The 72,089-nt window shown below is 42.2% G+C and overlaps 1 protein-coding gene across 1 annotated transcript; it reads right to left on the bottom strand.

Annotated features, from left to right (window-relative positions):
- Positions 1-32,244: 32,244 nt before the first annotated feature.
- Positions 32,245-61,470, bottom strand: LOC147894653 (carotenoid 9,10(9',10')-cleavage dioxygenase-like). The gene is made up of 14 exons (XM_087384395.1): positions 61,225-61,470; positions 60,941-61,011; positions 60,779-60,793; positions 60,525-60,636; positions 60,307-60,406; positions 60,118-60,180; positions 59,837-59,947; positions 50,644-50,828; positions 50,422-50,557; positions 50,135-50,252; positions 49,956-50,057; positions 49,615-49,869; positions 49,214-49,325; positions 32,245-32,767 (listed from the first exon to the last, which is right to left on the bottom strand). Exons 1-14 carry the CDS (start codon positions 61,465-61,467, stop codon positions 32,744-32,746), a joined length of 1,647 nt encoding a protein of 548 aa, XP_087240521.1. The 5' UTR covers positions 61,468-61,470; the 3' UTR covers positions 32,245-32,743.
- Positions 61,471-72,089: the final 10,619 nt, after the last annotated feature.

The following is a 72,089-nucleotide window of genomic DNA, read 5'->3' as shown; positions in this document are numbered from 1 at the left end:
AGTTATGGAGCGTGCCCTCAAATGGGTGTGCATCACTTTAGCACAACATTGGAGGCCCATTAATCCATGCCTAATGTTCTCATTTAGGTGTGTCCTTGGGTTGAGGATAAGCTCACGTAGTGTACTTTTGAATGATTACTTGGTTGCATGTATGTATAGAATAAAATTTTGATGATTTTGAATAAATTGTTAGATCCTATAGTCTTTAGGATTCATGCTTCACATGCAACATTTGATAGCACTTGTAATGCTTTAACGGTCTCATTCTAAATCCTTATTCCATAAATTTTTGGTCTCATGATCAAGTTTGGAATGTGTATCACAACTTGAAGACAAAGTTTACCAAATTCCATTGAGCAATGCATAAGTTATGTGCCATACAAGATACCTATATAGAGAAAATTCCCTGAACCTTATAAAAAATGGCTACACCCAAGCAAACAATGACCCTCTACACTTTCCCTCATGTATTGGTTTTGGAGCCTAGGCATCACTCCCTCACTTTCTTTCTTTCACTTTCCTTCGAAAACAATGGCCAGTTACTACGTGACTTCATTTATTGAACTCAAATCCTGTCTTAGATCCCTTTTGTATGGACCCATGAGGGGGAAATCATTCTAGGACAATATGTTACGCACATGGCTTCTTGATTTGAACTCAGCAGAAGAGGTGAATATCTTAAGCACATGGTTGCTTCTTTTAATCATGTACTAATTATGCTAACGAGCTAAATTTTTGTACAAGATATGGTAGCGAGTGGCTAAAAGCTGTATTGAACAAAACGCTAAAGATCAGGAAAGCCAAGAGCAAAAAGAGGAGTTGTTGAATGCTTACAAGTCGGTGGAAGATTCGAAACAGGTCATGAGGAGAGTCTGTGAAGAGATTTGCGATGCCAATCCTGGTTATCCATGGCCTCTGGATTTAAAGTCCTCTTGTTTTCATGAAGCCAATGCCATAGTAGGCACTTTCGAGGACATTTGCTCTCTCTAATGGTGTAATAGTCAAGTGATGGAAATTTACTTCCACAGAGACTTAAGTGTTTTCTAAAGTTGTAATAAACAAGAAATGGAACTACAGTTCCACAAAGACTTTTCAGTTCTCTAATGTAATGGAGAAGGGATCAAAATATATTTCTCTCTTACATAGACTCTGTGTGTGTGTGTGTGTGTGTGTGTGTGTGTGTGTGTGTGTGTGTGTGTGTGTGTGTGTGTGTGTGTGTGTGTGTGTGTGTGTGTGTGTGTGTGTGTGTGTGTGTGTGTGTTTGTGGTGTGTACACAAAGCCCTTTTCTCCACTCTGTGCCCCCCTGCCTTCCCTCTCTCTCTCTCTCTCTCTCTCTCTCTCTCTCTCTCTCTCTCTCTCTCTGTGCAGTTGTAGCAGCTAGATCCTCCCCTCTCTCTCTCTCTCTCTAGCTCCACCTCCCCCCCCTTCTCTCTTTGTCTTGGTCTGTCTCTGTCTCCCCCCTCCTCTCTCTATCTTCCTAAGCAGCTAGATCCTCCCCCCTCTCTCTCTGTGAACCTCTGCAGCTACACCCCCCTGCGCCCCCTTTCTATCTATCTTGCTCTCTCTCTATCTTTCCCGCCCCTCTCTCTATCTTCCTCAGCAGCTAGATCCTCCCCCCTCTCTCTCTGTCAAAGAAAGACAAAGGGAGAGTTGACAGCCAGAGAAGTGAGGGACAGACAGCCAAAGGGGCTGACAGAGAAGTGGCAGACAGAGATTGAGAGAGAGTCATAGAACTGATAGCGAACTGACAGACGCGCACACACACATAGAGACAGAGAGAGACGGAGGGGATTTGAGAGACAGACAGAGAGAGCCAGAGGGGAAGAGAGATAGACTAACAGAGAGCAAATAGACAAAACATAGTTTATTCCATGAAACCCCAAAACATTTATCTCTCTCTCTCTCTCTCTCTCTCTCTCTCTCTCTCTCTCTCTTAGAGAGAGAGAGAGAGAGAGAGAGAGGAAGGGAGGGAGGGAGGGAGGGAGAGTTTTTCCTTATGCTTGCTTCTTGTACAGTTGGGTGTGTGTTTAGTTCTCCTCACGCATTGTTATCTTTCGTGATCATTGGCCTCCTTCCTTGATGTTTCCCCTTCTTTGGCCTCCTCCCTTCACGCTTCCTTTAAACTTCTATGTGCATGCGTGAGCATAGTGACTACATAGTAGAAGCCTGTACAATGAGTACAACTTACGATCCTGTACATAATGTGTACTTCCCCCTCTTAACTTGTGAGTCATCCTTCAACTTTTAGAATAAAACCCAAAAAGATAGGCCAAATGGAAGAGAAAGGAAATATGCAGAAGGTCAAGTCCACCTGGATCAAAGACTAGTCGATCAAAAGATGACTGCATGAAGAGCGGTGTCATAAGCTACTATACAACTGCTCTATAGAAGAGGCATGTGGATGTAAATGTAATCTGGTAGGTTATGACATATAAGAGTGTCACCAACCCAAAAGAATTGACAGCAATGGCGGAGGTATGCTGCAATAGAGTAGTAATCTTTGTCATATGTCACAGGGTCATAGAAGATTGCATAATTGGTGTAGACAGAGTGATCCACAGGCTGAAAATTTGGGGCCAAAGGTGCAGGTATGTTACACTACTATGCTGATGAAAAGGCCAGTAAAATTGACAAGGTACAACCACCTATCAAACTTGTATGCTCAATTGAAGGTACAACAACCTGTCAAACCTATATGCTCAACTATCATGAGCTAAAGGTTGTCTAATGTGTGCATGGCTAAACATCCATTGGCATGGGATGTAGCATTTGTCATAGGCTCAAGGTGGGGAGCTGATAGTATAAAGGCCAAGAAGCCAAAAATAAAACTGAGAATGCATAAGATATTCATGAGGCATATGAGGTGCCGAGTGTTGATGTAGGGACTAATCTGAGGTCTTGGATCCAACCACTATTCTGCATCAAGTAAGGATTGTATCTAAAGCCATAAGTGCATGTTGACACACTAAGTGTCCCCAGGGTGTGCTATGGTTGAACCTGATGATGTCAACTGCAATGGGGCAGTACCGCACTGATGCATAAATATCCTCATGCTGAGGAATGATCTACTGATTGAAAGTGGTGGTGATCACTGGATCAAGGGTGGTGCAATGCAGTATAAATGAGCCGATGCTAGAATGTCCTAAAGACTAATCTGTTGATCTATACTACTGAGGGAAACTATGTCCAAGATATACTTTATGTTAGGGGTGAAAGCATCAGTGATGGATGCTAGAATGAGGTCACCTGAAGAGCTGAATGCACCATGGCATATATCTCCCCATGTGGCTAGAGATGTGAATGCCTTGTATTGAGGACTTACCCACTAAATAACGGCATGATCATAACTAAACTCCTGCTGTGTATTTGCATCTATGGCAAAGGATGGATTCAGATAACTAGATAAATATTTGGAGTAGAATCTGGTGTTAATCCATCCTTAATAGTCATTAGTAGTAAACTGACTTGTTTTAGATATGAAAGGATACCAACTATTGGGTGTACCTATTCATGTCTCAATCTGCTTAATATGGATCACGCATTGTATACTTTTCTGATAATGAAGGAAAGAGATATCGTATGTTCTATAATTTTCTTGACTTGCAATTCATATTGTTCTAATGTGCAATTTATATATACTATTATCTGTATTTCTAGTATGAGAGAGCAAGCATTATAAAACTACACTACCTTTTTGGGGTTACCGGATGAACAGACGAATTTCCTGTCAACTCGGAGGCCATGGTCCCTTTCACTGACACACATCAAGCCCAGAAATGAAGGGGAATCACAAATTGATGTTTGTGAATTCCCGATGTTGTAGTTGCGCACACATTAACATTCATCTTGTTGTGTAATAAACTGTCATGAAGTTACTACTACCTAGAATGTGAGTACTACTACTACCTTGTTGCGTAATAAATTGTCATGAAGTTACTACTACCTAGAATGTGAGTACCCAAAAACCTGTGACTCCTCCAGGCAATTACGTGCATCTGTCAACGCAGATAATCTTGCACTGTTCCGGAGGAGAGATGTCTTCACGCATGCTTAGGACCAGCTGATGCAATGGCCCACGCTGAATTGACCATAGTAGAGGGAATGGATGCCGATCGATTCCTGAAATGTATGTCAAGCTTTGATGCTGACACATGCCCATTGCGTCCTATAAATGCTCGTGGCATGATCTACACCAGTAGCACATGGATGTCCAACCATCAACAGTAAATGTTAGGCTATATGCCCACTCACCCCACGGGGTGGACGAAAGAAGTCCAATGGTGCACCTCAACGATGATGATACGGTTCCCCCGAGTGAGTTGCTATTATGGAGATATACAAACTTTGTGGCCCTAATTGGAATGTGGCCTTGATGCAGTACTGGCAAACCAACTGAAGACTACGGTATGACCCACTTCAGGTCGGGGACAAATGAATCCAATCTCACAAAACCTGTGGGAGAGGACGATCAACGTACGCAAGTAGTGGATGGGTTGGAGACCATTGCGGAGGATCCAACAGATGATTCTGAGGAAAGTAGCACCCACGGCAGTCCCTGGTTTGAAACCACAGCAAGCAACCAAAGGTCAACCGGACCAGTCGCCATTGAAGAATTTTTGTGCCACAACGCACAACGGCAAATTGAGTCTTTCCAATAGCGTTGATGATCCTGCCACGAGAAGGGTCCAGCATAGGAAGTAAGAGGTAGAAGTCCGCCAACCTGAAAAATCAGTTTAGCGAGCCTTTCGATCCGAAAAATCCCTTTGCATCATTTGGTGATCGTGGATCTCAACATCCCCTTAATTTTCAATCGCTTGACGGTGTCTCGAATTTGAAGGCTCCAATCATGGCACCCTTAATCCCACCCGTAATTCAAGTGCGCAGAATTTCACAAAATCCGATGACAGCATAGACTGCCGGCACACAAAGAAATCCGGTGAGAGCACAGACTGCTAGTATTCCACAAAATCCGGTGACAACACAGACTCTCGATATTCCAAAAATTTTGGTGACTGCATAGACTAGCAAAATTCCACAAAATCCAGTGACAACACAGACTATCGGTATGCAGAAAAATCCAGTGACAGCACCAACTACCTGCATACAACAAAATCCAGCCACAGCACCACTTGCCGGCCCTCAATCCAATTAGGGAATGGCACCACCAGCGAACATAGGGGTGAATTCAAGGAGAATTCAGCCTCCTAGTAGCCCACCGAATCTATTAGCACCAAATCCACCAGTCGTTCTGATGAATGCGCACCAAGCTAGCCTCAAATGGACATTTGTCGAGTTTAAGGCTGGCAAGAAAGAAGATCCAGACAGTCACGTAGCCTAGTTCGAAACAAGGTGGTGAGCCAGTGCTTTGATAGAATGTTTGGTGACATGGAAAAGCTACAGCAATTTGCTGGTACGTTAAGTGTACGGGCCATGAGCTGGTTCAATCCGTATGGGGTAGGCCACTACCTATGACCAGCTGCGCACGTAGTTTCTTCAAATATTTCGCAAACAGAAGACTCCCAATGACATCCAAAAAAAATTACGGGAGCTTCGTCGGAAGAAGGTCATGTTTGAAGATTATGCTCAGAAGTTCCGCAATTTCAATGCTCATCTGGATGTGGCAGAAAGACCAGCGATAAAAACATTGGCCAAGTACTTTCGCAAAGGATTAAGGGCGGACATTTGTAGTGCCGTTAATGGATTGGAGATCCCTGTTCAATGCCCTAATTGATGCCACCAAGTGGGCGGTGGATCGCGTAAAAGCAAGTCCAAGAGGGATGATTCAGATAGCGAGATTGACCCGGATGCGGAGGATTCCGATAGTGATTTGGACGATGACACGGATGAGGATAGTAAGAAGTACAGTGGTGGCTCGGATGACGATGACAATAAATCAAAGAAAAAGAAACGACACAAGAAGCGGTCACCCATGCTGAAGGAATTAAAGAAATCCAAAAAGGAGAAGAAGCGTGCCAAGAAGAAGGCCAGTGAACTGGAAAAGATATTGGAGAAAAACTCAAAAATATTGGGAATCAACCAACCCATAGCACGAATGGTATGTGGTATTCATGGAAAGAATCACCCATGAGAATTTTGTTGGTGCAACCCACAAGCCTCTAACAATTCGGCACAACAGGTACCTTGTACACCGGTGCCAATCAAATGGCCATTGATCCGAGAGATGAACAACATGTGGCTCAAATTTAGTAGCGTAATAATTGGAACTAGCGAGGCAATTGGAACCAACGGGACCAAAACTCCAGATCCAGTAAAGACTACAACTATTGTCAGGAAAAAGAGCATCGGGTAGGTTCGAATTATGTGTTATGGTGCCGGCATCGAGTTGAACGGGTGGAGATTGTGCAATGGCTAGGTGAGGACAAATGCAATCGAACCCGCTGCCAACACAGACTCATGCCATCTTAAGCAAAGAGATTGGCACTTGGTCCATCAACTCAAATGAGTTTGATCCTCAACCCATTTGCCTTTTCGTTGGGGGAACTATCGGGACAGACGCTTTAGATGCCTCCGCCACCACCACCAGTTTCGGTTGATGTGTTCGCGAGATTACGCAGTCCAAGGGCCTAGTTTTGTCCATCAAAAAAGCAACCTCTTAGCAGAAGGAACTAGCCATACCCTCACATCAGCAGAACAAAACTATTCCATGATATAGCACGAGTGCGTGGGGATGAATTACACTTTGGGAAAGTTCAGGCACTATCTCCTTGTTGGCAATAATATCGGTGTGTTCCATGTGGATCACTAGGCTCTACTGTATTTGGTCAATAAGTAGCAGCCCACTTAGAGCAAATTGGCCAGATGGATTCTGTTACTATAGGAGTTTGACTACACCATTGTCCATACACCAGGCTACCAGCACCTTGTGGCAGACTATTTGAATCGCCTAGATTCCAGTGAAGAACTAGTCAAATGGATTCCTGATGACATGCCGGATGCTAACTTTGTTTGAGATCGAACCCATTCAGGGGACGTATTGATATGACCAAATGTTACAATTTCTTCTTGACGGCGTCTTCCCCAAAGAGATGTCTCTGGATCAGAGGAAGCAGATGGCGTTGAAAAGTTGGCCTTTCATAGTGATTGTTGCATAGATTCTCTATAGGAGAGGGGCTAATCAGGTGCTTATCTGCAAGGGAATGGAGATTATGAGAGTAGCAATAAGACCATGAAAAGGATCCTCAAGATGACTGTTTCAAAACACCAATGGGACTAGGATACCAAACTTGACTCAGCACTTTGGGCATACCAGACGACTTTTAAGGTCACTACCGACATGACACGTTTTTGGCTAGTTTACGGCATAGAAGCAATGGTGCCCATGGAATTTATCTCTTCAAATTTGAGGATTGTAGATGAAAAGATGAGCCCCAAAAGAGTTCGTTTAGTTTTGACATGAGCAATTGCTAAGGCTGGAGGAAGATCGGATTCTGAGTCAATACACAGCACAGGTTATTCATGAGTGATGCAGAGCCTACGTTAACCACAACATTAAATTCCAAATTTTTTGCAAAGGGGATTTGGTGTTGGTGTATAATTTGTGCTTGGGGATATTTTTGAGCAAACTGAAATTATGATACGAGGTCCCATACCGTATTGTGGAGGATGTGAAATAGGGCACATTCTAAATTGCTGACTTGCATGGAAATGTTTTACCTACACTAGTCAACGGATTTTGGATGAAGCCTTCCATTGGTTTTCGTGAGCCCAAAAGCCAATCGGATGATCCAGCAATGTCGGAAGTCCTGGTCGGGTCCATATTTGCTATAATAAGGCAAAAGGTGCCCTGTGTTGAGATGAGCCAATTGCACCCATCCAAGTAGAAGACCTGAGGTGGGATGATTTTCTAGACAATTCATTTCTCATCAAATTTTTAACATCCCACAGAGTTTCAGTGTGACTGGTCCTATCTTTCTATCATGACATGCATGGTGCTCTTCACCCTTTCTCATAAGATATGGCAAGTGAAGCTTCAGTAGCCCCATGAGGTGCAGCTATGCAAACTCTTTCAGATTCTAGCACCCAATCTGAGTCGATGGGAAAGAGAAAGGAGCTATTGGCAAAATCTCATAATCTGAGGTCAAAAGTCCAGCGAGTTCTACAGCAGGCTCATGACTCCCTTCGTTGATTTTAAATTTCATCTAGACAAAAATCTTCTAGAGAACACATTGTGGTTGTGGAACCTATGTTGGCAGCCTTGTTTAAGTATGCCGACCATGCTAAAGGAGATAGTCCTATTTTGATTCCACCACCCAGAGCTGAGGAAGAGGAGGTTAAGATGCCACTATATGAAGAGGATTAGATGGATTTATAGGAAGCCAGTTATGTTGAGGAGGACCTGAAAGCCTCCTACAAGATTATGGCTGTGTTGCCAGATGTTCTTCCATCTCCGCCTAGGCTGCATGTGCCAAATACTGGCTTGAAGAAAAGTTTTCAACTTCGATTTAAGCACACTAATCAGGGTCAAATGATTCAAGGTGGTGATTAGGTCATCCAAGACGAGTCAGTAACAGGGCAGCAAGACACAGTGTTAATTTCGAATGATGTACAAGATACAACTGTGAATCAAATATTCATTTCACCCAACAGAGATAATGTGATTCTGCTTCCTATAGTTGGGGAGTCATTTAGAGAGCCCTAGATACATCAAATTGTTGCTTCTCCAAAGGGGGTATCACCTAAGGCCCGATCTCCTCAACAGGAGATTGATGTCCCTTCTTCTCTAGTTAAACTGATGATCAGACCATATCCAGGTCAATTTTCTACACCTGATTATTTTAATAACCAAGGTCAGCCACCCTCAGATGTAGAGTTGAGTTTGTATGATGCCAGTAGCACTTTTATAGTGTTAGTTAAATATAACTTGAAAAAAGCTGAGAGGTGCAAGAAGCACTGTGAGGATTTGGCATAGGTGTCTGAGCAGTTGAGGCAGGGAAAAGACTACACAAAGTGTATAGGATGGGCCATGAGAAGTTTAAAACCCATTACATAGCAAACTTACAAGATTACAGATAGAGTTGGATAACTTGACTCATCAAAAACATTAGTGGGAAACTGAGAGGGAATCTTTAATAAAGCAAAAGGATGAGATACAACAACAAGTCCAGTTAACAAGGGATCAAACCCAATCAATTAATTTGGGATATGAAGGGGAAACATAATCAGCTGGAGAGCAAAATTGGATAGCTACAAAATTTGTTAACTGCACGAAGTGGGATGGTGGAAGAAGACAGATCATGGTTAAATACCATAAGCAACATTGTAGTGGAACGATTGAATATTGTTACAGAGGAGAATTCTATTTTAAAATCTAAATGCTTGTTATTGACTAAGAGAGTTCAAGCATTGACTAGAGTAGAGGAGCAGATTAAAAGTATGGTGGATGAGGATATCCTACATATTGAGGGTCATTTTGTGGGTGCATTGTGGAGTTTGAAGAGATGGGTAACCATTAAAATCTTACATGAGAACAACATCAAAGAAAAAGTATCACAGGTCATTGCATTTCCCTTCCAAGACTATTTACAAAGAGAAGAATCTCTCAGAGTTACAATGTTGCAAGGGTAGATTGTAGCACTATAGAAAGAGCTATATCATGCACAAATGTGCAAATCTCTTCCCATTTATGAAGTGTTGATATCTACTATCATAGAGGTTGAGGAGACAGAGGTTACATTTTTAGTTTTACCTCATATTGCTACAAGCACATTAGAAGGGGGGTATACAGATGCTAAGAAATTTGCAGTAGAAGCTTTGATTCGGCATGCTAACCAAAGTATTGATGTTCCTGATGAACCATCAAGGAGTGAAGTTTTGAATATTTGCCAAACAATGTTGGATAAGATTGTAGATCAGATTTGTGAGTCATTTTCTATGATACCTGAAGCTATGACTGCATCGGGTCCATCTTCTAAATCTAATACTGATCCCTCATCCTTGTTGCTGAGCACTGAAATTGTTCCATCTTTTCAAAAGTTTCTTGATTCTTCTTCCATTCTTGAGCATGAGAAATTGTCTTCCCATATTTTACCTGCTTCATCAACACCTCTCGATGATATTTCCAAGCCAGTAACACAAGCTGGAACAGCTACTAAAGATACACACCCTTAAGCATAATATCTACAACTCTTGTGTTTTAACATCACAGTATTTCTCCAATATTACTTTCCATCCTTCAGTTCTATTTTTGTTTTTGCTTTTGTACTTTAACAGCAACTACATAGGAATAATTGTTGGCTTCTGAACTTTTGTTTTGGGAACAAGTAGACAACTATGTATGGGAGTAGTTTGAATCTTGGTACTACACCAAGCTCTTCACTCTTCTAACTACAATGTCTTGGATTCATCTGATGTTTGCATCATGAAGAGAGTCTACTAATTACCACTAGATTCATCTTAAAATTGCATTGGTGGGTTCAGGTCAAGGAATTGTTTCAAAATTCCTATCCACCAAGAGTGCCAGTGATAACCAGATAAATATTTAGAGTAGAATCTGGTGTTAATCCGTTCTTAATAGTCATTATTAGTAAACTTACTTGTTTCAGATATGAAAGGACACCAACTGTTGGGTGCACCTATTCAAGTCTCAATCTGCTTATGGATCATGCATTGTGTACTTTTTTGATAATGAAGGAAAGAGATATCTATCTGTTGCTGCTGCAGTTCCATATGTTCTGTAATTTTCATGTCCTGCAATTCATCTTATTCTAATGTGCAATTCATATATAATTTTATCTTTATTTTTTATATGAGAGAGCAAGCATTATAAAACTATAGTACCTTTTTGGGGTTACTGGATGAACCTTGGAATAGATCCATGTATGAAGATGATGGATGTGCATCATGAGAATTAGACTGTGCTAGGACTACCTCATGCTAAGGGCTTACTGTCAAATTTACCTCATGTCAAGGGCTTATCAAGAAGTGTGCCTCATGCTGAGGGCTTACCAAAATTGTGGGCTGATCCATGCTAGCATGTGGAACATCTATGTCCAATCTCGCAAGACCAATGAGGCTTGAGTTGGCATCATACACTGGTACATACCTTGTGGCAATGAATAGTCAAAGAAGGCTCTCTTTCCACTCACGAATCTCGTCCAAAGTCGTGAATGGTGTATCATCAACTGTGTGATGTGAAGAGCTCCATGCTAGAGGTGGTCTAGTGCTCTGTACAAGAGGCTTACTCATGTATCGATGAGAGTGTCTACCCATGATAACATTGTATGAGAGTTGCCACTATGGGGCTTACGCTAAATGGTCAAAACCAATTCATGTGAGAATGGTTGTGTGCCAAAGATCAAGCCTATAGTAAAATGATAACAACCACATGTTGGGAGTAACCAAGAGGCTATACAAAACTCATGTATGTGTGCAGGAACCAATGCCATAAAATAGTCAATGAATATGACTATGCATGGTTGGCATGTGTGTGTGCAAATGTGCAACAATCATGTATCCAGGAGAGATCACTACCAAGTTTCACACTAATGGACAAAACTGCCAAATGCCAAGTATACTAAACTAGTGTTAGATGTGTGAAAGTGTATACTAATGATGATAGAACCAAAGGGACTAACTCTAGTGGGAACTAATCGGGTAACGTGGCAATGGCTATTGCCAAATGCCAGGTATATTGAACTAGTGTCAAATGTGTGAAAGTGTATACCAATTATAGAACTGAAGAGACTGACTCTGGTGAAAACTAATCGGGTAATGTAGGTAATGGCTTGCTTGGATTGGTGGAGTTATATCTCCTCTATGACTCAGCTAGTCTATAGCTAGACTACACGTCGAAGTGTTAAATGCAACAAATTGAGTTTTAGTTCATTCATTTTATGTGTTGGATGCACTGTGATGGATCAAGAGGTGGTTCCAATGACGAGTAGTCAATAATTCTGGCTTGTGGAAAAGTTATATGGAAAATATAAGGTGCTCAGTGCATAGAGCATGATCTAGCAATCATTTTTGCTTTTTGGGTCACCTCCAAATTCCACCTGGATCAAAAGTTATGGCTCCCGGAAGGATGGCCAAATTTTGATCCCAAGAGGGTGATCAAAGTGATGAGGTGGATAGAGGGTGACGTGGCATGAGAGGTCACATGCAGTATGCAAAGTTGTGCCTATGTGGCTATAGCCAAATGCTACTTGGGTACTTGTGGACTATATCTATTTTGCTAAGTAATAGAAAGACTATGCAAAATCTTAGTAGGGTTAGTTAGAAAGCAACCGCTTCCAGAGCATGTATGCTAGAAACTAACATATAGACGGGATAGTAGTTCTCTATTCTAAGTTATTGGTTCAGAAGTTCCGAATGAGGAAACATTGTCTATTTGCAGATCCCTATTTTGTCTAGCTTTGACTATGTTTCCTATCTTATATATTGAGTTTTCAATAGTAATGGAATGGATATCAATCATTATTACTTATTCTAATCTTTACTTGTTCTGAATTTGGAATTGAAATGTCAGTTGTGTCAAAAGTTATTAGTGTGTTTTCAATGGTACTTTGTTTATTCTAATAGGTAGTTTTCCCAAATATGTCTCTACCTATTACATTGGCGATCCTACAAATCAATTGGGACACTTGGATTGTGAGAGATGCGTGAAGAGCATGCATGGCTTCTCTGTGCAAGCATTGCAAGGACAATGCACATGCTGTGAAGCATAGGGAGGCGTCATCGAAATCAAAAAAGGAGAGAGTCCAATGTTTATAGCAGCAAATCCACCTCTCGCGAGGCAATGTTCAAGAACTAAAGTCCGTCCAACGAACATTAGATGTCAAGAATGCACGCAGCACAATTCACTTAACCATTGCAAAATTTCAACATATGATTTGTAATTTTTAGCACAAACGATACTTGAAATTGTTGAAGGTGACAATCGGGATTGAGTTGCATCCAATTCATGGTGGTGGAAGACGGCAAAGTACAAGAGCAGTGAATTCTTATAGCATGTTCATGGAGGCATTGGTAGTAGATGTCTGACGTAGAAGAACTTGAGACATCTCCTTGATGAATTGGTCGTCCATACTTCACCAGGGCTCATGCTAGGAGTCAAACAAGTGCCTTTGAAGAGGTTATGGGGGAGCAGGCACAAGGTCATGAAGAGGCCGGAGAAGCATCCGAATGCCAACAAGGTGGAAACGACATCACTGGTAGTTCGGAGGATGAATATTAGGTTCCTGGCTACATAGCGTCAAGGGAAAAACCTTCCACCAGTTCGGGTGGCAGTTATGAATACTATGATGCAGATAATCCCGGAGTCCTTTGAAATTCATGGTCTCCTTTAGAAGCTTTCATTTGTGTAGCTTATGGTTATCATTCAGCATTTTGACTGTATGTAGTAGCCCGAAGGCAACCGGTTGTATGATCCACCACTTCCACCCCGAACCCATCCATGGATAATACCACTGGTTGTTCTGAACTTCCCTACTATCAACATACAAAACCCCAGATTCTACTCTGCTTAATTCAATGGCAAAACAAAACAAGACCCTTATAGTCACATTAGGCAATTTGATACCCGATGGGTAGCAAGTGGTTTCGAAGGACAGCTTGATGACGTTGTGAAGAAGGAACAGTTAGCAACCATTTTGGTGGGTAAGGCAATGAGTTGGATCGAGGTTGGATCATTGAGTATGGCATGGGACACTTTGCATGATTATGAGGCCTTAAAGCAAGCTTTTCTTGCATGGTTTTGGCAAGATAAAACACTAGAAGCAATTCTCAAAAAGCTCCGGCAGTTGAAACAAAAGGATATGTTGGTAGAAGACTACGCACATAAGTTCCACAATTTGAACCAGAGGCTAGCCGCTCCTCAAAGACCGACTCAAGAGAAATTGGGAGATTACTTTTACAAGGGACTGAATACCAAATTGAGAAGTGATTTGCTGGGACACCCTGGTAGGAGCTAATGATTTTGAGAATATGGTAGAATCCACACAATGAGCTGAGAACGAAGATTTGGTATGACCAAAAGAAAATCCAAAAAGAATAGAAGAAAGGATACAGAGAATTATGATTCGGACACAGATTTGGATGGGGACTCTAACATAGAGAGTGAAAATGAAGATACGGATGAGTTCGATGATAATAATTCGGATGATTCCGATAATGAAGACAAGAAGATCAAACACAAAAGAAAGAAGCAATCAAAGAAAGGGAAATCTAAGGAGAGCCCGAAGTCAAAGAAAAAAGTCAAATCCTCTTTAGGAGATGAGAAGTTAGAGAAAAAGATCAAACAATAGTTGAGGAGCATGGTATTATCAAAAGCTACTTCATCTGAGAAGCCTAAATGTGAGTTTTGTGGTAAAAGAAACATGAGAGTACCAATTGTTGGCATAATCCTAATTATAGATGATATTAGAGGGGAAATCATCCTCGACAATCAAATCAAAACAATGATTCTCAGAATTGCACATATTGTGGTCAAGCCAGACATTGGCAAGGCCTAGGTTGTGAGTTATGGTGCAAACACTGGAATGAGAGGGGTATCCCCATTGTGCAGTACCAAAATCAATCACAAACACATAATCAACCCATCGACTACTAGCTCAAGCCAATGTTCAAACGATGCACCCATGGAGGTGAAGCAACCAGTTGGGCATGGAGAGAAAGACTTGGAGTCAATGTTGGCAGTGTCTTATGATTGTATGGGTTGCAAACAAGAAGGGGAGATTCCATAGAAACAAAGTTATCTAGAAGCATGCACCATCACAAGATCTAAGGGTCCAATACTGGTTGAAAAGAAATTGCATGTGGCAACAAAAGTTAAACATCCAATTGATTGGAATGAGCAAAATAGAGTTCGTCAAGATGTTCTTAAAGCTATTGATAAGGTGAATGCAGGAAAGGAAGTTACGTGGGGAGTAAAAGATACGTCACAACCTCAGCCTTTAGAAAGAAAGATTAATGCAAAAATACAAATGATGGAGGAGAAAATACTACCCCCACATGTTAAGCTAGTAGTGAATAAGGAGGCATCAGTAAAGAAAGGTGACCAGAGTGAAGGATGTACAAAGGATGTTGCTCAAGGGGGTCACTATGTATAAACCCTCTATCTCACGTGCGTTCAAGGCCTATATTTAAAGTCCCTTATCTGTAAAAAATTTCATTAATAAAATGTACCCCTTTTCTATACAAATCTGTAAATTTTTTCCAAAACTATTTTAAATAGTCCCTTATGTATATTTATTTCTGTAAATTTTAGAAATAAAAAAAATCCTTCTATTGAACTCACGTGATAGGGTTACATATGATGAGTGACCCCCCCGAGGGATGTTGTAGCGCTCAAAGAGTAGCATGGAGGAAAAAAGATTGATGATATGAAGGAAAAGACTCCTTTCAGAGGGTGTTATTTGGTGGGTAAAATACGCAATAAACCCAAACTCGGAGATGCACTGAACCATGGGGAATTGTTTCACATTTTGAGGAGGACCCAAATAAATATTATATTGGACCAGCTTCTTAATCTAGTACCAGAATTCAAAGCATAGTTGCTTATGAATTCGTCTGATGATGGTGTGAGCCTAATGGATAAGGCAAAAGGAGATCATCAAGAGATTTGGGAAGTTGACCCTGAGGTTAATGCAGCACAAATTGAAGATGTAGATTATACTATTCCACTAATTTTGCTGGAAGCAATTCCAATTTATGTAAGGACTTAAAAGTGTTGCTTTCAAGAGCTTAGAGGTAAAATAAAGAAAAGCATTTTGAGTTTTGGTTACATGTAGTAGTGACTCCAGATTTTCCTTCACTGGTGAGTGGCAGTCTTTGTTAACCCCGAAAAACCCCAAGCCCTTATCATACAACTAAATTTGTACCTCTACCTTTCCGGTGGCCACCACGTCAGGCTACGGCGGCAATGCTTGTATTGCAGCCATCTATTTTTTCAATGTTTCTAGCTCTTACAAGAACAATTTAGCTGTACTAGAAACACCTTCCAACCAAAGCAAAGCATCCCTTTTTCCTTTGTACTCAACTTTTACTGTCCTTAAGGTTTCTTCCTTTATAGCAAACCAGAGTTTCGCACTGGCAAGCATTGCCTCCACAAGCTCTACATGTTTTACTGAAGGTGGTCTGAGCTTCTTCTCTTTCATTTGCATTCTGGAGTCTCCTGCATGGGCATTGACCTCCCTCCACTTGACCAAGATTTTAGTGACCTGTTGGCCTTCCTCCAATTTTCTAGCTTCCCTATTGAGGCCACCCACTTGGGTGATAACCATCTTAAAGATATTTTCACCAAAAACTACCCAGGAAATTTGGTGCCCTTCTGGGTCATATTTGGCTACTTTGCATTTTTCAAATGCAAAGCACTTTGCAAACTTGGTGGTGAGCTTGTTATTGGGTGGAATCCCCTGGTAAACTCTTTGATAAAGTAGCCATAGACTCATTCGAAAACTCAGGGTGAAGCATGCTAACGAAAATTGTGTTGCCCTTTATGTGCTGCTCCAGAACACCATCAACCATTGAGTCTCTGGGAGATCAATGTCACTTATCTATACCAGGATCTTTCTTGACAAACTGAGTCCATACTCTGCATTCAATTTGTCATAGCTGCATAGCAAAACCGAGTGAGATGAGGATATTAAAATTGCTTAGCACTTCTTGCAGGAAACCATACAACAAAATGAAGAGTCAAGACTGAATGAGGACTATGTGCCTTTATTAGCATCACGTATGGAACAATGAAGGATAGAAACACTTTACCTTGCAAAAGGGATTTTGACAAAGATGCTTCTATTCCAATGTCATCAAGGTGCAAATACTTGCTAGCACACTTTCTCAGCAGAGTTTTCATTCTGTACAACTATGTGTTTAGGATGTTGCAATAAAGAGAGTCTTGGAACAACTACAAATGCTTGCCGAGAGAGAGAGAGAGAGAGAGAGAGAGAAGCTCAAAGTGAGAGTAGAGTGAAATGGAGAGTACAATGAAGTGGAGAGTAGAGTGAAGTGGCACATCTGGGACGCCTTGCACTTCTCATCATATCATTTTTTTTAATTCTAAAACACTTCCCCCCATGTTGGAAGATACATTCTTTTACAACCCAAAAACCACCAAGTGAAGTCTTCTAAAACTCTTCCCCCCATGTTGGAAAATACACTCTTACACCCAAAAAACCACCATGTGAAAGCCTTCAAAAAAGGAGAAAAGTGGTCCCACCTAGTGGTGCTCACCCACTTGTGTCTAAAAAATTATGAACTTAATTCAAGGAATCCAATAACAAATTCTAGACTTAAGGATGCAGGCTGAAACAACTTTGCAATATAAACAATACAAAGGAAGAAACATACAAACTATGCTAGTTAACATATAAATTGTACTATGCTAGTTGGCATATAATTGTTTTTCCTCTCAAAAAAACCATGTTAAGTCATATTAGAATGTTTTCCCCAAAGAGGAGAGTGAATATAAAACATCAGGGCAATAAGACATCAGTTACAACACTTTTCGTATCAAGGGGTCCCCTTTCAATGTCAATATGGCCCTTGAGGGGTCCCCTTTAGGGGAAAGGGCCATATGGACATGCCACATATGTCGAGTGGCATGTCAATATGATCGTTGCCCCTAAAGGTGACCCCTTGAGGTCTATATCGATTACTTATGTTAGCATACTTGGTTGGCATACTTGTTAGCATAGTTGTTAGCATACTTATGCTAGCATGCTTATGTCAAGATACTGGCATTAGCTTACTTGCTAGCATACTTATGTTAGCATACATGTTGACATAGATTAGCTTTTGAATGTTTCCAAACACTATGATATTGCAAAAATGTCAAAAACTTCATATCGCCAACTATTCCTCAAAGAATAGATTGTTACATGTCAACATCAAAGGGCATGCTACTATATATGACCGCATAGGTCTCTCGAGTGATTGAGAAAAGTTTCCTTCATTTTGGGAGACTCTCCATAGGTACCTTGATGCAACGCATAAGGTGTGGGAGTATGTGGATTGTCGGATGAGTTGTGAGGAGTTTAAAATAATAGTGATCTATTTGTTTATAGAAGAGACCCTTAATGACATAAGAACCCCTCGCTATGACATTTCCCCAATCATCAAGATAGTCCTGATCAGATTGCTATTTTTTTGCAGTGCATTTAAGCAGGTAAAAATCTACAGCCTCAACATTATTGGTATCAACATTGATTGCAAAAGTGTCACCAACACACAACGCATTGCTTAACACATCATGATGGCCTTCAAAAGTTGCTAATGTGTATGCATCCTCCTCATTTCTACTAGGCTCTATATTTGGAAAAGGCACCAAGGTGTGAAAACCCCAAGGTTCCACATGTGCTTTGTTGGTATATCTATTCCAAATCCCATGCATGCATGCATCACAAAATCATAACAAATGTTTGGTAGCAAGGCCTAATGGATCTTGTGGGTTGTGACTAGGAAAAACATGTAAAGAATGTGAATTGGGAATAGCTTCATAGTTCCAATTACTTTCCTTGTTCACATCTCCTACCTCTATCTCCCAAATACATGAGCACACTACCTTTGTTTGGATGCATAAGAGGCTACAGCTCCCTTAGACAAGTTGGCCTATAGGTAGGCAACAACATCGCTTGCACACTTTTGAAATAGTACCATCTTTTTTTATTTGTTCATGTGTTAAGGATATTTAATAATAGTTCTTGCTCCATCGTGCTCTCCTTTGCCATGCTTAGTTGCAAAGAAGTTCCAAGTCATTTCCATGCCTATCATTCCACCATATCTAGCAACAAATAAAAGGGCCTGCAAGCCTTGAACTAGGAGGCAGGCCCATCAGACCAAACCTAATGCCTTTTCACTACGACTCCTTGTTCTTTCAACCATGTCTCATGTAACATGAAACATGAAACATGCCTTCTCACTAAAACTTCTTGTTCTTTCAACCATGTCTCGTGTAACATGAAACAATGTTGCACCAATAGTGTGTCATGATGCCTATCATCTAAAATGAAGAAGTGAACTATTTTAATAACATTTCCTATCTTACAGTAGTAAGTTCACAAAAATTGAGACCTGTACTGATTGCCAGTGCATTGACTAAATCTCATTATGTTCTTTGAAAGGATAGTTTTTTGTGATGTCTACAACTGAGACAACCACATCATCTGAGAATTTGAGAATACAATCCTTGAATCGAAGCCCCTGCCATCGGGCTATGTAGTTGTGTTTGATAAAGTGCTCCATTTTACTTTTTAAGCATTGCAAAAACTTCCAACACTGCATGTCTTTGTTCATGATATCTTTCCTCTTCTTCTGATTTCCTTGCTTGTCTATAGTATCCACATATTCAAATACTTTCATGTTGATGGTTTTCCCTTCCTTCATTGTCTCCGAGGGGCAGCAGGCCAACTTCTTTATGCTTGCAATCCTTGCATTTACCCATTAAACACTTCCTACAATGGAAGGTTGCATCATTATGTGTTGGGTAGATCAATAGTCCCACAATTTAGGGAGACCTTTGTAAGTGTGCAGAGTAGATGAACATTTGTTGCTTGTGTCATCACTAGTACAAACAGTGCATTTGCATTGACAATTCAAATGGATGCCAAACTTCCAATTACGCCTAGAGATTGAATGGTTGAGTGTAGGCATGCTTACGTGTTAAGATCCTATTAAATTTTGAGATAGTCAACATGTGGTAGAATACTAGCCCACCAATGCCTTTTTTCATCAAGCTAAATTTTTTCTCTCTTTTTTTTTTTGAAAAAATGCATTTAGATTTGAAAAAACTTCAACAAATCAATAGGCACAAGTGCTTCCACTAGCAAAAATTTATGGATGTTTCTAGACCATTACAAAGTGATTAGCGTAAAGGGGCCAATAAAGGGGAAGGTGCCTTGGAAATGTAAACGTCCCCCATTTTTTGTCCATGGGAAGACCCAGTAAAGAGGCATGAAAAAGAGGGGGAATGCTTACATGTCAAGCTCCTACTAAATTTTGAGATGGTCAACATATGACATATATTGGCCCAGCAATGCCTTTGGTATTGCACATTTATGTTTTCCATGAAGCTATTTCTTTTTCTCATTTTTTTTGAAAAAGTATATGCTCCCTCTATGGTTATCCATGAAATGCATCTATATTTGAAAAAACTTCAAAAAATTAATAGGTGCGAGCCCTTCCACTATCAAAAATTTAGGGGTGCATAATACTAGCCCCTTTCCCCTAGGAGGCTCCATTTCAAGAGAGTACCCTTCTTTGCATTGTGGTAATTTTTCATCATCTCTTCGCAAAACCTCCAAAAGTGTTCTCCAAAACATTTCCAATGCTCTTATCCTTTTTCTTCTTAAGGAAAATTTTTCTTGCTGACCACACATTAATTTTGCCATCAAACGGCATCAAATTTTGGAGGAGCATAACATTTTGCTCAAATTCCAAATTCTGATCTTTTGAAACCAAATAAAAGAGTGTATCTCCCTCTACATTTTGTATTTGAGTTGAATGCCAAAGCAATGGATATTTTTATGATATGCCTCAAGAAAAAAAAAATTGCGCAAGTGATGCATTTAACAAACGCATTAGATGTGTTGACTACACTGATGTCCATTTATGAGGCCAAGACATTGGTCACTTGCCTTAATCTAAAGACACAGTTAACGAATCTTCATATGGAAGAAGGTGATGCCTTGTTGGAAAATCTGAACAAGATGAATATCCTCAAGGATAGAATGACTAATAATGGCTTTGAAATGGATAACCTAGAGTTTGTTGAATGAGTACTCCAGAGTTTACTCCCATCCTATGAAAGCCTTAGGGTGAAACTAATTACTAGAGGTACGGCTATCAAGTCAAATGAATTAATAAGCCTATTGATCCAAGAGGAGGATTAGAGAAAAGGATTGAGGGATCACCTAGAGTGTTTTGTTTGTATCTTTCATTGCACATCTTGAAATTGTTTCATTTTTGTTTTGTGTTGAGAGAGGTAGCCCTCCTTAGTGAGTAGTATAGATTTGGTGCCTTTATGGCTTTTTTGTTCAATGCCTTGGTGGCATTATGGGTGCTGTGCATTTGGGAACAAGAAGCGCAATTTTAGTTTGACCTGTATCAAATTTGGTTTGTCTCATTGTGATATTTGCGTAGAGTATTAAAGGAGGGAAGTCAATATAACCCAGATTGCCTTGGATATCCACATCAATAAGGGTTTCTTTTTGTTGAGGATCATGTAACAATTGTGTACATAAATTTTATTTCATTATTTCAACTCTTTTTTTATTGAGTACTACATGCTCTTTAAAGGGTACTTCTACTTTCTCATGACTTTCTTCTTTACATGTGCCCATTGTAGGAGAATCATTTGCATTGAATGACTCCTACTTTGCAAATTTGAAAAAATGGAATGAGACATCCTTTTATGCACATTGAATGCCTTGCAAGCAAAATAGATGCTCGTGGATTGTGTATGTTCCTATTCAATGCTTGTGGACATTACAAAGAATTATAGTTGATTGCAAGATTATTATTGGAACTTTATGACTAGAACTTGGATGGATTCGCTCGAATTTCGTTTCGCTTGGAAAATCTCGCTCGAAAAATGTGGAAACTCTTTTAGCCAATGGTGACTACTTTTTTGTTTTTATTTGGATAAGGCCTATGATAGGATTAGGTGCGATTTTTTGTATGTAGTTATAGACCATTTAGGTTTTGGTGCAACTTTCATCAAAATGAGCCACACATTGTTTAGTAATGCCTCTACTATTCTCTATCTTAATGGTAATGCATCTATCAGCCTATGCTAGAATTAAGAGGGATTTTTTGTATGCAATTTTGGTCTATATGGGTTTTGGGGTAGCTTTCATCAAAATGATCCACACATTGTTTAGTAATGCCTATGCTATTGTCTATCTTAATGGGAGTATGATGGGTTCATATGATGTTCATAGATTGGTTAGGTAGGGCTGCCCAGTGGCTCCTCTTCTTTTTTCTGTTTGGAAGGTTCCTCGAATGGGAAGGCAACATGAAATAAAATCAAAACATGCAAAAAACTCAAAACATGCAAATTTTTTGTACGCACACACACACACTAATCCCCCCTGTTACCCACACAAGGGGGTTGGCCTCTAAGCGATTGTGGGAGTATAACACTGATCAATACCCACACAAGAGGATTAGCCTCTAAATATAACACTGAGAGATAGAATTGTTGGCCAATTTCCAACAATGGTATCAGAGAAGTTAAGAACTGGTGAGTCTAAAATTGAAGGTCTAGTGAATTGTATTGTATGTGCTATTAAAGCTTGGTCCAAAATGGACAAACATCGATTGTTGAATTTTTTGCCACAAGGTTCAAAGAAAAAACTTTCCATCATGGAATATGGTGCTATGCCTACTTTATGAAGAAAGGCTTAGGTTAGGGTGTCCACGTCAAAAAAGAATCCCAACAATAATTAAGTATTGGAGAAGATACAAGTGTGGGAGTAGAAGAGTACTTAAGCCAGAGGTTTGGATTATTTTCAACATGTTGATGTGACAAATATGACAACTCAAAATTGGGAGATGTCAGAGTGCAATTGAAGAATTCAAAGACTATATTGAAGCAAGAATTGTTCAGATTGCACATGGGAGAAGGAGAAAGTTTGGTTATACACATAAGCCACATGTAATATATCATGAAGCCAATTGCATGCTTTAGGTTTGATAATTGACGACGATAAGGATACGAAGGTCATCCTACTTTCAAGTTTTCCTTTACAATATTTAGAATCGATAACTATACTAGTACTTTTTGAAAATCTACAGTTCAATGTCATAACTTTAATTCTATTGAGGGAAATATGTCAAAAAAAGAGGCTATTCCTAGAGGACAGCTGGCAAATGCAATAAAAGAAAAAGGGAAGGTGAAAAGTAGTAACACTACAAAGATGCTTGTGTGCGAATATTGTGGGAAGGGTGGCCATTTTGAGAAGTTTTGCTTATAGGTTTAGTGACCAGAGAGGAGTATAACCATGTTGGTGATTATGCTTTTTGAATATTAACTTTTTTATGGTTGTGTCGAGATTCTAAATTAGTGGCCGAGCTCTATGTGGTGGTCGACTCCTTGTTTTAGCCTTGGCTCTTTGTGGGTAGTCTAACATCTTAGTCAATTTTTTTGTTGTTAGTAGGCTTGGTCCTTTGTGGATGGCTTGATATTTTTTTGGTGTTAGCTCCGTGTGAGTAATGCTCTTCTTTTGATGTTGTTGTCTTGTGCCCCTCCACACCTTAAGGGGGATTTGGTGGATGGTAACCCTTGTAAGGGAACCTTAGATAGAGGGTGGCCATGCAACTTTTGTGTGGCATTTCTCACAATAAAATCAAGGACCTTTTGAGGTTTAAGGAAAACATAGTGTGGTGGCATTCTTTAGGGTAGCAACTCCTAATAATCATATGTTGATGAGAGTCATGTGGAGCATAGGGAGAAGAATGTTGTCATTAACGATATGTCTTCCTGCTCTTGGTTGGCTGATAGTGTCTACTTGGATTTGGTTCTCAACTACACATTCCTATCATGAGTTTGAGTCATTTTATAATGAGCAACAAGCCTATATAGGATGAGACATAGAGATTCATTTATATTTGGGTTAGGCTCTCTCCTTTGATTGATGAATGGATACCCATTCAATCAATCCTGCACCGCTACCACTAGCCATGAGAACCTGAATATTTTCAAAAGATGAGTTGCAACAACTCTAAAATATTGGGTTTTCATCTTATAGAGAGAGAATAGACATGCCACTTCTATCTTCATCAAATTTCCCAGTCTTCCACAGGTTTACCATCAACTTCTTATCACAATTGGAGCTACTTTTGGTTTGGTCTCAAAGATCCTTCCTCGCCCTTGTTTGCCTTCTTCCGCAATGGAGGTGATCAAGTCTAATGGGGTTCCTAGAGTCAGGGTCATTATGTCTAACCCTAATCACAAATGACCATATCATGCTTCACCATTTGGATGGCTCTGGTTTTCGATAGAGGTCAAGATTGCGAGTAGGCAGGACCAGTGCAAGATCCACATGACCTTTGGGTGATTTGCTAGAGGTTTCACAAACAAGAAGAAAGGACCCAAGTGTAGCTCCTCATCACAATGCTCCTTTGCTATCTCTTGCACTCCAGCACCAGCTGCACATCCAATTTGTCTAGCATTGCCATGTTGCCGAACACCCACTACCCCTCATTGGGTTATAGTTAGAGTTGTAGCTCCTCCATCACCATCAAATTAGGTGGACTCTTTGCTTGCCTCAGACCCCACTCTAGTTGGGGCAAATATCATTCCAATTCTAGTTGTGGCTAGTAATGCACTTAACCCTACTCACACTATGGCTAGGGTTGCCCCAAGCTTGGTGTTAGATGAGGCCAGTGATGATATGCCTTTATATTCTCTTCTAGATCCCAGTCTTCCATCAGAGAAGCCCACTTCCACCTCACCTATCTAGTCTTTATTCATGGACTGAGGAAGGATGTGTCTCCTACTGCCTCTTCAGGTCCTTTGCAGTCCATGATCTTATGCACTCTACTGCCATGTTTGCCTCAGAGGAACTCTTTCTCTCCATTGTATGATTTTGAAGAGATGGATTTTTTCCCCTCTGCCTTTGGTGATGTGGTCATTGGTTTCCCTACTGCCATCATCTTCCATAGAAGTAGGTGTTCTTTCCCTTGTGGATTTTCATCCTTGACGCCACTCTAGCATTAGGGTAATTTTGGACTTAGATAGGACTCATAGGGTTAGAATTAGGAAGAGGGTTACTTTTCTTGATTCTGCATTAGAATGTCAAAATAAACTGGCATTTTGACAACTCAAAGAGAGAGGGGTGCATTCATCAAAACATAATCTTTTTTTGAATAACCTAGATCAAAGGCTCAATTGATCTAGGGGTGGATACATCCTATTCAAGCCATAATATCAAATTCCGATCTAATTATGCACACATAGTGCCTTTTCATGGCCATAGGATCAAACCACCATCTAATGGTGTGCCTAGCTCTAGGTCTTATGTTTAGAGTAGGGCCTACTCAGCAATACAGTCAATCACGACTATTAGATCCAAACTAGATCTAATTGATGGTCCACCAGTGATCATTGCTTCATCCCAATCGTCTAATGGAAGACACCTAGTCTGACAAAGGTATGCCTTAAGTGCCATCTAGGGCATACCCAAAAACACAATCCATCATGTCTATTAGATCAAAGATAGTTGTAATGGATCGAGAGACAGTGCTCAATGATTCATGCCAACCATATGATGGAATGACAATTCGATGGCACATAATTGGTGTGGCCACTCCCACTCTAACAATGGCATAGGTCTACATCTACTTCCAATCTAGATGGTAGTGCAAGCTTGCATGGTAGCCATGGACTTTGGATCACACGAGATCCAATTGATCTCAATGCTAGGCCATGATGTCACTTGGGTCTCCCTTGGATCCAATGACACTAATGCAAGGTTTCAAGAAAGTGGGGGTGATAGTTCCATGGACATTAATGAAATGCCAACACGAGTACAAAACATATTCATGTTGTAAGGAGAGACGACCATATAGCATTGCAATAATGGTCACGATCAATCACTTTTCTCCACCTTTGATTTGGCCCACTATCCAACGGCCACAAAACCCTTCAAAGGATTAGGATGAATTTTAGATCGGTAAGGTGGGATGTATTGAGTGGGGATTTCTTTTTCCAATCGATGAGAAGGATAAGAGAATTGTCCATTTTTTAAATGCATGGGCCCCTCTTTGGCCTAGAGCATAATCAAGGATTAGGGAAAAGTTTAAAACCCTAATGGAAGAGGCCCTTTTTTAGTAAAAAAATTCCCCTAGTAGAGACTTGCCACAGAGGAGTGGAGTTATTTCTACCTCCAGGATGGGTAAGGACCTTTATTTCCCCACTAATGAGGATTGTTAGCTGGTATACCCAGGGCCTAGGAGGTGTACCACATCGCCACTAGAGGTGGTTGATTCATAATTAGATTCATCTAGGTGTTATTTGTTGGGGATCCATTGACATAACTTTTACTCAAGAACACAAACCCGATGCCAGAGATTGCTCAGAGTTAGGTAAACTATTTTCAAGTCATACTTTTTGGTCTCCTATTTTGGGCACTAGGGGATTAGATCTAGATTCATTTCTTCCCCTTGAGGTTGGACATGATATCATTACACCTTCTAGAGAATAGTGGATCATTTTGTTTATTAGGGTGTGTAGGGTTGGTCTTCTCAACCTATATGCCCCAACAATAGAGGGTACCGTGTCCATTTCTAGAAGGAATTTCTCTCTTAGCCATGATTGTAGTCACATGGATTATTGGAGGAGACTTCAACAATTTCCTTCACATAATAAGGGGGAAAGAGAAGGTAGCATTCACTCATCGAAGTGAGTAGTTGTTCTAGCTCAACGGTAGATATGCTTGGAGAGATAATGCATTGAAGACTTTGCCTCATTTACTCCTCTTCTCATGATCAAATATGAGGTTCTAGATGCCCATCCATATGCAGATGGATAGATTTTATGTTTATGTGTGAGCGTTCACAATAGAGGTGGATTGGTATGCATTGCATTAGGGATTCCACCTCATATCACTTCACGATCGTTTTGATTTTCAGCCTCATGTGAGGTGCCACTCTATGAGTATCAGGATCCCAGATACCTTGTATGAAGAGAAGGGCCTCACAAATGATATTGAGCAGATTAGGGTATCTTATGTGTAGGGTGGAGTGTATCTCCTTCACATGTGGCATCCCCCATCTCTGGTGTTAGTGATTTTTATCATACTATTGATAGCACCCTCCGATGGCAGTTAGCAACCCTATAGAGGGAAGAGTAGAAAAGGCTTAAAGATGATCGGATTCAAGAGCACCTTGCTACCGCAATGGTTGAACAATAGGTTTTGTTAGATGGAGAGCAGAGTACACCTTAATGCACAGGAGTTCTTTTGGATTCAAATGAGAGGAAAAGTCAATAAAAAATTCCTCTCTTCTCTTTTCCTAAGGCATGGTAGAGAAAGGGTCTCTCACCTTATTGATTCTAATGAGGTTTTACAAACAAATATTGATGATGTATCGCATATAGCTACATATTTTTATGCCTTTCTTTTTTTCACCGAATCCTAACACATCTACTAGAGATGATGCCAGACACAGCCTTTGTGAAAGTTATTCCAACATTGGTGAAACTGGACATGGGAGCCTCACTTGATGCATCTTTCACCAATCCATCATTTAGGGCTATACTTCTCGCCCTTTGCAAAATGCCTAGGTTCAGATGTGTTTACACCTTCCTTCTTACTACTTTTTGGGACATGATTGGGACCATGTTACCTCAATCTTGCAAATAATGTGGAACTCTAGTCTTGTGCCTAATTCACTTATGGAGGGTCTTATTCATCTTCTCACAAACGGAATTTGTAGAAATTTCATCACCCAATGAAGGCCCATCACTCTTTTGGGAACCTGTTTATAAGATTTTTGCCAAAGCTATCAGTCTATGTTTGCAGCCCATTCTTCCAAATCTCATGCATGTTACGTACATAGGCTTCGTGCATGGCAGAAACACTTTGATAATATCTTCTCATTTTGGGGGGCTTCACATTGAGCTATGTAGCATCCCCGAGGCACCAACTCCCTTTAGTAAGAAAACCCATCTTCTCGTCGCGAAGGGAATTTGTAGAAATTTCATCACCCAATGAAGGCCCATCACTCTTTTGGGAACATTTTATAAGATTTTTGCCAAAGCTATCAGTCTATGTTTGTAGCCCATTCTTCCAAATCTCATGCATGTTACGTACATAGGCTTCGTGCATGGCAGAAACACTTTGATAATATCTTATCATTTTGGGAGGCTTCACATTGAACTATGTAGCATCCCTGGGGTGCCAACTCCCTTTAGTAAGAAAACCCATCAAAATCTTGAGTATGAGATGAATTTAACAACATGCCATGAGTAGAAATTATTCAAATTAACATGGTTGTGTTCTACACTAAAAGAGCTTCAAATATGTCTTTACCCCTTGAAATTTGGGTAACACATGAAAAAGTTACATCAATTTGAAAGGTGATGGGCTTTCATATTTTAGTGTGTTTTTTGTTTTACCCCCCACCTTGGGCCTCACATATTATGAAAAATATGTACAAATCTTAAAATCTTGCATATTTTTCAAGGTATATACCTTATATTTTGTGGGTGGGGGGACATGAAATTTTCATATTTTTCCCTTGCATATTTGAAATTTTTTTAGGAAATCCATGAATATTATATATAGACCTTGTTCCCCCATACCCTAGATTTTGGACGAGGGTGGTAACATATTACATATTGAGTTGGTGCCCCAGGGTAGCATTGCCAGTGGTTTGCCATTCTACTCTTGGATTTCAAGAAATTAGGGTTTTTGGGAGGGTACCCTTATCTATGCTTTGGATTTTAAAGGCTTGGATTAGAGGGTTTCCTTTTTGTACAAATTCTCCCACAACCACATGCTTATTAGAGGAGATAGGGGAGAGAGGTTTCAGATTTCTAGATCGGTCCACTAGAGCTATTCTCTTGCCCTTCTTGTATTTATTTTTGACTGAATAAATGAGCATATTTTTTAGATCTTAGACAGAAATTAATAGGATGAGACTTCTGTTGGCTCTTTCCTACGGCTTCCGTAGGAAGAGCAGGGTATTCTCAGTATGCAGGGTCCTAAGGCTTTTCGTCACCTACAGGTATATCGGGGTTGTCGTTTGTAGTATACATGTAGCTTAGGACCTCAAGTCGTGTTCCAGTAAGAGACGTAGGCTTAAGTGTGGTAGGCAAACATAGTGCATGCATGTGTAAAAGGAACGTGTATCATCATGGTTGAGGTAATGAAGGCTTTTGCCTTCATTGGGGGTTGCAGGGTTTAGGAGGAGTTTAAGGATTAGAAGGAGGTTCCAGAGTTTAGAAGGAGGTTCCAAGGTTTAGAAGAGGTTCCAGAGTTTAGAATGAGGTTCCAAGGTTTAGAAGAGGTTCTAGGGTTAGAAGGAGGTTCCAAGGTTTAGAAGGAGTTCCAGGGTTAGAAGGAGTTCCAAGGTTTAGAGAGAGGTTCCAAGAGTTTAGAAGAGGTTCCAAGGTTAAGGGTAGAGTACATGGTGGCAAACTCGTCTCCCTTGTAGATCATGGAGGTTAAGGGTTGAGGAACTAAGGGTTTAGGGGGAGCATAGGAGTGGGAGAGGAAGAAGGTGTAAGAACATGGGGGAAAGAAGAGAGAGGAGGAAGGAGGAGGGAGGAGGAGAAGGGAGGAGGAGGGAGGAGGAGGAGGAGGAGGAGGAGGAAGAGGGAGGAGGAGGAGGGAGGAGGAGAGGGAGAGGATGGGTTGCAAGGTTGGAGGAGAGGGGAGGAGGAGTTGCAAGGTTAGGACATGCTTTTGGACGTGGAGTGCAAGGAAGCATGGACACTTGAGACAATTGCTTGGAATACCAAAGTAGAACTCAACACAATGCCCCAAAGAGTGTGGGCTTCATTCCATTATAGGGTATTTATACAAGTTGGAGAGCTTCTCTCTTTGCATGTAGGAATTGTAACACATTCTCTCTCTACATGTAGAACTTGCATATAGAAGTTGCATGTAGGAGTTGCATGTAGAAATCGTATGTAGAACTCGCATGTAGGAGTTGCATGTAGGACTCGCATGTAGAACTCGCATGTAGGAGTTGCATGTAGAACTCGCATGTAGAACTCGCATGTAGGAGTTGCATATAGGAGTTGTATGTAGAACTCACATGTAGGAGTAGAACTCGCATGTAGGAGTTGCATGTAGAAATTGTATGTAGAACTTGCATGTAGAATACGCAATTTGGATTTCTAAGAGGGATTATTTCTATTCTCATGTAAGTACAAGCGGAGCTTTTCCGCTAGTCTACACACACATTTTGTTCTACCTAGGTCCATATTGGCATAGAGACAACAACTTTCCTTGAGGCAGGATGAGGAGCTCTTGGATAGTGATTTGGTTGATGATACTGCTAGTTTTTTGAATGCCACCCCATAGAATCTCATTTCTTTTAGGGCAGCCTTTGGATATATTTTGTTTTTGCAGCAAGAGTATATATTAATGGGAATAAATCCAATGACTTTTAAATTCGTGACAAAGATACTCTAGTCTTAGGGACTGATTTTGATTTTACTTGGATTCAAAGGGATGTTTCTATGGGATACTTGGGCTACCTGGTCAGTGTGCGCATCTCTCCTGTGTTGGAGAGTATCAAGAGGAAAATCCTTTTTTGTAGGTCATCCAAAGTCGACCTTGCTTCAAGGGTGGTGATGGTCAACCAGGTAATATTGGCCATTGCATGATTTATTTTCTCTTGTTGGTGCCACTCTAGGGATCACATCACTCAACTCGACATGCCAATAAGAAATTTCCTGTGGAATGGACTAGATGTTTTGGCAAACACTAGAGCGAGGGTGGCTTGGGAGACAATTGCTCCTTCCCATGCGAGAAGCAAGCCTCAATACAATAGATCCAAAATTGCAAAATAGAGCCTTCTTCTGCAAGATGGTGTCAAAGGGCTTTTGCCAAGATAGAAACGTCAGCAGGATTTTTTACTCGATGCATACAATCTTGTTCTCCTTCCACAAGTGGAGATTGCATGGATAGTACCAGGTGGATCTTTACCTTATCCCATCTCTTGGATCCCTCATCCCCTTTTATGGTTGCTATTGTAAAAGATTGCGCCAACTTCATCAATCTTCGGAGAGTTCATCCTTTCTCAATGATGAGTGTTGATAGCATGTCACATGGAATGACAATATACTTGATGATTATGGCAAATCACCTTATACTTCCAAGAATATGTAGTGGTTTAAATGGAAGAGAGATCCCACTTCCTCCGTGTGTCCTTGGAAGGATTTTAGCCTAGTCTTAGAGACTGGAAGCCCACCAAAGCTCTTCATGAGAGAATTTTCATAGTTCTGCTAACTCACATAAATCCTTTTGGAAGAGACTCGAGAAATCCCTCAAGAATAGAAAAATCACTAGACTTTTCTTTTGGCTTTCTATTCATAGAGGTTTTACAATGAATCAATGGAGGTTCATGTTTGGGACACACTCGACTTGTATTCATTGCCTTTCTACTGAGGAGAATATTCATCATTGCTTATGGAAATGTAGATAAAGGCAACGATCATCTAGAAGAAAATTGCTAGTTTATTAAGCACTTTTATTCCTTGCCCCTTCTTCATGACCTTGGAGCTTAGTGGCTTGGCTTTAGGCATCAAGTATTTCGTGAGAGACACAATTCTTCTTGGGCTCTCTTGGTTCAACAACACTTGGTTGAGTCATGCTCTTTGGATGATGTTTCTGGTTCTCCTTATAGACTTGCACATGCCTTTGTGAATATTTCCTATGAGATTTTGGCGAGCATATTACGATGGCGTATTTCGAGAACATGATGTACATAGGCCTTGGATGGTTCCTAGGTTCACCTAGCGCACACATTGGCTAGTATTTGAATAGATATTATACACACCTTGATGGCCATTTGCAAGTGCGTGCCAAGGTCTTCTAGAGCAGCTTTTACTAGGACGACCATTTTCCTCAAGGAGTGGAGTGTCTCCCCATCCTCCCCAAGATTGACGTGTGAGATTCAAGCTCAGCCTTGGATTTTTTTCTAGCTCTCTTATAGGATCTTGATTTTACCCTACTAGGGTAGTTGTTCTCATCCCTTAAATGATGCTTTCCCATGAGCTTTGCTCTCAGAGTTTCTTTCATACTTAAGAGAATAGAAGTCTTTTCTTTGAAATTTTTTGCATTACCCGTGATGGTAACAACAAAGTGAGCGACCATTCATGTACTCAAGCAAAAGGTTGCTCTTGAGGAATGCATAGTAAACATTGAAGAGAAGCAGTTTGTTCAAGACGGCAGTCCAATGATGAGGATCTAGTTGTCAGACGGAAACCTTTAAAATCCAAACTATGCACAGCTCTACGTGCAGCTACAGTCTAACGAAGACGTTTGGATAGTCGACTTAGATGCAGCATGGCACATGTGTTGCAGGGAAGAATGCTTCAAGACCATTACTACCAATAAAGGGTGCAACAGAATTCATCTAGGTGATGTTTTCATTTTGATTGCCAAATGGACAGATTTAACTCAATCCATAATGTCCTATTTATGACAAAGTTATCTTGTTCACAAGAAGGTGATCTTGTTCACAAAAGAAGAGACCATTGACCATGGCATGGGGAATGTATCCTCTATTAACTTGCAGTCACATCACCTTTTACGAAATGATTTATGGAAGATAACATGTAAGGATTGAAGTTCGATTTCTCGTAATACTGGTGAGAGAAATGTAAGCTAAGATCTAGGCCATGAGGGATGTGGTTAGAACTTGGAAGGAAATTGGAAACTGAACTGCGAATAAAGTAGCAACTTATTGAGCTGCTGCTTACATTGTTTGACCTTTTAAGCCACTAAAGAGTTGCCAACAATCAGCCTCAGAAGAAGTTATAATTTTAACTTTGTGCTTTTCCTCCTGCCCAACACCTGAAGCCAGAGGAGTTTTCCAGTTTTCCCATGTCCGCAATTGCATCAGCATAGAAGTTACTTTAAGTAGGATGAATACAAGGTATTGCTGAAGCATCTATCCAACATCTCATTTACAGATAACATTGCTGGCTTGAAGACCACATCATGTAAGTTGAGGTCCTGCTGTCGCGTATCCGCTGGCAGCATGGATGTTTGGTACATTGGAAAATTTCTTCAGCAAAGCAGGCTTTATCAATTGGATGATCTTTCTTTACTTCTGTGATAGCAGCTGCTCCTGCAAAACCAAGCAAGTAATGAGTTCACGTTCACTAGTTTGTAAGCACGTCAACATTCGATCCACTTGCAACATTTTTTGTGAAAATTTTTTAATCTGTAGTCCACACAGGAGCACAAACGTTGAACCAACTCCTCTAAAAAGTCAAGAAAATGCTATCATAAGAGAAAAGTCGATGCCATTGTTATAAGAAAAAATAAATTTTCATTCTTTCAAGGCATCATAAGGCCATCTCTCCCCAGAAGATCAGCAGAGCATTAGCAGCCTTTTCGCTCCACAAAATTTCAGAAATAGCACACAAAACCTTCAAATATGTGCACTCATTAATAGATTCATGCAAGTTCAGCCAAACAAAAATTCAGAGAAAGAAACTCCTCATAAATGAGATCCACAAAGCATCCAGAAGTAATCATAAGGGTGACGTATCACGGTACGAGTTCTTTCCTTTTCTTTCATGGCAGCTCTTTGCTTGCCGTTGCATGTTGCCAATGCTCGAGCTACACGTGAAGAGTCACAAGAGTATAAAGAAAGTACTTGGAGACAAATAAAACAACACTGAAGACTAATGATAGCTGAAGAAGAAATATATATCACCAAAGGAACTCAATACAAGATAAGAGATATCTGAGAAAGAAACTGTGGAGAGAGCAAACAGCAGTCCTCCAGAACAGCCAACTGAAGTGGGCTCTGCACTAGCTCCACTAGCTGGAACTGAACCAGATCTGGGTCAGCAACCTATTGCCAGAAGAGCAAAGGTTTGCTGCAGATCTGGAGGAAATAATACAGCAGTAGAGAAATAAGTCGATGCTGATCTGGAGCAACAGCAGGAGAGGATGATGAAGCGGAGACAGAGGAGGCAGAGATGCTGGAGCTGAGGCAGAGGAGGCAGAGATGCTGGAGCGGAAGCAGAAGTGGAGGCAAATGATGCTGGAGAGGATGCAGGAGTGGAGGCAGAGGAGGCAGAGGCAGCAGAAATGCTGGAGCGCAGGTGTGCAGCAGCCTGCTCCAACAAGAGGTGATTAAGTAGCCAGGGGGCTACTGCCTTTTATAGGCCTGACCCATCTGGTCGGCCAGTTCTGGTCGGCCAGTTATGGCCTTTTTGGCCATTTGTTTGGCCCTAGTTCCTGTGTTTGGAGATTTGCCAATTTTGGCCTTTCTGGCCATTTGTTTGGCCCTGGCCTCTGCATTTGGAGATTATCTGTCTTAACGCCCCCTCTCAATGTCCAAGGTAGAATGGTTCCAGGGGTAATCAAAAAATGGTTCCAGGGGTGATCTATCTTCTTCATCAGCCCCTTTTTTTTTTTTTTAAATAAATAAATTTTAAAAGAGGGTTTTCATTTAGATGGAGATGCCTATAAAGTAGGTTTTCATCTTCGCTAAATGCCCAGTAGTGATGGTACAATCATAAAGTACAGAAAGAGAGGTGCTTAAGGAGTGCCCTCGCAAGGGATTTGTTCACTTCCTTAAGCACTAGTATACAAACACTACTAAGGAGAAGGAGGCGGTGCACCAATCCCAAGCCATGGGCTAAGATGCTCAAGAATAGGTCGGTTAACCGGCTTGGTAAGAATGTCAGCATGATTATCAGCAGCTGGAACATATATCAATCGAATAGTATCCAATTCCACTTGCTCGCGAGTAAAATGAAAGTGTACGCCAACATGTTTGGTGCGGTTGGAGAAAATGGGATTGCCGGCGAGAGCGATGGCACTTTTGTTGTCGACGTAGAGGACCGTTGGTTCAGTACAAGGAAAGTGTAACTCTGCCAGAAACTGCCGGAGATATATGGCCTCTGTGGTACAATCATACAAGGCCCGGTATTCAGCCTCAGTAGAAGATCCAGCAACAGTTTCTTGTTTACGGCTGGACCAAGAAACAAGTGCCGAGCCGAACGAGAAAATGTAGCCGCCATGAGGGCGATTGTCCGAGTCGCCAGCCCAGTCAGAATCAGTGTATCCCTATAGTGTTAGTCCTGGTCTGAAATGTAAACCATAAGAGTAAGTACCACGTATGAACCGCAAGATACGAATACATGCATGCCAATGAGTGTGCTTGGGTTCATTAAAGTACTGAATGAGAATAGAAACTGAGTAAGAAAGATCCGGACGAGTGTGAATGAGCCAGAGCAGCTTGCCAACAACCTGACGATAGAGATGTTCATCAAAGGGAGGAGACTCCAAGTCCTTTGAGAGCTTGACTGTGGGATCCAAGGGAGTGGCAGCTGGCTTAGGCTCGTGGGGGATGATCTTATCAAGGAATTGAAGAGCATATTTCTGTTGAGAAACAAAGATACCACCAGAATGCTGGACAACTTCCATGCCCAAGAAATAGGAGAGAAGACCGAGATCGGTCATCTCGAATGTGGTGTTGAGTTGTGTTTTAATGAATTGAAGTGTGGTGGTGGTAGAGCCGAAAAGCAAAAGATCATCCACGTAAAGTAAGATAAAGCAGACCCCCTCTGAAGATTGATGTATATATAAATTCGGATCAAAAGGAGTGGAATGAAACCCATTAGTTTTGAGGAAGGTGTCTATTCGGTGGAACCAGGACCGAGGTGCTTGTTTAAGCCCATAAAGAGCTTTGCGGAGACGGAATACCTTATTTTCATGGCCAGGAGGAGAAAAACCTGGTGGAGGAGCCACATAGACTTCCTCATCAAGGTAGCCATTGAGAAAGGCACTCTTGACATCCATCGGATAGATAGACCAGCTGTGATGAGCGGCTAGGGCGAGGAGAAGGCGAAAGGATGTTAATCGAGCAGTAGGAGCAAAGGTTTCCTCATAATCGATACCATGTTTTTGGCGAAATCCTTGCACTACTAAGCGAGCTTTGTACTTGTCTAGTGTTCCATCTGCTTTGAGTTTTGTTCGGAAGATCCACTTTGTTCCTATGACCTCTTTGTGACTGGGTCTATCGACCAAAATCCAGGTCTCATTGCGATCAATGCTCTCAAGCTCCTGTTCCATGGCACGATGCCACTCAGGATGTTGAACTGCCTCCTGCCAAGTGGTAGATTCAGAATGTACGATATAGGCTGTGGTGAAAATGGAGGCAGTGGTAGTGGAAGAAGCTGTCCGGGTAGAGCGTCGAGGACCGGGAGGAGGAAGTTCTAAGGGAACAACAATCCCGGAATCCTTCATAGTTTGCCGATACTAGCGTGGCAGCGGGTCGTGAGAAGAGGATCGAGGAACGGGAGAAGCAATGGGTGGAGAGAAAGAAGTTTCGGGGGGAGAGAAAGGTTTCGGGGGGGAACGGGAGTAGGTGCGTCATCAGCAGGGAGAATAGATGAATTTTTTAGAACCTCTCTTTCATCGAAGACCACATCACGGCGAACCAAAACTTTGTTTGTGCGAGGATCAAATAAGCGATAAGCTTTGGCTTCCACTGAGTAGCCAACAAGAAGTAGAAGTCTAGCACGAGATTCTAGTTTACCGCGAGTATCATTGGGAGTATGAGTGTACGTGCGGCATCCAAAGATGTGGATATAAGAAATAGAGGGTCGGCAGCCATAGAAAGCCTCAAAAGGCGTCATGTTCGGGATGGGCTCAGTAGGGCAACGATTAAGGAGATAGACAAAAGTGTTCACGGCTTCTGGCCAGAGACGTTCGGGCAACTCGGTTTCAAAAAGCATGGAGCGAGCCATGTCACTGTGCGTTGTCTCCTTTCTACACGAGCATTTTGGGAGGGCGAATTGGGAGATGTAAGATGGCGTTGGATACCATGCTCGTGAAGGAAGTGAGTGAATTCATGGGAAATGAATTCACCACCATTATCACTACGAGCAATCCCAATAGGCTTCCCCGTTTGATTCATGACCAATCGAGCCCAAGTAGCAAGAAGGAAAAAGTGTCACATTTCTCTTTCATGAAGAACACCCATTGATATCGAGAGTAATCATCCACAATTAAGAAGAAATATTATGAGCCATTCAATGAAGGAACAGGAGATTTGCCACTAATATCGAGGTGGATTAGACGCAATATCTCACTGGCTCGAGAAGTGGAATGAGAAGGAAAAGGAGTTCGGCTTTGTTTGCCTAATTGGCATGGACGGCATATATCTTTGGCTCACGAAAATTGAGGTAGGCCGTCAACCAAATCATCCCGAGACATTTCATATAAAGAGTCATAGGACAAATGTCCCAGACGATAATGCCACAATCGTTCTGTGTCAGTTGGATCTTTCAGGATAGCAAGACCATGAAGCCGATGAAACTCAGAGCCGGTATTGGAAGGAGTCGCAAGAAATTGTGTCATGAGGTACAGACCATGAGGTTGGGCTTCGCCCCGAGCTAAAAGGAGTCCCGATGTCTCATCTATGATTTTGACATGCATCTTTGTAAAAAGTACCGCGCGGCCAAGAAGGCAAAGTTGATGGACGAAAAGAAGATTGACCCCTAATTGGGGGACATAAAACACTTGATCCAACTGAGCAAGATTGGGGCCTTTGTCGGTATCAAATGTGATTGAACCAACGCCACGAATAGGAGCGACAGAGTTATTGCCACGACGGACTCCCCATGTTGCCGGTTGGCGAGAAATGAAGAGATCACGATGAGGGGTCATATGATGAGTGGCTCCACTATCCACAATCCAAGGGGCTTTAGGGCCACATGGAAGAGTATGAAAAGCTGATCCAGATATGGATGGGGAGGAGTCAAGCTCGGTGATATGGATCAAGGCTTAAGAATTGAAGTCTAGAGAATCTCCAGTGGACCAGTCAGACAAGCCTTCGGGAGTGATGAAGGGAGGGGATGGGGTGAAATGATTAGTGACATGGCCCTGTAGTCTCCAAGGGCCAGCGTTAGGTGGAGGAGGACCACTCCTAGGGCGCCAACGAGATGGCAGAGGAGTCGTGGTGAGGAACTGTGGGAGAATGCCTTTGGCTTTGGAGCGACATTCGTCATCAACATGCCCAACTTTCTAGCAATGCTGACAAAACCGGTTCTTTTTGGGAAGGTTGTGCCAGGCGGGTTTAATACCAGAGGAGTTATTGGAGTCAGGAGTGGGAGAGGGCTTCCCGGAGCTGAGTTGATCTTTTTGAATACCGGAGAGAAGAGCCCCCTCTGAAGCATGAACACTATGTTTTTGGTGGACCTGAGAGTAGAGACGAGCATAACGCAAGAGTTGACATTCAAACTCATAAAAAGTAGGAAGGGAGGGTTGAGAAATGATTTGCTGCATAAAACTAAAATACTTGGGCGGGAGTTTGTTCAAAAAGAAAGTAACTTGGTCATCCTCCGATTTGGGAGGACCAGTTGTGGCAAATTCAGCAATTAACCGCCGGTAGTCTACCAGTTTGACCTTAAGATCATCGTCAGCAGTGATCTGGAATTGCTGGAGATCGTGGTCAAGATTGATGCGACGAGTACGATCTCGGGCCGCATAGCAGTCAGTGAGATGTACCCATCGCTCAAAGGCAAGGTCAAAATGCTGTAATTGAGAGTGAAATTCAGGCAAAAGACCTTGCATGATTTCGACAATGGCAGTGGCATTACGATGTCGCCACGAGCGAACTACCTGATAAGAATAAACATGAGGATCAGGTTGCGGTTCAGTACCTTGAACGAGTTCCCATATGTCTTGAGAATCAAGCACTTGGCGCATGAGATTTGACCAAGTGGTATAATTAGACCCGTTAAGACGAGTCATATCTGTAAAAGCATGTTTGGCTGTTGCAGAGATAGGGTGAGAGGAAGAAAGGGAATGATAGGGAGAAGCAACCAGTGGATGCGTGAGAGGACTCAGAACAGGAGCGGAGTGAGAAGGAGGGAGAGGCGGCACCACCGGAGGAACAAAAGGATTTGGAGAAGGCCCTGAGGGGGAGGGATAAACATGAGAGGCGGGATACGACATGAGGGGAAAAAGGGGCAGCGGGAGAGATAGAGGGAAATAAACTATAGGAGCCCAGTGGCATGGGAGAAGACGGAGGATGAGAAGCCACTCGAAAAAAGATGGCAGCGGAAGATATGAGAGGGATGGGAGGGAAGGAAGAATGAGAACCGAAAGCAAACTCATTGTCTAACGCATTTCTCCTTTCTCGTCTACGAGTGTTCACATGCATGTATGGATCTGTGTCCTCCTGATTACTCGTTCCTATGCCTTGCATAACAGACGGAGTTGGACCAAGGGAATAGGGCAACATACCTTGCACTGATTCTTGTGGGATAGACATTGTCAAATAATCCATTGTCCTCATGCCAGCCTGTCCTCTTTCGTTAGGGTATACTTGTTCTTCGTCGGCACCGAACTTGAAATGTTGCTCTGCTTCTTCCGAGTTGAATAGAGGTCCTTGTTGACGTATCGGAGAAAAACGTGGAGAAGAAGAAGCACGCGGTGTGCGGGTACCTGCTTCAAGTTCCTTCCATTTCTGAAATTCAGCAAATTCTTTAAAGAGTTTGGAGAGGTATTCATCACCTTCAATCCTTGCAGACTCTCTCTCGACATATGACGAGGGTGGTGGTTGAATAGAGGTCGATTCAGGCTGAGATCGCTTCGGGGAAGAAGGAGAAGACATCTTCAGTTGATGATCTATCTTCCAAGCTTTCCAGGTCAAGGCTCAGGTGTCGATAGGCACACCTTGCTCTGATACCATATAAAGAAAGTACTTGGAGACAAATAAAACAACACTGAAGACTAATGATAGCTGAAGAAGAAATATATATCACCAAAGGAACTCAATACAAGATAAGAGATATTTGAGAAAGAAACTGTGGAGGGAGCAAATAGCAGTCCTCCAGAACAGCCAACTGAAGTGGGCTCTGCACTAGCTCCACTAGCTGGAACTGAACCAGATCTGGGTCAGCAACCTATTGCCAGAAGAGCAAAGGTTTGCTGCAGATCTGGAGGAAATAATACAGCAGTAGAGAAATAAGTCGATGCTGATCTGGAGCAGCAGTAGGAGAGGATGATGAAGCGGAGACAGAGGAGGCAAAGATGCTGGAGCTGAAGCAGAGGAGGCAGAGATGCTGAATTCTGCACCCTGTTTGTAAGAAATCCTAGATTTACTATATTTAGAAATGTACTAAGGAACAGAAAGGAGACTGAGATAGCAAAGAACAAGGAATAACTGTATTGCTTGAATGTCTGTAGGGTGGATGTTGTAGTGTCATCCATACAATTGGGCCTCTCTTATATAGAGAGTGAAGAGTCACACATGAAAAGGTGTGTACTCCAAAGGGTATGTGCATGAAGAGGTGTGTACCCCTTGTGAAGGGTGTGACCCTTAATGAGAGGGTACATTACAATAGGAATGTCTCTTCAATAGAATGTCTCTTGTGAAGGGTTGTGCCTCATTAGGAAGTGTCCCGTCGAAAGGGCAAGAGTTGTGCCTCTTAGGAAGTGTCCCGTCGAAAGGGCATACCCTTCCACAAGTGTCCATTCATCAAACCATCCATAAGTCTAGAAATAGAGAAAGGAATACGTCACAGATCGTGACATCCCCTCCCACTCAAAAGAAGACCCTGGTGGAGATAATGAACTGATGTAGAAAATATCACGGTAAATTCTGGAAATACTGCTGTAAAATGTCAGGGTACTGCTGTAAGTCTTCATCAAACTGCCAAGTAGCATCGGAGTCGTCCAGATCTCGCCAAAGAACAAGGAATTCCGTGATAAGTCGATGTCGAGTCTCTCGCTGTCAATGGTCCAGAATACGCTCAGGAATAAGGAGAACATAATCATCTTCGATTTCTGGGACATAATCACCTGCAGGAGGAACTGCTTCATCGCCTGGAATGTACGTCTTTAGCCAAGAAATATGAAATGTTGGATGGATTTTACCCCATGATGGTGGTAATTCCAATTTGTAACTTGAAGGTGAATTTTTCTTGACGATCCGGAAAGGTCCATAGTATCTTGGTCGCAACTTAGGAAACACAGACTTAACCGTCTTATAGCGATGTGGGGCTACAAATAATAGCACCATGTCACCATTGTTAAATTCTAGGTGGCGTCTATGTTTGTTGGCAGACCGTTGATACCGCTCTTGCGCTTTTCGCATATGATCCCTGACTTGCAGTAGAATGTCTTGCATTTCTTGAACCAGTTGATCAGCTAGGGCCACTCGATGTTGAAGTACAAAATTTGTTGGTACAATCGGAGTGTGTCCATAAGCTGCTTGGAATGGTGTCATGCTGATGGCGCTATGGAAAGAGTTATTATAAGCAAACTCAAGGAGTGGTAGATACTCTTCCCAGGCTGCGAGGCGTGACTGAACATAATGTCGAAGCATTTCTTCCAGAACTTGGTTGACTCTTTCAGTCTGGCCATCTGATTCTGGGTGGTAGGCTGAATTAAACAGTAGAGTTGTACCCAAAGATTCGAACAGTGAAATCCAAAAGTGACTGGTAAACTTAGGATCTCTGTCGGATATGATATTCTTGGGTAATCCATGGTGTCGGAAGATGTGTTGTATAAAGAGTTTGGCTATGTCCGGAGCCTGTGCACTGCTTTTGCAAGCAACAAAGTGTGCCATTTTGGATGATCAATCAACAATAACCTCTGGAGGATCGTGGTAGTGTTGTAATGAAATCCATGGAAATACTTTCCCAACTTTCAGTTGGAACTGGAAGAGGCTGAAGAAGTCCTGTTGGAAGTCGTCGGCTTGCTTTCATTTGTTGACAAGATAAGCAAGATGTAACCATTTTGATGACGTCGCTTTTCATCTGAGGCCAGTAGTATGTTGCACTGAGTAGCCGATAAGTCTTATTGATGCCTGGATGGGCAGCATAAGGAACTACATGATGCTCTTTTAACAAAAGACGTCGAACATCCTTGTCATGTGGTACACAGACGCGATCTTGATAATACAGAAGGTCGTCCGTATAAGAATAGGATGAGAAAATCTTTTGTTCGGAAGTCGAAGGTTGATCTTTTGAAAGAACCTGTACTGCTGTGCCGAAGTCTTTGTCATTGAAATACTTTCCTTTAAATGAATTCGGAACATCCATAGATAATGTAGAGATTACCATGGCTGATGCTAGAGGTAACTTGCTGAGAGCATCTGCAACTACATTGCGTAGTCCTGGTATGTACTCAACGGTCATGTGAAAGTTGGCCAGAAACTCAACCCAGCGTGCTTGTCTAGCATTAATGACTGGCTGAGTAAAGATATACTTTAAAGAGTGATGGTCTGTCTTGACCACAGAGTCGGCTCCCATGAGATAATGTTTCCAAGAGCGATAAGCATGTACAACGGCAAGAAACTCCTTATCATAGACCGGATATCGGGTTTAGATATCAGAATGTTTATGGCTGTCAAAAGCAATAACTCTGCCTTCTTGCATCAAGACTGCTCCTGTAGCGATGTCGGAAGCGTCGGTCATGACCTCAAATGGAAGATTTGGGTCAACAATAGCCATAACTGGTGTGGTAGTGAGTGCTTGCTTGAGTTGTTGGAAACTATACTCTGTTTCGGAAAGCCATTGAAAAATTGCTGTGCTTTTCAATAATTCGGACATAGGAGCTGCGATTTCGGAAAATTGATAGACCTTTGTATGGTAGAAGTTTGCCAATCCGAGAAAAGAGCGGACATCATGAACATTCTTAGGAGTAGGCCAGTTTCGGATTACCTCGACCTTCTTAGGATCCACAGAGATGCCTTGAGCGGAAATAACATGTCCCAAACATTCGAGTTGGGTCTTGAAGAACTCACTCTTCTCAATGTTGATGTAGAGAGAATTTGCGCGGAGAACTTCAAAAACTTGGTGAAGATGTTGTTTGTGCTCATGTAGGGATCTGCTGAAAACAAGGATGTCATCGAGGTAAACGATGACGAACTTATCGAGGAAAGGCCTGAAGATGTCGTTCATTAATGTCATGAATGTGGCCGGGGCATTGTTTAACCCAAAAGGCATGACCAAACATTCATAGTGTCCATACTTTGTTCGAAAAGCTGTCTTGTATTCATCACCTTCGCGTATGCGAATTTGATATTAACCTGAACAAAGGTATAGATGCTATAACCCTTCTACTCATAAGTTTACAGTGAGCAGAGATGTTGTTTTTGATGAGATGAGCAGTTGGTATAAACCAGTAACTGTGATTGATGATGTAGATGCACTGTAATGCTACACAAAATTCACAGCAACAATCACAAATATTAGTGAACCTGCATTGTCCTCTAGCAGTGGTTCACATACTTCACCATGGACAGGTAGATTGAGATCAGGAGAATCTCCTCAAAGCAATGCAGATAGTGGTATGCAGGTATCACGAAAAGAAAAAGAGAAGGTAGATTAGCCCATGTTTGATGTGAATGCAAGTCACTCTTATGTGGATGGTGAATCTAGTGGCTCAGAATAGAGCATTGATGATGAGTTGGGTATTCATTTATTGTTACACCTGGAGTAAGGAAGACCAGGGTTGTTTTGAGAGCACCTGGAAGTGAGCCTATTTTGCGTAGGTCTACCAAAGCTAGGTATCCTATGGATAGGCTGAAATATGATGGATTTACAGCCATTCACTATGCCTATATGGTCAAAGTGATATAGGAACCAGAACCCACTTCTTTTGAGCAAGCCATGGGAGAAAAGAAAAATAGGAGAAAGCCATGGATGCCTTGGAAGCAAATGCTACATGGGAATTGGTGCCTTTGCCTAAAGACAAGAATGCAATTGGCTGTAAGTGGGTTTATAAGGTGAAGCAGAATGCAGATGGTTCTGTGAACAGATACAAGGCAAGATTAGTTGTCAAGGGGTATGCATAGATATATGGCATTGATTATAAAGAAACATTCAGTCCAGTTGCAAGGATGGCAACCGTAAGAGCAATCATTGCTATGGCTACATCAAAGGGATGGTCTTTACATCAGATGGATGTAAAGATGTAAAGAATGCTTTCTTGCATGGTGATTTGCAAGAAGAGGTCTTTATGGAGCAGCCACCAGGTTATGTTCAAGCTGTTCACCCTGAGTTTGTTTGCAGGTTGAAGAAAGCCTTGTATGGCTTGAAGCAAGCACCTAGAGCATGGTCTGACAAGATAGGATAGTATCTTGTCACTATTGGCTTTCATATTTCCAAGGCAGATTTCTCACTTTATGTGAGAAAAACAGAGAAAGGTATTATGCTGCTTGTCATTTATGTTGATGATTTGATCATCACAGGTGATAGTGATGAAGATATCCTTCATGTGAAAATGCTATTGAAGGAGAAGTTTGAGATGAAGGATTTGGGAGAGCTGCGTTATTTCTTGGGCATTGAGGTAATTAGATCACCAAGTGGGATACGGCTCTTGCAGAGGCAGTATGGATTGGACATGCTGTCCAAATATGGGATGACAGGCTGTAAGCCTATTTCAGTTCCTTTGGAGCAGAATGTGAAGCTGAGCGTAGATGCAGGTGAGCTTCTGGAAGACCCTACTATGTACAAACGCATAGTAGGAAGTTTGATTTATATGATTATCACCAGGCCAGATTTGAGCTATGCTGTTGGATTGGTAAGTCAATTTATACAGGCTCCAAGGAAACCGCATTTGGATGCGGCTAGACGCAAACTCAGGTATGTGAAGTCCACATTGCAGTATGGACTATTTTATGAGACTGGGGTTCACATATAGTTGCATGGACACACTAATGCTGATTGGGCTGGTAGTATTTCTGATAGGCGATCTACCAGTGGATATGTGTTCTCTTTTGGGAGTGCTATAGTCACTTGGAGTAGCAAGAAACAACCTACAGTTGCCTTGTCAAGCATAGAGGCTGATTACAGGGGTGCAGCAACGACTGCATGTGAGGTAGCTTGGTTGCGTAAGCTACTTTATGATATGCATCAATCTACAAATGGGCCAATTGTCATTTATTGTGACAACATGAGTAGTATACACTTGGCAAATAACCCAGTCTATCATGCTAGAACAAAGCACATTGAGGTGCATTATCACTATGTGCAGGAGAAGGTTCTAGTAGGTTTTATTGATCTGGTTTATGTTAGCACACAAGATCAGGTAGCTGACATATTCACGAAGGCATTAGGTGCAGAGAAGCTGCGCAAGTTCAGAGACCTGCTTGGTGTGCAGGAATTGGGATTGCCCATGAATAATAGCTGGATGATAGCTATCTTTATGTACTCTAGTTAGTGGCTCAGTTAGTATGCCGGCTGCGACTGGGCCGAATGTGACCTTTGTCGAGTAGTTCGGTGACCTGTCTTTGGATTTCTTCATTTTGAGTGTAAGAAACCCGATAAGGAGGTTTCGACGGTGGATTACTGCCGGGAATAAGTTCGATTGGGTGATCCACTAGTCGTCGAGGTGGTAACTGCTTTGGCAATTCTTGTGGAAAAATATCCAGGTAAGGCTGGAAAAAAGGTTGGTTGAGGTATGCAGGAGGATCCTGTGTTGGTGTCTCCTCGACTGCCGTAACCAACAAAAGTGAAGTCTTTACTTGACGTTTACGAACCCACTTCTTTACTTGTAGGGCAGAGGCAACTGGGGTTGAAGGAGAGTCCCTAGAACCAGTTAGCTCAATAAGTTTTCCCTGGTGGACAAACTGGATAGTATGGCTGTGAAAACCGATTGATGGATCATAGTCGTAGAGCCACTGTTGTCCAAGTATGACATCGTACCGAGAAAGAGGCATAATGTCGAAGTTCAACTTGTCCGTATAATGTTGGATGCGAAAAGACAAGTTTTTAATCCTGGTGTTGCACAAGAAAGGCGTTCCATTTGCGAGTTCAATCTGATAGTCCATGAGACTAGGACTGGTGGTCAACCGAAATTTATCGACCACAAAACTGGCTAGGAAATTATGAGAACAGCCACTGTCGATGAGGATGGTGACCGTTGTTCCACGAATCGATCCTTGAACACAAAGTACTTGAGTGGCCAGGGAAGGTTCGGGGTTGCTGGCAAGGCTCAGGTGGATGGTATTCGCCATTCGAACAGCTTTGCCTTTCTTGTCTTGTGCTGGGCTAGCATCTTCTCTTTGGGGAGTGCTAGGTTCCATATTGGAATTTTGCTTTGGGCGCTTGGGACAATCGAACCATCTATGGTCCCCTGTACAGATGGTACAAAGTCCTTTTGTGTTGGAGCTGTTCTTCTTGTCAGTGGCCGCACCTTTATGTTGGGGATGTCGGTAATGACTTTGTGAAGAAGAAGAAGCGCGATCCTTGGAGGAGCGCTTCTGTTGGAATCCAGCAAATGATTTCTGAGGCTTCTGGGAATCTTGAGACTGTCGCTGACCTTGATTACCGAAGTTTTTTCGAAACCTGGTGTTATCTTGAGGGCGAGCACCTTTGGCCATCGGAGAGTTCGGTGTGCGATTAGCACTCTGCTTCCCTGTGTTTAGGAAATCTGTAATGCGCTCTGCGTAAGCAATAGCGCCATCTGTGGTGGTGATGTTTGCTTTAAGGACATCAATGCGTAACGAGGGATTTAGGCCTGAGATGAAAGCGTGAAGGCGATCATCCTCAGTTAAACCATCAATCTCCAGCACTAATGTGGTGAACTGAGAGATGTAGGAAGACAGGGAGCCCGTTTGCTCCAACTGTCGGAGTTTTGAACGTGCTTGGAAGTCCGCACTGACAGGTATAAACTGCTTACGGAGCACGTGTTCAAAACGGCCCCATGTTAACACAGTTTTGCCGTCCTTTAAGCGTCTTTGCCACCATACAAAAGCTGTATCCTTGAGGAGGGAGGCTGCCAAGGCGATCTTTTTGCCTTCAGTGAGGTCAACAGTATCAAAATACATGCGCATTTTTGCGAGCCATTGGTCAAATGTTCGGCCATTGCGTTGACCAGTGTAGGCTTCCGGAAGTTTGATGTCAATTCTTTTAGTTTTGGAAGCTTGAAGTAAACGGTAGAGGGCACGTAGTTCAGTGTTTTCTACCTCTGGTGGGAATGAGTCCGCATAGTCGTCTGGTTGCGTCACGTCATCCTCTGTATGTGTGGTACTTCGAGAATCTTGAAGTTGTTAAACTTTTTGGACCAAGTTGGAGATGTTGTCCTGAAGCTGGGATATTTGAAGTTGCAATAGTGATTCGCCTTGTACGTTGACTTCAGGAGTCTTTTTGGGACTTGATTCTTTAATCTCTGGAGAGGCTTCACGCGAGCGTTGCGACATATCGGAGATCCCTGTGAGAAGAGCGCGAACTTGCGCTCTAGTTTGTACCATTCCTGGAAGAGGATTCGGGCTGCTCCCTGAGGTTGCTCATGTTGGAGGGGGCAGGCGAGGCAGGATGGAACTACCCGTGAAAATCTGGTAAGGGAGGTCCTGTCTGAGGTAACACTGGTGATGCCGAAAGTGGTGTTACTGCTCGTGAGAGGACAGGAGTAGGTTGCAGAGTCCACGGATCTGAGAAGGGATAAGGAGCTGCTGTCGGAAATGGAGGATATCCAGGAGGAGTGCCTTCAGAGTGTAAATACTGACTTGGAGAAGGTACAACCTGTAGAGGAGGATATCTGGGAGCTGAAGGAGGTGGAGAGTACCCTGGAGATGCCGAAGGTGAGGGGTAAAATTCTCTCCAAAGATGGACAGCAAACTCTTGAGGAATATCGGGTTCAGGATATCTTCGTGTCTCGTGGAACACAACCTGTACTGTGCTGAGGAAGTAATGTAACTGAGGTGCCTCACGCAGAAGGTAGAGGATGTGGTCCAAATCACTAGGAGGGCACGTGACACAGAAGACCCAAGATGCAAAGGCTCCGAAATGGGCTGGCTGTGCAATTTGAACACGATATTGTGTGGTAGCTGATGCCTGAGGTGTCCTTGAAATGCCGGGTGAATTACCAGGGGTTTCCATGCTTTAAGGTGGATTCCTTCATTTGCTGTAATTTGTTAAAGGGAAAAGAATCCTTAAAAGCAGATTGGAAAGACTCCACCTGGCAATAATTTAATATGCCAAATTGTTGCGTAGAAGAAGGCTGCAAGTTGCTGTCCGGAGATCCATGTTGCAATGTTTTGCGAGGAGAGATCGAGACTTGTCTGGTCCGGGCTGTCAACAGGCGGTCTTCATTGCGCGAGGAGGCTGCAACTGGTGCTGATTTGGCAGGACAAAGATGGCGAAACAAGGGGGGGGGCTGCAGGCTGTCAATGGCGAAGCACGTGGCAGTTCCCAGGGCTGGACTGCGCAGGAAAAGGCAGGGCTTGGCTGGCAAGGACTGCGCAGGAGGGGGGGGAGGGGCTGCATGCTGGAGAGGCCAGTGAATGCGCAGGGCTGGCGTGTTGGCGAGGCGAGGCTGCGCAAGGGGCTGGTGTGCAGATCGGCGCAGGGCTGGCGGGCAGTACGGCGCAGGGCTGCGCAGGGCTACAGGTAATTCCGTACGGTGCAGGCCATACGGAATAGAAAAAGAGGGGCTGCGACTTTTCGTTGAGGCTGCCTAAGGTGGTTAACTGGCCCAAAAATTAATTTGGGGGTTTAGTTAACTCTAGGTAGCTAGGGTTAACCTAAAGGTAGGGGATGGGTTTATTTTTTTCCCTTTTTACCCCTCTAGGTACCCTTTTATAGGTGCTTGGTGCCTAAAAAGGTGTGCCTATTCGAAGAGGTATGACCCTTGGAATAGGTGCACCTTTTCATGAAGGGGTGTGTCCCTGTTTCTAGAAGGGGTGTCCCTACATGAATGGGTGTGTCCTTTTGTCCACAATGGGGTGTGTCCCTTGAGTGAGGAGTCGAGACTCTTCATCAAAAGGTGTGTCCCATGGTGGAAAAGGTTCGTCCCTTGGTTTTGGGACAGCCCAAGCACCTGAAAAGACACGATTTTTGTCGTGTCCATTCACATCAACTTGTGATGTGTGGGAGATGGAAAGGCCATAGATGACTTTAGGCAGGGTTGGCGCTTAAAATTTTTACGCTCATCCTCTCCATCTCTTCCATGCACAATGTGCACGGGATATCCTTCTAGCGAAAAAGATGTATTAGATCGGCGCTAGAAGGTGGGGGGCATTTCCTACAGGCAGGAGTGAAATTTGCTCTGATACCACTGTAAGAAATCCTAGATTTACTATATTTAGAAATGTACTAAGGAACAGCAAGGAGACTGAGATAGCAGAGAACAAGGAATAATTGTATTGCTTGAATGTCTGTAGGGTGGATGTTGTAGTGTCATCCATACAATTGGGCCTCTCTTATATAGAGAGTGAAGAGTCACACATGAAAAGGTGTGTACTCCAAAGGGTATATGCATGAAGAGGTGTGTACCCCTTGTGAAGGGTGTGACCCTTGATGAGAGGGTACATTACAATAGGAATGTCTCTTCAATAGAATGTCTCTTGTGAAGGGTTGTGCCTCATTAGGAAGTGTCCCGTCGAAAGGGCATACCCTTCCACAAGTGTCCATTCATCAAACCATCCATAAGTCTAGAAATAGAGAAAGGAATACGTCACAGATCATGACACTATTAGTCCAAGCAACATCTGCATTACTTCCTTGTACTAGGGTTTCCCAAAGTAAACTAACCATTCTTTTTTGACAAAAGTCTACAGTTTCAAACAGGAAGCTACTTCGAAGCTCCTTACCTCAGTAACAAAGAGGGCATGAAATCCATAAGGAACCCTGGAAGGGAGCTTAACAACACCAACAGGTTCAGGTGCCATAGTTTTTGCATCAAAAGTGACTACCTCCGACTTTCTGCAATTCCAGAACATGGGTTACAAACAAAGATCAAGCATGTAAGTGTCGCCATCATTCTAATCCAATACTCGAATGCAGAACAACAGTTTCAGATCAAATGAAAATGCAACACAAAGAAGCCCTTTTGGGGCACACAAGCATGACAACCAATGCTGCTTGTGCAGGTACTAAGCATGTAAGCCAAATATATATTCCACTATCTCCACTTTATCTAGTCTCCAGTAAAATTTCAGTTTCCATCTCTATTGTCTGCAATCAACAAAGCAGGAGCAAGTGACAAACATACCCAGTGTTCTCATCATGTACAAAACAAATTAGGTAGCCATCATCTTCATCCTCGTCTACTCCAGAGGCTTTTGGGACAAATATTGCTTCAGAGCCATATCTTCCAGGCCCAAATAAAACCACACCCTTCACATTGCCTCCAGATTCAATCTCCTTTGTCCCCTCTAATGCAGGCTCAACCCAAAGGTCAAACTTGACCAGACCTTTGACTTTTGTTGTATGCTCAAGAATGGTGCAGTAAGCAAACTGTTGTTTCCTGACGCCAGAACAACGTATGTCATTCAGAGATTCAGTATAGATGCTATGAATTCAAAACAGCTGTACGAAAAAGTAAGTTCTGACCTTCCAGTGTACTTTTCATTTATGCGAGGGAATTCGACAGAACATACAGAAAGCTGTTTTTGCGATGCATGGCCTGTCTTTAGGTTGAAACGCAGCTCATACCTGGGAAACCAACATTTTTAGAGCTTCTCAACTGTTGCTTTCTGAGAAATGCAAACAAATGTTTGAAAAGACCTTACAATTGCGTTTCAAATGGCTTGGGCTTTTCTTTCAATGTTCCTGATAATATCTCAAGGTCAATTTCTGGCATCCGACATGTGTACAGGACGACTTCCTCTCCTTCTTCCCAAGCATTAACTGCAGGGGAAGCCAACTTTAAATCATCAAGATTGAAAAGCAGGCATACAGTCTATTAAAAGACTGTTTTATTCAGAATATGTGACTGAGCCCTTGAGATGCTGACACAAGACACTAGGTCTTTAAAATGACAGATAAAACAGAAAAGGAAGAAGATAAATGTGAATACCATTATGGAACGCATAGCATGTGGGAAGCTCAAACCATTGAATTGCAGATTCATTTTTTGCATACCGTGGAAAAATTCCAAATCTTGCTTTTTTGGTACGGTCGAACTTTAAAATCAGCTCTCCCTTTATCATCTCCTGAGAAAGTAGAAGACGATCAGATTTCCCTATTCTATAGCATACTACATGATGAGGAAAACCTCAGCTGTTGAGCAAAAGAGCACCTTGGGTTGAAAATAGAGAGGCATGTCCATGAAGATGGCATAATTCTCTGTGATTGCAAAGTCATGCATCATGATTGGTCCTGAAATAGTGATTGTGACAGGGTCTTGCATAGTGCCTTCCTTTGATACAACCCGGTAAGTACAGTAGGGAGGTTCAGCTTGATACCCAAAAGTAAACACCTCGCCTGTGCAGTAACCAGACACCAATGTGAAAAATATCGATTAAAAAGCCTGTTTTCTCCCAATCACAGAACAAAATGTTATACCGTAAACAGACACAAACTCATATCACTGTGGCATCAGCATGGATATCGTTAACCAGGGCCTCACCACCCAAATCCAAATCATCTACGAGAAAAATGTTTGGAGAAGAAGGCTCTGTTTGGGCAGATGTACGACTAGGAATATATACATTAGAATGTATTAAAATGTGTTTTTCCCACTATTTGAGATCGTATGCAAATTTCAACTGCAAGAACTAACAGAAATATGTTCTGGTGTCTCTACTAATACAGGAGATGTTGGTCAGAACGTGACAGCATTATTTAGGCTGTAGCAAACTCAAAGTCATGGTCAAAACGTGTCAGCATTATTTAGGCTGTAGCAAACTCAAATCAAGGCTGATCACATAATACTTCAATTTTGTCACACAGGCAAAAGGAGGTCGCTTACAATTCCAGAGTCCTATGACCTTAATGTGGACTAAGCTGCACATGCTTTCTCCAGGATGTATGAATGCATGGGTTTGGTGGTCTTCTCCATCTATCAGTATTGGATACATGGAATTCAGCCGTAGACTCTGCAACTTATCATTTTCAAGAATGCAGTGATCACACTGACTATGGCAATATGGTCATGGACGTAACGAGCGGCTGGGAAAATGGAAGCTTGGAGAGAGAAAGAAAAAGAGAGAGAGAGAGAACTCAAAATGATGAAAGTATATGACGCATGCATGAGTAAAATTTTTAATAAACGAATTATGTAGCTCAATTTTAGTAAGTTGTTGAACTTTAAGAGTATTTGAAGGAAAGATAAGTCACTTGATGTAAGTCACCTCGATAAGGCATATGATACAATCCGGTGGGATTTCCTTGTAGAGGTGCTGGACCGCTTGGGCTTCAGGTTCAGCTTCATCTGGTTACATGTTTGTTTGGCAATGCACTGCCCACTGGCTCCCTTGCTCTTTGCCATCACGACTGTCCCATTAATGCAGAAGATCAAAGAAAAGGTGGAGGGAGGTGGGGTCAGAGGGGTCACCCTGCCCTCCAGTAGCTGTTTGCCGACGACATAGTCTCGTTCTCCCAAGAGCAGGAGAGCAGCGTCCAGGCCCTCCTGGAGGTGGTGGAGACATTCTGCAAGGCTTCGGGTTTGAAGTGCAGTTGGGGCAGGCCCTCCTGGAGGTGGTGGAGACATTCTGCAAGGCTTCGGGTTTGAAGTGCAGTTGGGGCAAGTCTTTCATCTTGAAGACGGGTCACGATCCCCCGCAGGACTGGGTGAAGCAGCTGGGGATGATCCTCATCCCCCGGGGGGAAATTATGGGGACGCCGCTAGGAGTCGGGGTCTCTCTCCGACTAGTTCAAGTCAAAGATAAAGGCGAAGCTGGAGGGGGTGGAACGCCCGGTGCCTCCTGGTGCAGCACATCCTGGCGGCTTTGCACACCTATGTAGCTTCGATTTGTCACTCTAGGAAAACCCATTGGCAGGAGATTGAACACCTCTTTAGAATCTTCGTCTGGGCAGAGGAACTGGGGAAGCGAAGGATGCACCATGTCTAGTCAAAGATGGAAGGAGGCATAGGCCTTCCGGATGCCCAGAGGAAGAACACAGCGCTTATTGCTAAGTGGCTAGCGCATCTTTTCTCCAAGGAGGCCCCCTGGACAGAAATTGTAAAGTACTTCATCTCCAACTGTAAATCGGAGGGGGCAGGGAAGTGGGCGGGGTTGGGATGGTATGAGAGGTTGATGTCTGACTTTCCATGAAAGAACTCTGCGTCTGACATGGCACATGGATTGGTGAGAGTCTGGAAAAGCTATATCCCGCTCCTGACGTGGCAAGGGAGAAGGGGCCTGAGGGGGGACGGTAGTCTTAGGGAGTCCCTCTGGTGGAGCGTCGCCCCGAAAAGGACCAGGGAGGCATTCAGACTCCACGATCCGACAAGGGCAAGGAACCTATTCTATAAGAAGACCTGTGGAATATGTGCACAGCGGACTAGAAGACATCGGGAGGAGCTAACAACGGAGTTCCGACTAATGAACGGTGAGGTCGACCTCATCCGTGCGTCCTTGAGAGAACGCCAGAGTCCTAGCCGACGAACTTTATCCTGGCGACGGACGAGGTTGGACAGACAATGGACACTGGGGCGGACGCCGCTGAGGAAGATCACGGTGACGGGAATGTACTAGCACCTTCACGAGGTGGAGGGCCTGAACAAACTTTGGGGGATCAGAAGGGGGGAGAAATGGTGGAAGAAGAGACTCACAGAGATCTGGAAAGGTTGCGATGTAGAGAAGGCAAAGTTCCTGTCATGGAAAGTCATCAATCACGGGCTCCTGGTAAGGGCGAAGTTGGCCAAGAGGCTGCAGATCAATCCTGGCTACGCGCTATGCGGCGAGGCAGTGGAAGACCTATGTCATATCTGCTGGAGGTGTCCGGTGGTCAAAGAGGCCTGGAAGAAGCTAGAAAGGGCCGTGAGGAATTCAGGTCTGATGTCTCACTTCTCTATCAGATGGAGCTGGAGAATCCTGGTGCTGGGAGAGAAGATAAGCTCCCATCCACAGTGGCAGCATGTTGGCCGTACCTTACGGCGTCGGTCCTCCTGGGGGTGTTGGAGTATAGGAGCAAAATGGTGTTTAAACACAAGGTACAATTGGGCCTAAGAGCCCCAGCAATGTTGGCTATTGTGAAGGTTTATCTTTGCGACCTCAGCAAGATCTTGAAGAAGCGTGAGCTCATCATCAGTGGGGCCATGATGGCAGTAGAGGCCAACTTTGTTTTGGGATAGGTCTTAGCTTGTCTAGCGTAGGCCAGAGTGTCTAGCCCTATGGAAGGCCAAATTTTGTATCAGGTCCTTTTTTGGGGGCTAACCCCCCCCCCTAATACATCCAGCATTGCTTTATTTGTTTTTTTTTTAAAACCAACAACAACAACAAAAGAAAAAGTTATATAGTGACAACTATCTTATTGTGTCTTTGTAGTCAAAAGTAACCGGTGTAGTGACAAGTATATATTGGAGAATCGTAGCCACCTTGATTTGTAATTGTTGGAGTCATACATTGTCTTTCCTAATTAACTAATGGCAAGTTAGTGCTAGTTTGACATTTGCGCTTATGTCAGTATGTGTGCGAGTAGTTTTTCAAGTTTGATTGTTTTTCTTGGTTGAACAAGCATCTTTCCATTGCTACGATAGAGCATCAAGTTATTTGCCAATATTGAACTTCATGTGAAATTTGTGAATATACAATTTCAGAGTAGTGCTCTCGGACCTCGACACGCCCCTGACGATGTTGGTCCCCCGATCTCCCACATCAGTCTCGACCCCCGTCGCGCCCTTGACCCCGACAAGCCCCAAACGGCATCGAACCCCCGGGCTCATGCGTAAGTCGAGACCCCACCGCACCCACGATCCCCCAATCTCTTGCGTCGTCCCGAACCGCGGTGCACCCTCGGCCCCCTGAGCACCATCGTCGTCACAACCTTCATCATGCACTCGTGTCGCTCTCAGACCTCGATGCGCCCCCTCACGACAGCGCCGTTGCCCAGAGCTCCCGCGTTCGGTCCCGACCCGCATCGCACCCCCAAGCTCCTGCGTCAGCCCCATGTGATTTTTAGGTCATTGATAGCTCTAGATTGGATTGGTGTGACTAGGAAACCCATTTGTCTTAGTTTGAAACTTGCTTTAGGAAATTCCTAAAGACATTTTACTTTCACCAACTCAAACCTCAAATTACCTTGGGGAGCAAAAGCTTTGAAATGTATAGAAAATGATCATATTGATATTAAGTAATGGGAACATTTACAAATAGTCTTTAGCACTCTATATTTAAATTATAAATTAACTTTTTGACTTTTTAAAAAAAACTTTTTGACATATGGTTTTTAAACACATCCTAAAAGATTTGATATGCATGGTTTGAACTCCATTAAGACTTGCAATTGATACTACTTTCAGCTATCTTCCATTGGAATCAATGGATTAAATTTTTATGTGATCAAAGTTATGCTTTTTACAATAAAGTTTTATAGCCATGTTTTTTCATACCTTTGTTTATGAATTATGGTCATAATTCAAATAGATAAGGAATGTTGCTAGCTCCAAACTCTTCACATTTAAAATATCATATAACTAGGCTATATATTTTATTAAATCAATTATACTTAATTGTATAATTAGGCATTTCAATACTATTTTAGTAGGCAAGTCAAAACCCTTTCATTTATGCTGTTTTAGAAACCATTTTGTTTCAAAACCAAAACTACTTATGGTAATACTGCATGGGGATTTGATTGCATTACTTAGTTTTAGGTTTCTATAGTTTTGGCTAATCGTTTTAGATTATGCAAGGATATGTATCCCAAGACACAGGAGGAGATTGACTATATGTCAAAGGTTTCATATGCATCAGCAATTGGTAGCTTGATATATGCAATGGTATGCACAAGGCTAGATATTGCACATGCAGCGGGAGTTGTAAGCAAATTTATGAACAATCCAGGTATAGAACATTGGATGGCTGTAAATTGGATTCGCAAGTATTTGAGAGGTACGACTTCTCATGCATTATGTTTTAAACGTTCAAACATTTCTCTACATTGAGGACATGTTGATTCAGATATGGCAAGCACATTTCGGAAAACAAGTTTACAAGTTTACAACTAGAAGTTCTATTTAGAATTATGTCCCCGTATAAGATTTGAAGTACAAGGTTTCCGTGAAATTTTTGGAGAGTATGAGGAGAGTATATCAAATATAACATTTTCAAAAAATAGTATGGCAATTAGTAGTTTCTATAAATATTTTTTCTCTTGTGTTTATACTCTCTGTGTAGTTGAAATACAAAATTTAAAAATAATGATGACCAATTTTTTTAAAGTTCTAATTTGACAGAATGAACATGGTATTATTCATGATGATTGAATGTGTAGTCCAGGATTCTACTTTAGCAGGGGGGTGATTTGACCACTAGATAGAAGTGTTTAAATTAAATTCCTAGAGAGTTATTGTTGGATTAACTAGTGATGATCAAGGGTTGTTACCTAAGCTTTCGTAGATTAGTATCACTTAAATTAATAATCTTTATTGATGAAATGTATAATGACAAAAGGAAGCAAATGATTGATAGCATATGATTAGTATAATAGATACATCTTGTCAAAATTAATATTGAATTCAAAGACATGATACAACATTCAATAAAGAGTCCTGATCCAAGCTGATATGATACTTTCAACACTCACAAGCATAGTTTAAGACAAAAGAAGATGAATGACACAGATAGTTGAAACACTTGTGGGCTAGTGAACATGTTTACCTCGAGGGGTGCACTACTAAGAAACCCTATGTAGTCCCTATGTATCAATTGCATTCAAGGGGTATTTAAAAGCCCCACATCCAACTTTTCCCCCAATACAACCAACCCTCTTTACTTGTGAACTAATGGACTTTTTTCCAAACATTCAAATTAAAAAAAACCCTCCCGTTATTGTAATCTTGTTAATTTCTTTTCTAAAGTTGAACTAAGAAACCTCTTCTTTTGAATGCATGTGCTTCTTGTTAATTTTTTTTCTAAAGTTGAATTAAGAAACCTCTTCTTTTGAATGCATGTGGTTCACTAACTTTTTGTGCAGTGAAAATCAATCCCCCCCCAAAGAAGATTTGTACACCCGATGTTGTATCCCATTTTGCACAATCATCATGCATTATGCTCACCAACTCTTCATGCGTTCTCTTTCTCTCGCATGGATTGCTCTTTCTCTCGTATGGATTGCTCTTTTGCGCTTACTCGTTCATACTGTATGTCCATCCCTTGCATGGGTTGCACTTTTCCGTGATAGAATCGCAAGTCTCAAAGCTCATGGTTTTGGGATATATAGTGTGTGCCCTAGGTCTTAGACCTAGGTGAAGTCTCCATGCTTAAAGGACCTCAAGAAAACGTGATTGAAAGGACATCAAAATAACCTTCCTATTGAGCACCCCTATCAATAGGTAACAAGTCTTGCTCGGAGCAAGGAGGGTGCAAGGCACAAGATGTGCTTTTGATGCTTAGATCAGGTGATTGGTTATGAGCATGGAATGATTATAGAAGACCCTCATCTTACTAAGAATGAAGAGGTTGTCCATCTTCTTCACTTTCCCTTATTGGAAACAAATTAAAGGAGAATTAAAGTAACTCATTTGCTAGATCCTTGATGCACATATTCGAGCATTTGGAAGCATCCTTGAGACATGAGGCAAAAGGTTCTAGAGGAATGCCATCTCGAGGGATGCACGTACTAAGAAACCCTATGTATAATGTGAATTCAAAGGGTATTTAAAAAACCCCTTTCTTAAAATATTTTCATGAATTAAATGGGCATAGAGGAATTGCAGCTACTACTCAAGCTTTAGAGACATATTTTATTGGCTAGCTATGCGTAAAGATATACATCAGTTTGTTACGGAATGCCTTACTTGTCAAAAGGGAAAATATTATAGATGGAAGGCACCTGGCCTACTAATGCCTCTTTCTGTGCCCCAGGCAACATGGGAAAGTATTGCAATGGACTTCATTTTTTAGTTATCTCCTAGATATTATGGCCCTTTCAAGGTTTCACATGAGATAAATGAAGCTGCATACATGTTAGAACTGCCACAACATTGGGAAGATTCACAATGCTTTTTATGTGTGTCTTCTAAAAAAATATCAAGGGCTGGTGCCTACAAAGCTAGTAACTGAAGATCCACTAGAAGTGGATGAGAGCTGGAGGAGGACCTTCAACCAGAGCAGATTGTGTACCGCAAAGTCCCCCAGGGCAATGAATGTTACAAGTACCCTAGAACTATTCGGCATTGAATGCCAAGTGGATGGCTGAAAACATGTTCTTTGATCATCCGTGGCTCTGGATATTTACAAGGATGCTTTTCAGCTGAGGTTAACTGAATAGAATCCAAGGGGATGTCATCAAGTTGTAAATACTCCAAGTCAAAGTTCTAATTGACCATTTATTTCATCATAATTATAGAGTTCTTCATTTATTTAATTATATTCAATTGAATGTTTTTCATTGGTCAAAAGTATTGACCACGGTCGAAGATACTTAACTCCGATAAAGTAAGATTAACTCCAGTTAGGGTGACTTGGCTTAAGTCAAGAGGATTGGCCATGGTCAACCAAAGTAGTATCGAGCTGACTTCAGCAAGAGAGTGTTGACTTCGGTCAACAAGGTTGGCTTTGGCCAAGGAGGGTTGACATCAGTCTCACAACGAAGATGTGCCTACTTCAATTGAAGAGATTTGGTTATATAACTAAGGCACCTTGACTGTCGGTCAAAGCATCAAAGAGGTTGACCCTGGTCAACTAAAGAAATATTATTTATGTGTGCACATTTGTTTCGTGGGAATACACACATGTGTTTAGTGGGGATGCCCATAGTGACTAGTAATAGTCTAGAGTTTTACTTTGAATGCAACCACTAACGATTAATGGATGCCATGGCTATGTGGATGTAACTAACGATGGTGTAGGTACCAGAGAGTGGTTAAATCCACTAGGTATGGACTCTGGAGCCTAGCGGGCCACCAGTCTATGTGACCGAGGACTAAGAAGACTCTGAGATGCCCTATTTGGCTTAACATTGACAAGTGGCATGTTGCCAAAAGAACTAACGGGAGTGCGAGGTGGCAAGAGCGCTTAATATCTCCCTGAGATCTCCCTATCCAGTAAAAGTGGTACAGTCTGATGTTCTTAATAAATTGGAAGTCATTTGGAAGCGCAAGCTTCAAGGCAGTACTTGGCAAGATACTCAACGGGTTACAGGTGATGGTTCTTTGGGTCTTAATTGCTGGATTAGTGGATGGCCTTTTCAGTTTGACATCGTGCCTATTCAGCACAGGCCCCAATTACGTTGGACTCTCAATAGGAAGGGGATTACCTCATGGAATCAATTATGGATTTCTCACCACAATTCCGGAGGACTGTGGTTGAACTCTCTCGGCTTTACCACCTCACACCTAGGGAGTGTCTATTTATTACTACTACATTATCTAGGCTGAAGGAGTGTTGGCCCACGAGCTCTTGTTTTCTATCTCCGCAGGGTTTTAGTGGGTGGTTTGGCCTTTGGTTAAGTACCAGCTGCATGATTTATCTTCACAACTGCCTGCTTCTATTCCAGCACTCTCACGGGTTGCGTGGAAACTTTGGGCTCTTTTTGCCACTGCTGGGATTTGGTCGCATAGGTTATGTAAGGTTTGGCATGCTACATCTTCTAATCGCCTTAAATTTTTACTTTGGCGTGTTCTTGTCAGTAAGCTATCCACAAAGGACAGAGTTAGTAAGTGGAAGGGTATTTCCCCTATTTGTGTGTTTTGCAAAGTGGCTTTTGAGAACCATTTCCATCTCCTTTGGGGGTGTTTATTGGTGCAGTTTATCTGGCGTCGCATTAACTTATGGTGCCAGCGTGGAAATATACTCAATCCCGCTAAGTGGAAGCAAGCATTATTCGGAGAAAAAGGTTCCCTCAATGATTCACAGTAGTTGGCATATCATTCGAGACTGCGTCATTCATCACATATGGCGGCTCTGCAACATGGTCAAGAGAGCTCCGTTTCGAGGTTTCTCTCTGCGAGATGTACAACTGGAAATCCTTCAAGTGTTAGACTATTATGGTCTCTGATGTGAAGTGTTTGTTTTGACTTCATGTTGCCACACACTTGCATCACCCTTTGGCTCACGCTCAACCAAAACTCAACTCTTGGTTGGAGTTATTTTCAGTCTAACTCTAGGGTTATGCTTCTCAAGCTGTAAATTTTTCACTTTTTTTGCAAATTAATTAATAGAGTTACGAAAAAACAATTTGTCCTGAGAGAGGAAGCGATTGCATTGAAAATTCGTGATCTAACTTTTCACGTAAGTTACTACGAATGCTTTCGCCCGCCCAAGTCCCTGATACAAGATCCTGCAATTTTAGAGAGGCAGGTAATAAAACTATGCTTTTCGCACCTGTCACAGGATCGACTTTTGGGTGGGCAGTAAAAGGGTGCGACAAACGCTTCTCGTAATCCAGAAGGCCAATGGTTTGAAAATCTCCATCTTCAAGGATTCTAATTGCATCTGCAGGACAATCGGGCTCAAACAATCAAAGTACGAAAACATTTTCGAGGGCAAAGGCCAAGCTTGCACCGTGAACCTACCATCGACAACACCAACACGACAAGATTTTAAATGCAAAGATTTCGGCTAGCATTAGCTTCATAGTTGCTAACAAAGTGTGTGCAACTCACATGGTTTGTCGGCTTCATGTAGAGCTAAAAGTCTTCCGTCATGATAAAGGAGTGCTGTGTTACCTGCAAAATCCACATCAATTTTTTCAAAACTCAGCATTACGGAACAGGAAATATTTGAAGCGTAGAAGACTACTGCAGGGTTATGTCAACATTTTCCTGATATCTTAAATGTGATACAAAGCTTACCAGTTCCGAATCCTTGAGAAATGTCCAGCACTTTTGCCTTACAACGAAGGCTGTATATTTGTCCTATAAAAGCACCGAAAATCCCTTTCAAATCTCCAATCTGCAAGACGGGTATATCCTTAGCCACGTTAAATATCGCGCCCCAACAGTGTAACCTAACAGGAGAGATTGAACTCAAAAGCTCATTAGTCTCTCAAAGTTTATTAGGATTGTCAAACCTTAAGGAATTTGGATGCACCGAAATGATTTTCTTGCTTCAGTTTCGATGTTTGAACGAACCGCGATACGTACGTTGCTTTGCCGTCCTTGATGCGTAACCCATGCACCATCCTGCAACCATAGCGTCGACGATACAGACATAGAGAGGCAATTAGGCCCGTGATTTATTCGTCGATTGGTTACTCAGTGTAATTGATAACTTTGGCACAAGGTTTAGTAGACAAAGGTGCAGGTCGACGTAAGCTGTGCATACCCATCTCCGTCGAACCTGCGAAAAGCAGACGTTATATAGTCACGAGACAGGACCAAGCCAAATATACTCGTCCGGTCACACAACCACAAACATTTAATTCGTTGAGAGTCCAAGACCCGACGTCTGATCAGTTTGGTTTATCAAAGGCGAGATAGGTTATACCAGTGATAACCCGCGATTGGCTTGAACTTTGGATTGGGTCCAATACGCACGATCTCCCCATTCAGACAGCTCTGTGTGATCATAATTGCAAGCAAGAAAGGTCTAGTTGTTTCAAAAGCGGTCTCATATTTCGACTTCCAATCTAAGGATACGCACTGTGCTCGCTTCTTATTTCCATGGTGCACTGCAAGCATCCACGTGAAGACGAACTGTGCCTAGCTTTCGGCAGACATAAGCGTCGGAAACAACGGAAATAAGACTTCTCTAGGGAAGGTAGAACTCACCGGAAGAGAGCCAATGACGGGAAGGTCCGGGCAGGGATCGGACTCAGGAACGGGAGCGTAATTTCCATTAAGATAATGGAGCGGCTTGGAGGGGGATTGGGAAAAGGCCCAGACGAGAGCTTTTTCGAGCAAGTCGAAGATGTGGGCAGCGGTGCTGTTCTTGGGGGATGGGTGGGGGGAGACGAGCTGGGGGCGGGAGCCATTGGAGGGAGGTGACGGATCAGCATCAGACGAGGCAACCATGGCTGCTACGAAGCTTTTGCGGGGGGAGGGGAATGCAGACTGATGCTAGTGTAAGATGAAGAGGAAGTATGGATTAGAGACGAGAGCTGGCTGCAGCAATGGCTATGGCAAGTTTTCAAAAGATGGCGATGGGAGAAGCTTTCAAAAGATGGCGACGTAACATGCTTTAATTAGTTATTACTAATCGCATTTTGCGAATTAATCGTTTAATCCGAGTTTGTTGACTTTTCCATATGTGTGTTGGCTTGTGTGCCCTTCTCCTGGCCTTGCAAACAGTCTTGACGATGATAAACAAGTTATGTAGGGCCTTGCATTTGAATTTCATAATTTTAGCATATAACCACAAGTCTTGTTTTTATAAAATTAAATTTAGCACATAGCAAGCACACAACACTTTGCATTTAGCACATAACACTTTGCATTCTGCATATAATGCTTTGCATTTAGCACAGAACCACACGTTTGTGTGGAGGGGGAGGTGGCACACTTCCTCTCAAACATGGCCTTCCTTGGGTTCATGTCATTTTCCATTCATCACAAAGGATTTGAATTTAGCACGTAGCAGACTTTGTATTTGGCACACAGTACTTTTCATTTAGTGTAAAACCACACGTGTATAACCACACGTTTGTGTGGGAGGAGAGTTGCAAAATAAATTTGAAGATAGTTTATAAAGATTATAATTCAAGGAAAGTAGAATTGACTTTAGATATTAGAGATGAGATGTATTATATAATTAGATTGCAATTTGCATTTTGTAAATAGCAATTTGCATTTAACATATGACCACATGTAGTGTTTTATTTAGCACATAGTAACTTGAATTTGGTTAATAGCACTTTGCATTTCATACATAGCACTTTGCATTTGCACATACTTTGTATTTAGCAAATAACCACACATTTGCGTGGGGGGAGAGTTGGCACACTTCCTGTCCAAAAATTGAAGACAAAGAAATGTGCCCTTCCTTGGGTTCATTTCAATTTGTATTCAACACAAAGCAATTTGAATTTAGCACGTAGCAATTTCAATTCAACACACACTTCGCATTTGGCACATAGTACTTTGCAGCAGTTAGCACATAACCACACATTTGTGTGGGGGGAGAATTGGCACACTTCCTCTCCAAAAATTATAAGACCAAGGAACGTGCCCTTCCTTGGATTCATATCGAAGTTTGCATTTAGCACATAGCAATTTATGGTAAATAGCACTTTGTATTCGGCACATAGCACTTTGAATTTGGCAAATAGCACTTTGCATATTGTAGCATACATTTTTTCAACATTACATGATCCAACTGAGAATGCTTGCTATGCAGATTGGTGTCAACCAACAAGGTCTTGTTTCAATAGTGTGCTCTTTGTTTTGACAAGTAGGTACCATTACTTCGTGAGAATTATCTTACATTATAATCAAATCCTATAGCTTTGCCATGGAGCAGTACAGTAGTACAAGTAACAGGGAAGCGACGTCCATGCATTGACAAAAGCCGCACAGTATCTTGTCTTGAGGTCATATGGATGGCCCGAGTCTTTTCCAAGATGAGGCTTGGAATGAATTAAACAAGTCAAAACTGATAGCAGTACAGGCTGTTGTCATAGTATAGCTGATCTTCTTTCCAAGAAAAGGCTAATTGGAATGAGGACTTCAAAATTGATAGCACAGGCTTTTGTCATAGCCCATTTCTAAGAGATTAGGAAGGCAAGAAAATTGGATCATAGGAGGAGGTCCACACATAAAAGCTACAGTCTCTAAGGAGCCAACAACCAAATGATGCCCTAATATACCTTGTGATGTACCTCCAAGACTCATCTTCAGTCTCCCTCGAAACCCCATACTATACCTTGAAGTTGGACTACTGCTCTGCCCATTTGTTTACCTTGTAGCATAGCATTATATCCTCCTCCCTCCTATTTGCAAAAACAAGATAGATCTTTGTTGTGTCTTCAGAATCCTTCAAAATTGCCCTTATCAGTTGATATATGGGAGTTATGCATGTCCCTCGAGTCAACGTTTGCTTGGGTGTAGCCAATCGCGGAACTATTTTTGGGACCATTTTGGGGCCACGATGCGATGCACTCTTGGGTGAGATTTTGAATTTTGCACGGACCCGTGCACTCACCGAAAATGTTCTCGACGTCATGATGCCACATTGGTGTAATAAGGAGATGCAATCTATTCATTATGAACACCGTGGAGTTGGACACACAATAACTCTGCACTACATCATACATCTCTGCACTACTTCGTGCAATGCAATCTCTGGCCTGACCATCTGTCATCACACAGCCTTTTGCCGCAGCTTTGCCACTTGTCACTGGGCAGCGCACCCATGCAGATAATGAAAATTTAAGGTTGGCTTGGAGAGACCACCGCATTGGTTCTTAGCATAATAATGAGACACACTCTATCATTTCGAACACCACCGCAGCGCCTGACCACCTATCATTGCGCAACCTTTTGTCGTAGCTTTGCCACCTATCAATCAACAGCATGCCCATGCACATCATGAAAACTCAAGGTTGGCTTGGAGAGACCACCGTGCTAGTTCTTGGAGTAATAATGAGACACAATCTATCATTTTGAACACAACCGCAGCGCAGTCTCTTGCCTGACCACCTGTCATCGCCCAACCTTTTCCAGTAGCTTTGCCACCTGTCACTGGGCAGCGCACCTATGCTGATCAGGAAAATTCAAGGTTGGCTTGGAGCGACCACCACACTGGTTCTTGGAGTTATGGCTCCGTTACCTATTTTTACGTATTACAGGAGGAGATCTATGATGATTGTCGTCGCGCTGGCAAACAGAAGGAGATCTATGATAACTACCATGTTGGTTCTTAGAGTTATATATTAGTGAACCAAGGAAAATGCATTTCCTTGTGCAACCAAGGAAAATGCAATTGAAGATATGGCCCTTGAGGGGTCCCCTCTAGGTGCAAGGGCCATATCGGCATGCCATATGTGTCCAGTGGCATCCTAGATATCGTATAATGCATGTCGATATGGCCCTTGCTCCTAGAGAGGACCCCTCAAGGGCCATATCTTCAATTGCAATTTCTAAATGTTTAATTGAATTTTTCTAGATGTATCTCCTTGCAACCACAACGGTGGGTTGTTGAAGCTATTTTAGTGCTATTTTGGTCCTAAACCAAGGAAATTGTAGTCCTACTTCACTGGTATTTTAGTCCTTATTGCAAATCCTAAATGAGGGCAAAACTATTACGAGCCACCACGGTGACTGGAGACCGGGTGGTGCCATCTAGATAATCAACTATAATTCATCGAGTAAAAATTGAGCAAAAGAGATTACATCTACATCAAATAACAGGTTATATAAAAATTAACATCTTACACTGAGCAAAAATTAAACAGAAGATCTTACATTTTTAAAAACTCAACAATTGATGAGAGCCTTAGAGGCCAAAAGGTTACATCTAGCGACCACAACCACTCAAATATAAAAATTAACAACAATGCATACTGAGAGCCTCAAATTGAACAAAAGAGATTACATAAATGTAAAAACTCAGCAATTGTTGAGAGCCTTAGAGACCAAAATATTACATCCAGTAAGCCAAAAGATCGTTGAGAGCCTTAGAGGCCAAAAGATTACATCAAGCCATTATCGAGTGGTTATGAGCCTTGTTGAGCAAGAGGAAAGTTGTACAATTCAGCATTACCGCCAGCCCAGCTTGTTGCATTCGAATTTTTAAGGGAACCAATGGAGGAGACGATGGAGAGGCCAAAGACCATGCACATTGCGAAGACTCAAATTACGCCCCCCCCCAATAAGTGAGAGTACTTTGCTGTGAAAATCCTGAGGGCTTCATCGACATCTAGGGGGAACCCATACATCACAGCGATATAGAGGCCCTCTGTGAGCATGTCATCCAAGCTAGTGACATGCAGATGTGGGGGGAATTGACCGAGGGAATGAAGGGTGTCCAAAAGAGCAAGCATTTCCAGTCCTACAGAGTGCAACACAATCACCTTATACGAGAAGGCAGATAACATTGGGATCACGTTGCATCGAGGGATGGTAGTAGTTACAATAGGCATGGTGAAGATGAGTGGGTGAGTAGTGGAATGGATGAGCAGGGGAGCAGATGATTGATGAGAGTTGGAGGAGGGAGCGTGGAGCAAAGTAGAGCAGGGGCGAAAAAGAGCTGGAGGAGGGTGTGTGGACACTACAAGGATTGGCCTCATTTTTTGTGCTTATATCGTTGCAAATTACATTGGAATATTTTTTTTTAAAACTCCTAAGCGTCGATATTATTGTCCATATTACTGTTGATAAGAAAACGTCGAGATTAGCCTCCATATTACCGTCAATATTAACATCGATAAAGCATTTGTTGACGCTGATATGGATGATACTATCGACTCTAGGAACAATTTATCGATGTTAATATCGACGCTGTCAAGGAAACCCGAAGCTGTTTCAACCTAAATATTGACGCTTTTTTGTAGGGAAAATTTTTTTAAAGGGCAAATTAGGGCTATTTTAGCCCTAATCTGCGCTTCTATAAAAGGTCTGTATTACAGTATATTGGCCATTTCATATGTTTACATTCAGTTTGAGTGTAAAAGTTTCTATATTCTCTTTCAATTTGAGTATAAAATCTCATGTTCTCTATGAGTACAAAATTATATTCTCTTGCACTTTCTATATCCGACTACTCTACCCTACTGATATGTACAGCATATTTACTCTAGCCTAGTCACTGCTACTATCCTCATCATTGCTCACGTCCTTCTCATCACTCTGGCCATGCTCCTCGTTGCTCCCACCGAACTCCTCATCATTGTTCCCTTTGCCTCTTGCCTCTCCAGCTTCGGCATCCTCTTGGCGAGCTTGTTGCAAGTACTCATCTCCATCTTCCTGTTCAAGAAACACACGTGTCAGAGGTTAGTATATATGTAATAGTTGTTCAAATTGAGCATTTGAAGAGAAATCGTGTAGTAACTTTTTACATTAAAAAAGGGCACAAATTCCCCGCTCTAGTCGAAAAGGGCTTTCGTACCGTAGTCATACGCATACGAGTACTCCTCCTCCATGCACTGACTGCCCATTTTCATTTCCTAACATTACAAGCATTTCTGTTAATTTCATTATTTACCCCTACATTCCCAAACTACATGCAAAAAGAAGTGAAAGAATAGGTACTTACAAAAGAATGATATGATCGAGCCTTCCCACCTGAGCCCAAGTGCGATTGGCCCAATTTACTCTTCCTTGCAACAACCGCCTGCCTCTACTGGTCATACTTCTTTGGAGCCTTGAGCTATTTCTTTATAATCTTCCAATTGTCATCATGGACCTAGGCAGGCTTTGAATCCTTTGCCTTTGATTTTCTGTGGATTTGATCTTTCCGCGATTTCAAAACAGTAGCCATCTTGTTCAACATCCACCTGGAGTTGAACTCCAGGTTCTCACTCGGCACTGGAAACTCCTTTCTTAGTGTCTTCGAAATGTAATTGGGACTGGTGTCAAAAATCCATGACCACCTCCTTGAATTCACTGCAAAGGCCATGCATACGGTTACTTACACGCTTACCTCTCTCATCCATAACTATTTCATACTCCCTATTAACTGAATAGGGGAGGGTGGTGGGTGTTTGGGAGTCTGCTTGAGAACCCTCAATGGCGCTCGCTGTACCCGAGACTGAGCATCTGCATCGATGCCTCTCTCTCTCTCCCGAGTACCTCAACAAAATTTGGTGGAGCCAACACTTGCTGCCTCTCCTCTTCAAACTCCCGAAGGATTCGGTTCCTATCCTCTCGAGCAAGATGCATGAGTAGTTTTCGTGCCTCCTTCGTGCTACTACCAGTGGTAGTATCATCGATCCCTCTCTTTTGACTACCAAATGGATCCTCCACTTGCCATCCCTCACGGAGGTAGAAGAGATTTTAAGCATGAAATAGAGAGGAAAGAGAGGAAGAGGAGATGGAAAGAGAGGGAGGAGATGGAAAGAGGAAGAGAGAGAAGGGAAAGAGGAAAAGAGAGAAGGGAAAGAGAGAAGGAAAAGAGATAAGGGAAAGAGGGAAGGAAAAGAGATAAGGGAAAGAGGGAAGGAAAAGAGAGATGCAAGGAGAGTAAGGAAAGAGTAGGGAAGGAGGGAAAAAGCAGGGAAAAAGTAGGGAAAGAAGAGGGAAGGAGGGAAAAAGTAGGGAAAGAGTAGGGAAGCACTAGGGAAGGAGGGAGCAGAGAGATGTAAGAAGAGTAGGGAAACAGTAGGTAATGAGGGAGAAAGTAGGGAAAAGGGTGGTAAAGGGAGAGAAGGGTAGGTTTATGCATATGCTTTAGAGGTGAATGTTTATAATGAGAAGAAGAGCTGTGTGCATATGCTTTAGAGGTTTGTCAACCACCCTTCAAGAATTTGCACACAATTCTCCTTCTCATTGTAAACATCCACCTCTAGAAACATGAAATGGAAAAGGGGTAGGGGAAGGGGAAGGGGAAAGGGAAAGGGGAAGGGGAAGGGAAAAGGGGAAGGGAAAGGGAAAATGGGCACTTACCTCAAAATTTAGGTGGGGCTCTTTCTGTGAACCGTGTTCAAAAGCAAGCCTGCACAAATCACTCAACAAAAGAACCCATGAGAAGAGGAAAAGGAAGAGACGGAGAGGAAAGGGAGGAAAGGGGAGAAACAAGGAAACGGGAGATGTAGAGAAAGAGAGGAAAGGGACGAAATGGAAGACCTTGGAAGGGGAAGAGAGGAGGGGGAAAGAAGGAGGAAAGGGGAGAGAGGGAAAAGGGAGAGAAAGGAGAGAGGGACGGAATTTAATTTTCTATATTGAAAGGAGAGAAAATAGGTAGAATCATACCTGGAACTAAGTGATTTTAAGGACCGTGCAAAGTATCATGGCCATCATGATTTAAGGGACCGCACAAAGTATCATGGCCATCAAGTCCCATTTGCATGGTCAAGAATGAACATTTCCATGTTTTTGCCGATGCTTCCTCTATATTGAAGCAAGAATCGTTCAGATTGCACATGGGAGAAGGAGAAAGTTTGGTTATACACATAAGCCACATGTAATACATCATGAAGCCAATTGCATGCTTTAGGTTTGATAATTGATGACGATAAGGATACGAAGGTCATCCTACTTTCAAGTTTTCCTTTACAATATTTAGAATCGATAACTATACTAGTACTTTTTGAAAATCTACAGTTCAATGTCATAACTTTATTTCTATTGAGGGAAATATGTCGAAAAAAGAGGCTATTCCTAGAGGAGAGCTGGCATATGCAATAAAAGAAAAAGGGAAGGTGAAAAGTAGTAACACTACAAAGATGCTTGTGTGCGAATATTGTGGGAAGGGTGGCCATTTTGAGAAGTTTTGCTTATAGGTTTAGTGACTAGAGAGGAGTATAACCATGTTGGTGATTATGCTTTTTGAATATTTTCTTTTTGATGGTTGTGTCGAGATTCTAAATTGATGGCCGAGCTCTATGTGGTGTTCGACTCCTTGTTTTAGCCTTGGCTCTTTGTGGGTAGTCTAACATCTTAGTCAATTTTTTTGTTGTTAGTAGGCTTGGTCCTTTGTGGATGGCTTGATAGTTTTTTGGTGTTAGCTCCGTGTGAGTAATGCTCTTCTTTTGATGTTGTTGTCTTGTGCCCCTCCACACCTTAAGGGGGATTTGGTGGATGGTAACCCTTGTAAGGGAACCTTAGATAGAGGGTGGCCATGCAACTTTTGTGTGGCATTTCTCAATGATAAAATCAAGGACCTTTTGAGGTTTAAGGAAAACATAGTGTGGTGGCATTCTTTAGGGTAGCAGCTCCTAATAATCATATGTTGATCAGAGTCATGTGAAGCATAGGGAGAAGAATGTTGTCATTAACGATATGTCTTCCTGCTCTTGGTTGGCTGATAGTGTCTACTTGGATTTGGTTCTCAACTACACATTCCTATCATGAGTTTGAGTCATTTTATAATGAGCAACAAGCCTATATAGGATGAGTTCCATATAGTTTAATACTAGAGTGTGTTGTTTTTGGCTTCTCATTGAGTTGTGCATACATCTCACAATTCTTTAATTTCTCTTGAGTGGGAGTGATAACATTGAGAGATTGAGTAGTTGACCAATTGCCAACAATCTTGATTTCAAAAAACATGTACCATGAGCTGCCACAATACATGATGTAGTTCAAAACGTCCATGCATTTGAACAGCCACTATGCCACTCATCATCATGGATTGTTTCCAAAATCTCTAATAACATCTCCCACTACAATACAGCACTACCAAAAGCAGAGAAACCCAACTGTGAAACCATGTTGAATCCTAAGCTAAGAACCAAGTCTAGGGGTACCCTAGACACACAATGCCTATGAGGTCCCAAACATTTTAGAGGAGAGTCAAACTACCTTATATACCCAAGAACTTCATTAAGCACATTATAAATCCAAGCCCCACATTATGGCATTGGTGCCTAGGTACAATTAAATCCCTAATTGCCACATGTCTTTAGAACCCATAGGGTCACAGTTGCATTACCCAGGACTAGGAGCTTGCTATTCCTCTCCATTACCCCATGTCCAAAGTTGCCTCTCCCCCCCTTCCTTTATTCCCTCTCCCTCTCTTCCCTACCTTGCCTCCCTCTCACTTCTCCTTGCTCCCCGCCTCCTGCCATCGACACACGCCCTGCGCCGTGCCTTCTCACCTCCTTCTCTCTTACCCCTCCTCACCTCTCTTCTCCCCAACTCGGTACTTATCCCCACCTCCCTTTATTTCCTCCATGCTACCTCACTCTCTTCTCCCCCCCTACCACCTCACTCCCTCCTCCCCCAACCCGATGTCCATCTAACCACACCTCTAATCTCTTCTCCCAACCCCTAGACTCTGCTTCCCTCTTAGTCTTTCCCGTATCAGCCCCCCCTTTCTTAGCCTCTCCCCTCTCAACCCAGCCCCTCTCAGCCTCTCCTTTTTCCCCTCCCTCTCAATCCCTTCTCCTTCACTTGTTAGTGAGAGATAGAGATTCATTTATATTTGGGTTAGGCTCTCTCCTTTGATTGATGAATGGATACCCATTCAATCAATCCTGCACCGCTACCACTAGCCATGAGAACCTGAATATTTTCAAAAGATGAGTTGCAACAGCTCTAAAATATTGGGTTTTGATCTTGTAGAGAGAGAATAGACATGTCACTTCTATCTTCATCAAATCTCCGAGTCTTCCACAGGTTTACCATCAACTTCTTATCACAATTGGAGCTACTTTTAGTTTGGTCTCAAAGATCCTCCCTCGCCCTTGTTTGCCTTCTTCCGCAGTGGAGGTGATCAAGTCTAATGGGGTTCCTAGAGTCAGGGTCATTATGTCTAACCCTAATCACAAATGACCATATCATGCTTCATCATTTGGATGGCTCTGGTTTTCGATAGAGGTCAAGATTGCGAGTAGGTAGGACCAGTGCAAGATTCACATGACCTTTGGGTGATTTGCTAGAGGTTTCACAAACAAGAAGAAAGGACCCAAGTGTAGCTCCTCATCACAATGCTCCTTTGCCATCTCTTGCACTCCAGCACCAGCTGCGCATCCAATTTGTCTAGCATTGCCATCTTGCCGAACACCCACTACCCCTCATTGGGTTATAGTTAGAGTAGCTCCTCCATCACCATCAAATTAGGTGAGTTCTTTGCTTGCCTCAGACCCCACTCTAGTTGGGGCAAATATCATTCCAATTCTAGTTGTGGCAATAAAGGGTGCAAAAGAATTCATCTAGGTGATGTTTTCATTTGATTGCCAAATGGACAGATTTAACTCAATCCATAATGTCCTATTTATGACAAAGTTATCTTGTTCACAAGAAGGTGATCTTGTTCACAAAAGAAGAGACCATTGACCATGGCATGGGGAATGTATCCTCTATTAACTTGCAGTCACATCACCTTTTACGATATGATTTATGGAAGATAACATGTAAGGATTGAAGTTCGATTTCTCATAATACTGGTGAGAGAAATGTAAGCTAAGATCTAGGCCATGAGGGATGTGGTTAGAACTTGGAAGGAAATTGGAAACTGATGAACTGCGAATAAAGTAGCAACTTATTGAGCTGCTGCTTACATTGTTTGACCTTTTAAGCCACTAAAGAGTTGCCAACAATCAGCCTCAGAAGAAGTTATAATTTTAACTTTGTGCTTTTCCTCCTGCCCAACACCTGAAGCCAGAGGAGTTTTCCAGTTTTCCCATGTCCGCAATTGCATCAGCATATAAGTTACTTTAAGTAGGATGAATACAAGGTATTGCTGAGGCATCTATCCAACATCTCATTTACAGATAACATTGCTGGCTTGAAGACCACATCATGTAAGTTGAGGTCCTGCTGTCGCGTATCCGCTGGCAGCATGGATGTTTGGTACATTGGAAAATTTCTTCAGCAAAGCAGGCTTTATCAATTGGATGATCTTTCTTTACTTCTGTGATAGCAGCTGCTCCTGCAAAACCAAGCAAGTAATGAGTTCACGTTCACTAGTTTGTAAGCACGTCAACATTCGATCCACTTGCAACATTTTTTGTGGAAATTTTTTAATCTGTAGTCCACACGGGAGCACAAACGTTGAACCAACTCCTCTAAAAAGTCAAGAAAATGCTATCATAAGAGAA

Source organism: Dipteris shenzhenensis, chromosome 14 (assembly GCF_047967505.1).
Source record: "Dipteris shenzhenensis isolate YYH24624 ecotype China chromosome 14, Dip_SZ_1.0, whole genome shotgun sequence".
NCBI classification, from domain to species: domain Eukaryota; kingdom Viridiplantae; phylum Streptophyta; class Polypodiopsida; order Gleicheniales; family Dipteridaceae; genus Dipteris; species Dipteris shenzhenensis.
Note: the sequence above shows the minus strand (reverse complement) of the source record. Positions and strands in the feature narration are given on the sequence as shown.

Excerpts from the sequence above, each read along its gene's own strand:
- LOC147894653 (XM_087384395.1), bottom strand. The coding sequence starts at position 61,467 with ATGGTTGCCTCGTCTGATGCTGATCCGTCACCTCCCTCCAATGGCTCC. Across the intron at positions 50,058-50,134 it reads AAGCCATTTGAAACGCAATT|GTATGAGCTGCGTTTCAACC; the intron begins GTAAGGTCTTTT and ends TTGGTTTCCCAG. Across the intron at positions 49,870-49,955 it reads AATGAAAAGTACACTGGAAG|GAAACAACAGTTTGCTTACT; the intron begins GTCAGAACTTAC and ends TTCTGGCGTCAG.